Source organism: Hemicordylus capensis, chromosome 4 (genome assembly GCF_027244095.1).
Source record: "Hemicordylus capensis ecotype Gifberg chromosome 4, rHemCap1.1.pri, whole genome shotgun sequence".
Lineage (NCBI taxonomy): Eukaryota > Metazoa > Chordata > Lepidosauria > Squamata > Cordylidae > Hemicordylus > Hemicordylus capensis.
Genome location: NC_069660.1, coordinates 102,817,818 through 102,889,906, shown reverse-complemented (window position 1 = coordinate 102,889,906; position 72,089 = coordinate 102,817,818). Strand labels below are relative to the sequence as shown.

The window sequence follows — 72,089 nt, the reverse complement described above, 5'->3', positions numbered from 1 at the left end:
TCATTTAGGGCTTTCAAAGTCATAACCAGCACCATAAATTGATGCTAAAAACAGATTGGTAGACAATGCAGTTGCAGCAACATGGATCCAGTGGACAGACCTGCTCCACATACTAATTGCCTGGCTGTCATATTCTGCACTTGCTGAAGTTTCTGAATGCTTTTCAATGGCAGCCCCATATAGATCAGATTACAATCAGGGGTGGAGCTATAATTGAGCAGATGGGTTCAAAGAACTCAGGGGCCCCCAGCTCCTGAGGGCCCCCCAGTTCCACTTCTCCCTATTCTCTTCATTATCTCCCTCCCTCAAAAGGGCCACTGGAGAGAGGGGTGAACACGGGCCCCACTCCCTAGCTATGCCCCTGATTACAGTAGTTCAATCTTGAGGTGACCAAAGGATGTCACCAGGGCCAGGCCTGCTCTGTCAAGAAACAGCCACAGTGGGGGAATCAGCCTAAGCTGGCTAAAGCGCCTGTTGCCATGGCCAACACCTGAACATCTAGGGTCAGGCCCCGATTGAGAAGCAGTCCCAGGCTGTGAACCTGAGTTTTCAAAGGGAGGGCAGTCTCATCCAGCATTCAGCTTTGGTTGAAGCTGTTTCTTGACCAGGAGCCCATTTGCCAGGCAGGATTATGTTTCAGTGTAATCCTGATAAATCAAGGATAAAAGAGCAGCTATACAAGCATAAAAACAAAGCGACTGATACACCAGGATCTAAAATGCACTAGTATACCAGGCTCTTCTTAAATTTTTGCCTACGTTCTGTTCTACGTTGCTCTTGAGTTTTATTGTTTTATCTTGTATTTATGTTTTATTGAATTTTATTGTTTTATCGTCTTGTTAACTGCCCTGGGGTCTTATATACCACAAAGGGTGGGATATAAATATAAATAATATAAATATATAAATATAAATAAAAGGCACCTTCCCCACATCTAGCACTAAAATGAACTGAGGTTGGTTCCTCCGACTCAGATAGAAATACAACATTGCTCCCCATGACAGCATCAGGGGAGACATGCTGCTTTTCTCTCTGGGCTGACATACAGAACACTAGCTCACACACTAAGGTCATTAGTGAATATATACTGAATAAAGGAACTTATTCCTGAGCCTTGTTATATAAGGCAAGGGAAGCAACACTTCCCACACCCGTTCATCATCTGAACAAGGGGAATTCTCTTTGTTGCTCTTGAACAACTGCCTTCTTGGAATGAATGATGCTCAGTTTTCTCTTTGACCGAGATAATTAAGATTCCTGGGTGCACCCTCTTTCTAATCTTAAAGTAAACCACTGCCTAAGCTTGGTTTGGTAAGGTTTTATAAAAGAAAGAACAAATGCCACCAAAGTCAGGGGGAGGTTTTTAATTATCTTTCTTGACACAGTTATATCGAATATCAGACTATCCACCCAACATTTTAAAAACATACAACCTGATCGCATCCAAAATAGTAATATTTTGGTAATGATTTTTTCTCTCACCTTCCTTTCACAGGTTTAGTGCTCTTATAGCCTGATCCTATGTATGCCTATGTTCACAGCCTTCATTCCCTCTAAGGCTGTGCCACTCTTGAGATTATTTTGTAAGACACACATTTTTGGCTGTATTGATTTTTGTGGAGGCTTTTTTTTTTTAGCTTCAGGTGAGGCTTTAATCTGTCTAGTAGAGAGATACTACTTAATGGGAAGGAAAAAGGTCTGTACTCAGTTATTCTTTTGACCCATAAATAGAGCATGATTGTGTCTTTTTGTTGTTATATGAAATAATACTTTGTTTCCCCAAAGACACTTGTCTTAATATGTGGCACAGCTGTAATTAGAGTGTGAATTTTAAAACACAGCCTTAATTGCAGGTAGCATCATAGGTGAGACTCCAAATATGATAGATATATGAGAGCCAAACTAAAGACTTCTCCAGTGATTTAATATCCTAGACTATGCAGATGAAATATTAAGCTATTAACTTTGGTACCAGACATACACATTCATAAGATGCATGTAGCTGTAAGTCTTCATATGTACATGCACAGCCTGACCAGTAATACTATTTTCCTTACATGAGGGAATACCTTGCACCATGCATTCACTAGCTGTGATTTATTTCTTTTATACTCTGGTTTTCTTGTAGAGCTCTTCACAAAAGATGTTTTACAAAACTGACATTTGAATATCAAGTCAAATGAAAACTTAAGCTGTTGGTTATATCAGCGCTATGTATACTAGCGCCTACTAGACTATAAATACTCTGAAATACCTATTTCTTCTTTGAGACATGTAATGGTTATTTTAAATAAAAAAAGAAAAGTCACATCAGTTTGGACTCACTTAGTAGCAATTATATTTTTAAGAGGTGTAAATAACTTGCTATCCAGACATTACAAATATCCAGGTGCTCTGTATGTGCTGATGACAACAAAATTGAAAAGAAAGACTGTAATAATTCTGACTGGTTTTCTCTGCAGAAGATATTGATTATTTGTGTGTGGTGAGAGATTTGGAAAATTCAATTAAAGGAGTTGTGCAAAGGTTTCATAAATTTTCCTTGTACAGCGTGTACACAGACACTGTTGCGTATTAAATCAATGCCGGACTTCACAATATATTTTCTTTGAAACATAAAAATAAATAACATTTAAACAGTTCTGCTTACTACAGAAACAAGTTTTATTTTCTGTGAAGCATTTAGTCATGTGCTATCACTGACTCATACACATTTGCCAGCTGTAACAAATTTTATAGACATTTTCTCCAGAGACATAGCTCATGTACTATGAATTTTTAAATGAGCAAATGGTGAAGAGGGGATGTCAGCAGTATAAAAATTGATCAGTTAAAAGATAAAAGCATAAGTAAAGAGATTTGTATGGTAGTCTTAATAGGTTTTATTAAATAAAAATACTATAAAAGGACAGTAATGAATAGACTGAAGGTTTTAACTGTGGTTGAGGTGGAGAAAAATTATTCTGGCACATTTAGGAGAAGATTGGTTTTATATCATCAGACAGGTGGCCATTTCTCTCTCTCTCTCTCTCTCTCACTCTCTCTCTCTCTCTCTCTCTCTCTCTTTCTCTCCCTCTCCTTCCCTCCCTCCCGCCCTCCTTCTCCAGTTTAGATCTGTACTTGTGAGTTTGAACCAAGCATTCATTCAAACAAACACACACACAGCAAACTTCCAGCTAGCTCATTGGTGAATGGGAAGAAGAGATGGAAATTCTCTTCAACTTTTCACAAGCAAGTTAAGCTTGTTCTCTACCAAAGACTTGGTCAGATCCCATTTGGCAGATATATTGCAGTTGAACTAAGCTAGAGAATTGCTACTCCTTCCTACATCTCAACCATTGATTCCAGTTCAATCCTGAGCCAATGTGGTGTAGTGCTTAGAATTTGAAAGCCCCAGTTGCAAATCTTGGCTGAGCTATGAAACTCAATGGCCGAATTCAGACATAATATGAAATGGAGTTAAACAGGGCATAGGTTGGAACTCCATTACATCCGATGTCATGAAACCACAGCTCTGAGCCTTGAGCAACCTGCAGTTTTCCTCGCCAAACTCCAATTTGAACCTTCAGTTTGCAGTAAGATTTGCCTCCAAAACCTGAGGTTTGGCCTCTGAAGCGTTACATCCAATCTCGGATGACGCCATAACTGTGGTTTCATGCCGATTTTGAAACCGCAATCATAGAGACAGCAGTGCAGACTCGCCCAGGATCACAGCCACTCCATGGCTGTGGAACTTCTCACTGGCCTCTTCTCCGAGCACCAGACCCACCTCTCATATCACCTGTTCAGCTATGGAGTTGCCTGGCAACAGCTGCCACGTCCCATCTCAAGCGTGTCAGCCTTTCGAGCAGCACAGTCACACACAGGCATTCCCTCTTCCCACTGTGTCCCTTGCTATCCACATCTGGCAAGCAGGAGGGAAAGGGTATGGGATGACAGGACGGGTACCAAGTGCTTTGTTCCATGAGAATGAAATGCAAACAGCAAAATAAGCCATGCACCTCATCACAGTGCTGCGACAGGAACAAATGGCTGGAGGAGAGCACCTGAGAATGGGTTTAAAAGGCATCCCCAGGCAGGGATTCTCAAGCTGCCAGGAGTATCCCCCCCCCCCACAGAAAGGTTGGGAATGGGGGACCCAGCCCCTTCCCCTTGGGAGTTTGCCTAGGCTTACTCATGAGCAGGGTCAGGCAGCAGGATCAGCATTGCTATCACTGAGAAGGCAGACTGCATTCGCTCAAAAGAATGCCAGGCCATGGGGACACACCCTCACAACTCATGAGAACAACGGTTTGTGGGAGAGAGTAGGGTGTCCGCCACAATCGCTAATCATGAATGACAACAAAGCAACCTCTTCTCCCACAGACAGCGCTCTCATGAGAATGTCAGGCTATGGAGACAGTCCCTCACAACTCATGAGAAGAGGGGAAAGAGTTGTCAGAGGGGAAAGAGTTGCCAAGCAAGATTGCTAATAATACACAATGATAAAACAACCCCTTCTCCCACTAATCGCTCTCTCGTGAGAGGGTCAGGTCATTGGACCTCTATGGAGGAAAGCCACGGGGGCAGGTACACCGGCGACTTCTCTCCCTGTCTTGGCGCCTGCTGCCAAATAGTTGTCAAAGCATGCCCCCTGACAGCCCATCCGCCCATGTGGGCATATGTACCCTTGCTTGTGCTCTGAAATGGTGACCCTGCTCTCCTGGGGTTGATGGAAATTGGGAACATGGGAAACTGCCATATACTGAGTCAGACCGTTGGTCTATCTAGCTCAATGTTGTCTTCACAGACTGGCAGCGGCTTCTCCAAGGTTGCAGGCAGGAATCTCTCTCAGCCCTATCTTGGAGAAGTCAGGGAGGAAACGTCATCCCAGAGCGGCTTCATCCCCTGAGGGGAATATCTTGCAGTGCTCAAACATCAAGTCTCCCATTCAGATGCAACCAGGGCAGACCCTGCTTAGCTATGGGGACAAGTCATGCTTGCTACCACAAGACCAGCTCTCCTCTCCCCCAATTCCCCATACCAGCAGATCTGCAAAAGATGCAATGCTGGACCAAACCTGGGAATGTTTAATGGGTTTAAAAATCCATCCATACACCTGGTGTTTCCCTGTCCATGCACGTGGCCAGCATATGACACATGGCTGCTTTGGGTGCATGCAAGGCTTCATGGGGTGGGGTGTAGGGGTTGCAGCATCTACTATCTACTATGGAGAGTTGGGGCCCTATCACATAAACATGGCACTCTGTTGGATTAGTTTCAACTCGTGAGCATGCAGTCCTAGGGCTTACAACCCCATGGTCCTCCCCAGTAGACTGGCCCTCTCATGAGAGGGCAAGCCCACCAGCAGCAAGCTGCCAGCAAAGCAGGAGTGTGGTTTGGTCTTCATGGACTGCTTTGATGGGGTGCTCCCTCGCAACAGTATCCTAGGTCACAGGACAGACCCCCTCCCCCAGATCCTTTGCCCTCCCTGATATACAGACCCCCTCCTAGGAAGTCTTAATGTCCCCTTCTCTTTTCTGAGTAACAGGGAAATAGTATCTCCAGAAGAGACACATACCCCAATTTCATGATTGTGAGGGACTACTATGGTGCAGGGCTCTTTGTAGGGCAGAGGTGCCATCACTGCCAGAAAGAAGCACTGGTATGACATGTTATTTAAATGCCCTTTCCATGTCGAGGGTGGGCAGATTGCTCCAAAAATGCATGATGACGCTCAGCACGCCCCTTCCAGATCGTGACCAACCACGGCCTCTCCACTGACGTGCTGATACTTTGCCCAGAGTCTGACCATGGAGCTTGCTAGGATCAGCCTCAGCGGATAAGGAGCAGGGAGGGGCTCGCCTCTCTTGGAACTGGAGGTTGGCAGACCGTGCTTGGACTAATGACACCAACCTCGGGTTTGGTATTATGTCTGAATTTGGCCTCTATGTGGCCAATATTTCTCTGCCTAACATACCTTGTGGTGAAACGAAAACACTCCTTGGAGGAATGGTGGGATACAGTTGTAACAAATATACCCATTGAGGAGAAATACCAGCCAGATATTGTGACATGCAATTTTAACAGACAAAGAACAAGATGACTACTAAACAGTAGGCAAATGGGTAAATTGGAGATAGGTCTGTTTTTAGCCTACTTTCCAGTATGCTTATGAGATCACCTGGCATTCTGTGTGTGTGTCCGTGTGTGTGTCCGTCCGTGTGCCCCCACCATCAACTTCTCAATGCCTGGACCCAGTGTGAACCAAATCAGGTACAGCTGTAAGGACACATAGGGACACCCCAACAGTGTAGTTTGTAATGATGTTATCCACCCTTATCCAAGATGGCAGATGCATAAACTTTTGAGGTACAAGTGAGCTAACTTGTGAACCGCCTAACCAATTTGAACCAAATTTGCTACAGCTGTAGGGGCCCATAGAGATGCCCAAATGGCATGGTGTGTGATAATGTCATCCACTCCAGTTCAAACTGGCAGCCATGTGGACATCTGAGGTGCAAGCAGGCTAATTGGTGGACTGTCTAATCAATTCAAACCAAATTAGGTACAGTGCAGTGAGTGACACACAGGGACACATCAATGAAATAGCTTGTGGTGATGTCATCCACACCAATTCAAGATGGCGGATGCATAAACCTTTGAGGTGCAAGTGGGCTAACTTGTGAATTGCTTAACTGATTTGAACCACATTTGCTACAGCTGTAGGGACACATAGGGATGCCCTAATGGCATAGTACTTGATGATGTCATCCACTTCAATTCAAGATGGCGGCCACGTGAACATTGAGGCACAAGTAGGTTAATTTGTGGATTGCCTCACTCATTTGAACCAAAATGGGTACTGTTGCAGTGAGTAACACACAGGGACACCTCATTGGCATAGTTTGTGATGAATCATCCACAACAATTCAAGATGGCAGATGCGTAAACTTTTGAGGCACCAGTGGGCTAACCTGTGAACAGCTTAACCGATTTGAAGCAAATTTGCTGCAGCTATAGAGACACCTCAATGGTGTAGTTTGTGATGATGTCATCTACCCCTATCCAAGATGGCAGACGTGTGAATGTTTGAGGCGCAAGTTGGCTAACTTGTGGACTGTCTAACTGATTTGAACCAAATGAGGTACAGTTGTAGTGAATGACACACAGGGACACCTCAGTGGTGTAGTTTGTGATTATGTCATCCAACCTGATTCAAGATGGCAGAACCATAAACTTTTGAGGTGCAAGTGATCTAACTTGTGAACCACTTAACTGATTTGAATCAAATTTGCTACAGCTGTGGGGACACCTCAACAGTGAAGATTGTAATGATGTCATCCACCCCAATTCAAGATAGCTGACATGTAAACTTTTGAGGTATAAGTGCACTAAATTGTGGACAGTCTAACCGATTTGAACCAAATTTGCTACAGCTGAATGGATACATAGGGATGCCCCAATGGTGTGGGTTGTGATGTCACCAACCCCAATCCAAGATGGCAGATTTGAGGTGCAATTGCACTAACTTGAGGACTGTCTAACCTATTTGAACCAAATTTGGAACAGCTGTAGTGAGTGACACACAGGGGCACCTCAATGGTGCAGTTTGTAATGATGACATCCACCCCAATCCAAGATGGCAGACACATGAACATTTGAGGTACAAGAGATCTAACTTGGGGACCTCTATTTGCACCAAGTTTAGTCCAGATGTAGAGATAGTGAAAGTAATGTAGGTTGATTGGTTCTTACAAGAAAAACTTGTTTCTTTTCTAAATTTTAACCCAGTCTTGAAAGATTGGGGCAATAACAACACATTAAAATGTTGGATAAGCACTAATTCTGTAAATGTTATTAATTCATTGTTATATTGTGAAATCTTCAACACTTATAATTTAAGGTTTTTTTTAAAATGTATGTTTAACGTAATCACAATATTCCATTGAGATCAGGAGGGTCATAAGTACAGCCAGCTGTATGTTAGTTTGTGACTAATGATTCTTGCTTCTAGTGTAATGTAAGCATTTTTCTATACATTAATATATAAACTACAGATAGAATTGTTTTCTGTATTAAATAAAAACATGTGCCAATTCATTTTTGTACAGCAGAATACCTTTGATCTTTCTACAGCTTGGAATTTCTTAAGTCCCTCATTGGTAAGTTGAGGAGGCCTTTATGTTTTAACAACAAGTGTGACACCTGTGATTTAAAAGTGTGTCAGAAATACAATATTTACTAGAAATGTGTTGAGTTATTACAAATTTGTAGGGTTAAATATCCAGTGCTCCTTGATTAAGAAGTCATAATGGAAAAATAACTTAAAATGTTCACTAACACTTTATTGAATATAAGCTTGCAACTCAAAGAGTATTGTAAGCAGAAAATTGACTCAACAGTAATTAATAATTATTACTGCAACCTCATGCCTCTTTAAGCCAAACTATGTATCATAATCAAAATGCTGGATTGATTCAGACATCATGTTTTCCAAAAGAAACTCTTTTATCCATGTGAATATTTGCACATCGGAATGTAATTCCATTCTTACACCAGTGGAGGCTCCTCTTTAGGGCCAAATGGGGCCAGGGCCTCCCAAGAAAAGAAAGAAATTAAATTAAATATTTAACTGCATAAAATCAATTAAACAAAGATGACAGTGTGACCTTTATCACTGCTGACTATTTAGTACTGATTTAATTCTGTGTTTTCCATTGCTTCTCTCATGTCTGAATCATGAGTCTAGGCTCTTGCTGGCAGAAGAAGGAACCTGCAGATTACAGATCAAATGACAAGGTTTCCTTGCTCCAGTCTTCTCAATACAGAGAGGGCCAAACTGGCTTCTCTTGTCTTAGACTCCTCTTGGCAGGAAGAGTCCCATGGAAGCTGCTAATTTGGCAAATGATCAGCCAATAGAATTTTTCAACGAACAGGAATTTTCAGCCAATCACATAAAGCACAATGGAATAAAATATTCTTGGGCAGCACTGAAACCTCGGATACCCCTTCAGGTGCAACATTTCTCTGATTGTTCACTGTTAGGGCTGGGCCATACACAGAGACATCAGTTGACATATTGGGAAAAAGAGGCACGGTTCTAAAGAGCAGATTATTTCCCTCCACATTTGCTTTGCTGTTACTAGACACAGCAGAATGGCCTGGCTCCAGCTGATGGAATTCAAGGTAAGTAGGACTAGGCTAGTAGGCCTTTATTTTCAAATTTGTGTTCCAGTTAGGCTTGGCTACTCCTACTGAAGTTATTCCTGGAGGATTGCCCTTTTGTTTGTTTTTCACAGTATTAACCCTGGAGAAGGGCCTGCCTGGCTCTTTTAACAGTAATAATTCAAAGTATTAGGACAATAGAAAATAATTTTGCCCTGAAAGAATGCTGGAAAAAATTATTTATGAATGAAGATTGGCCTGCTTTATGGGCAGCTATAAGGCGAAGTTGGAAGCTGCTGCATAGTCACATCTTCAAAGAATGTCTGCAAAAAGGTAAAATTATGTCTAGTAATGTGTCTTTTTTATCCGTGTGAACTGTAGGAGAGATTTTATCTTTAGTAAATATGGGAACTGGTGTTCAGTATGGTGAATGATAATATTTATATTTCATTTCTGAGTGTTAAAAGTACTTCATAAATGCAATTTCATGAACCATGGTAAAAGTACTTTAAAGGAAGTTAGTTGGAGCAATGGAGTTAAGCGATATCAGTTAGCTACCTACTAAGTTCATACAGATGCTATAATTCCACCCTTTGAATCTTCTCATTGGCATACAGTGGTTATCCAAAAGTGTATACCCCACCCCCAAAGTCTGTGCATTGTAGTGGTGTGACAAAAACCCCCACATTGACACCACCAATTTCAAACTTCACCAGCAACACCACCTTACACTGTACACATTATTATTATTATTATTATTATTATTACATTTATATCCCGCTCTTCCTCCAAGGAGCCCAGAGCAGTGTATTACATGCTTGAGTTTCTCTTTCACAACAACCCTGTGAAGTAGGTGCTTTTTAAATACTTTTAAAAAAAGACGTTTGTGTGTTATTTCATGTTTATAATGATTGTTCAGATGTTACCAAATGAAATTCAATTCAGTTCAGTTCAATTTATTGTGATCTTTGAGCAAATATACAATCTAAATAAAAGAAATCTTTGGGGTAGATATAAATATAAACACATACATGCATATACACATGTAGAATCTGTTACATAGAAAATTGAGATTTTTAAAAGTACAGGCTAAAACAAAATTTAAAAGGAGGAAAAAGAAGGCACAATTAAAATTGACTGTTTCTGACACACCATGAGTGGATTTTAATCGCAGCCATGAAGAATTTGGCTACTGAGTGCAAGACACAAGTGTGTTTATCAGAAAGAAATAAGTTTATATAAAATTCATCTTAATTGTCAGGGTATCTAAGAATGAGAGGAGCAATACATTTGGAATGCAGTTCACGATAGAAAGAACAACAGAGAAGCACATGGCTTAATCTCAATATTCCCATTTCCACAAGGGCACAGTCTCGCCAAATAGGGAACACTCCTATATCTACCCTCTAGTACTGCAGAAGGCAGCACATCCAGCCAATCCATTGTCAGGGCTCTTCGGTGTGGTGGATATATCAGGTCATACAGGTTTTTAGCCGGTTTTTGTGAGGGCCCGAGGCTCGGTGCTTGGCTCAAGTCTGTCTGGTGTTCCATATCAATAACACCCCTTCTTAAGGATCACCATAGCATTATCATAACCCAGAGGGATGAGATATTCCATTGACAACCCATATGATTTTAGCTTTTCAGTAATTAGATGCATCCAATCAGAAGGATCCAAATGAAATGCCTCCTCCTCCTCCTCCTCCTCCTCCTCCTCCTCCTCCTCCTCCTCCTTCCTCTTAGTGGTTTTATTTTTGGGGGCGGGGGCAGGTAAAAAGAAAAATCCATGAGTACTTCAACAACTTTTTCGGCCAACTCAGAGAATTCTAGTTGGAAAGCCATAACAGATAAAGATGTGTATTTTTAAAAATTGTGTTTCAAAACAGGATTCTTTCCAACTTTAATTAAATTAACTTTTCTCAGAGCAGTGTTTGCTTTTCTACTTGCACAAGATAAGCCTGCCGCTCGCCTGTTCTAGGCAGCACAGCTTGTTTGCCCCAGCCCCCACTTAGGAGGAGCACGTGACACTGGGAGCCAGCTCCCATTGGCTGCCGCTTGCCCCCAGTTGGGGCCAGAGCAGGCAAGCCTGCACTGTTCCTGCACCAGCTCAGTCCTTCTCTTGCCAGTGGAGGGAGCGGATGTGCCAGCGAGCTCCTAGGCCGGTCACGAGCACGTGGCCGGGCCTAGTGAGCAGGCTGCACTGGGGTCTGTAGCGGCGGGCTTCGGGCTCTTAAGCCCACCCCCTGGGGAGACATTCCAGATGGTCGGGTGGTGGGGAGGTGAGCTCTTAAGCTCAGCCCGCAACACCCTTCCATCTTTTGTGGCGACTGCAGCTGCCGCTTTAGCGGCTGCATGGCTGGACCCAGAGCTGTGGCTCTGTGGCTCCGGGGGCTGTAGGGAGGGGGCTGGGATCGCAGGCCCAACCGCCAAGGAGGCAGGCTGACTGGGTACCTCTCCCGTTTTGGTGCGGCCATGGCCGCCATTTTTGGCCACGCGCGGCCTTGCGGCTGTGGGCCCATGCTGGGCCTTAGAGAATTGGGCTGTGCCAGGGGGCTGTTGGAGTGGGTTCTGGGCTTTTAAGCCCACCCGCTTTGGAGGCTGAAAGGGGCTGAGCTTTTAAGTTCTGTCTGCGCCTGCCGCCCCTGAATTGAGGCAAGATTGCTAGGCACCGTGTGTCTTCTTCTACAGCACAGGCTGGGGTTAACCCAGCCACAGGTATGGAGTTTGGGCAGCAGGGGGCCTGGGGCAGGGGGTCCTGGGCAGCTTGGGGTGGGGGTGAGAGATGGACCAAGGGAGAACCAGACTATTGGGGTGCAGAGCCTTGGCAGACCTGAGAGGGCCCAATCCTTTGGCAGCAAGGGGGGAACTGGGATTCTGCCACTGACATACCCCCCCCCCCCAATTTTCCTGGAAGCATTCCATCATGGGCCTCAAGAAGGTACCATTAAAAAAGGGCGGATGTAATGGCCCAGACCTCTGAGTCAGAAGAGTCGGAGGAGCGGGAGGATTTGGTTGGGAGATCATGCTCAGAAGCACAGCAGGAGGATTTGGCTGTAAGAACAGATTCCGAAGCTGAGGTGGAACAGCAGCAGAAAGGGGAATCTGAACAGCTGGCAGAGATGAGGGCTGAGGAGACTGATCAGGAGGAAGCTGGGATTTCACCTGTCTTAAGAAGACTGCTCAATAGAAAGGCTCAGTGGAAGACACGCAGGCGTAAGATCTCGTCAGAAAGGGAATAGAAATGCTGAGTCAGGACAGCCTGATTGGCTGCCGGTTATCTTGAGCCCTATATCAAGCAAACGCTGTTCCTGAGACAGCAATGTTGCCTACCACAGACAGTGTTCCTCGTGCTAATAATTGTTAAACCTTTCTTGTTTCTGTCTGTCCTTGTTCTGTTCCTTCCTTGCTCCTTTGCTTAAGTTATTGCTCAGATATTGTAGAGGGGGGTACCTAGTTTAGTTTCAAGGGGACTTAATTTGTTTCTACTACTTTATCTTTGAGAGTTATCCTTCGCTTTCGTCCATGCAGTTAAGCTGCTACTTTTTTATCTACAGAATTTCTATCTTGACTCACAGAAGTGGGGCTGGAGGGACCATAAATCCTGTTGGGTCAGCCATGCCAACATATTTACAACAGCGGAAAGCCGGTCCAGCCCCCCAAGAGGCCAACCATCCCCGTGGACTCTTCGTGAGAGGACAAGAGGGACCTGGAATTGGGGGCCATTAGAGCGCTCATCACGTGCCTAGAGACCCTAGAAAAGCAGCATTCGGCTCCTAAGGGAGACAGGGCAGGGGGCGGCCTGTCAGGGGTTCCAGCGCACCCCCAGAGACTGCCTAGGATAGCAAAGAAAGCTAAACTAATGCAAGGTTTTGCTGAACATTTGGCAGTGCTTGAGGTGGCCGGGACATCAGCACCCAGTCCAGGAGGTGGTGAGATGCCATGATAGGAGCCCGTGCCAGGAGGCAGCGGAGAGGAACCCAACAGCGGTGGATCGAGTGCCAGTGAGTGCCCCCAGGGAGTGTGGCCATGGGGTTTACCTTTCAGCCCCACTTTCAGGCCTTGTGGGTGGTATCCAGGCCCAATCAACTGGGCCTCGCCACATGCCACCTGTAATCAGGTGTGGCAAGGGGGGCAGAATGAGAGGGGGTGAACACCCCCTCTCAAGCCGGCTGCTCAGGTAAGCTCCAGCAGCGGCGCAGACAAGGAGCCCATCCCACTGACTGTCTGTTGCCAGCGGTTAAAGAGTGCATTTGGAAGGGCAAATACATAGACATCTTCCAGATGCTCTTCAAGGAGCCTGAACCTGTGGACAAGGAAGGAGTGCAGGAGAAGGACAAAGAGATAACTAAGAGAAAGCCCCTTGAACATAACTGGGCCAACTAGGTTTCCAGGTTCACTGTCTACCTGGGAGTGGTCTCCCAAAAGTAACCCAAAAAGGGCCTGGCACTCATTAAATATTTTGACATCATACACAGGGCATTCATGGACTTTGCGGACAATGCCTGGGAACGCTATGACAAGGCTTTCTGGGAATGGGCTGTGAATAACACAGCCCTGTCATGGGAGAAGCAGCATCAGGAGCTCTGGCTCCAGATCATGATGCCATCGAGGCTCATGGTGGGGAAGCGCGCGGACAGTGGCCACTTAATCTCCAAGACACCAGCAGCATCGGCGGCCTCAGCTGCGGGTGCCCAAGGGGTTCAAGGTCTCCTAGTCTGCTGGGAATTCAATAGGAGTGGGAACTGCATGTGCTCCCCGTGCAAATATAAGCATGATTGTGGCTTCTGTGTGGGCCGGCACCCCAGCCTCAACTGCCCCTGGATGAAGGTTTTCAGAGGGGGAGGGGGCCACCAGCACCCGGGGGGGGAGAGGCCCACGAATGCCCATGGAGGCAATGCGGGAAAAGAGCCCCAGCCCAATTAAGGTGTCAGCACTCCAGTTGCTGCTGAGTGGATAGGGAGCGCGCACGGTACTTGGAGTCTGGTTTTGCGAAAGGTTTTAGGATACCATGTCAGTTGTCATGTACACACACACACAGAGGACCCTTCGAGGCCTTCAGCACAATGATAGAATGGGCGCTGCCTCTCTTTCGGAGGAAAAGCTGGCTCCACCCAGTGTGGTCAACTGCTGCGCACGTTCATGGCCCTCTGTCAGGAGCTGGGGGTGCCACTGGCAAAGGACAAGACAGAGGGGCTGTCCACCAGGCTCACATTCTTAGGCATAGAGCTGGACATTCAAGGCCAGTTCTCGCACCTCCCGGCCAACAAGCTCCAAGCCCTGAGAGAACTCTTGAGGGTTTGCGGAGAGGCCAAGAAGATTTCCCTGCGCCAGCTGCAGTCCCTAATTAGCCATCTTAACTTCTCCTGTTTGGCGGTGGCCCCAGGCTGCCCCTTCTTGAGGCAGCTCTGCGACGCTGTGGTTGGGTACAAGCAGCCACACTTCCTAATCAGGGTGACTGCAGCCATGAGGGAGGACATGAGACTTTGGCAGAGCTTCCTGGATTCTTTCAACGGGGTCTCATTTTGGCACTCCCTGAAGCTGCTGGAGGCTGATTTCCAAGTGCAGTTGGACACGGCAGGAGGCGTTGCCCGACCCCCGCCTTGGTCTGTACCTAAGGGGGTGGTGGTGCGCTGAGCACTGGCCGCACAACTGGACCAAGAGGGGAGTCATTTGAGATCTCTCATTCCTTGAGCTGTTCCCCATAGTTGTGGCTGTGCACATCTGGGCTGAGCGTTTCATCTGGCTCCACCCTGTTGTGTGTTTTTTGTGTGATAATCTGGCAACTGTCCAGGTTGTCAACAGCCAAACCTCCAGGTCTCAGAGAATCATGGTGTTGGTGCAGGCCCTTGTATTGACCTGTCTCCACCATAATATACTGAACACTGCCCAGCACATGCCCAGGGTACAGAATGATGTGGCAGATGCCCTGTCTCGTTTTCAGATGCAGCGTTTCCGGCAACTGGCCCCCAAAGCAGTCGCTCTGCCTGAAAAGATGCCCAAAGGGCTGTGGAGCCTTGGAACATAGAGGCATTCAGGGCGATCGAAGCCTCAATAGCGCCCAGGACTTGGGTAGCCTACAACAAAAGAGTTAGGGCCTTTCAACAGTTTAGGTCTAAGGTAGGAATTGACCAGGAGTGACCAGCTCCCTGCCAGAGCACCCTATGCAGTACCTGGTGCATCTCCATGTGACTGGACTGGCGGTGAGCACCATGGCCAGCCATTTGGTGGCGCTGGCCTTCTTTGGGAAGACCAGGGGGCTTCTGGACCACTCAGGTAACTTCAGGATTAGACACATGCTGGAAGGCTGGGCCAGGGAAATGTCTGCCCAGGCAGACCAGTGCTGGCCAATCACACCGGAGGCATTGCAGCGTGCCTTGCAGCACCTGGGGAAGGTCTGTTCTTCCCCCTATGAAGTGGCTTTGTTCCATGCAGCAGCACTGGTGGCCTTCTTTGGGGCCTTCAGGGTAGGAGAGCTGTTCCCCAAGGGGGCACGCAGTCCGGCAGGCAGGGTCCTGCAGAGGTGTGATCTCACCTTAGGAACATCCTCTGCAGCGCTTCAGCTCCGCTTCTCCAAAACGTACCAGAAGGGCAGGGGCCAATTGGTCACTCTTCACGGGGTGGATGATCAGCGCATGTGCCTGGTGCAGGCTCTCAGAGCCTACCTGGCAGTCAGAGGTGAAGCAGGTGGATGCCTCTTCGTCCATGCCAACGGTGGCCACCTGACACAATACCAATTCTGGGCAGTTATGAAAAAGGCCTTTGTTGTGGCGGGCATGTCCACACACCATCTATACTCTCATTCCTTCAGAATCAGCGCAGCCTCAGCAGCTGCTCACATGGTCTACTCATGCGCCACCATAGAGCGCCTGAGCCAATGGCAATTGGCGGTTTATCGCAAATACATGTGCTAAAGGGCAAGCTCCCTCCCCAGCCCTCCCTCTCACCCTTCCCCTTTCCCTCACCATTGTTCTCTCTCTTGTTCAAGGGTGAAATCTCCAGCAGAGCGGGCCAGAGTCCTCGTCTTGGGCCACGCCTTCATAATTTGGGTGTTCAAGTGGGCACAAGGCACTGAGCCTGGAACGCAGTTGGGCCTGAGGCGCTGGGCCTCAGTGGAGTGGCGCGGATGGCGGGGCATGTGAAGGGCCCAGCTGTTGCTGATGCTGCAGAAATTCCTTGAGGAGGATCCAGCACCAGATATCCCATTACTACATTTCCAGGGGAACGACCTAGTTAGCCAGTCGGGCATTTCACTTTCGCAGCAGACCATGCAGGATTTGGAAGCTGTTCTATCCTGGTGCCCTGGGGTGATCATAATTTGGTCTGACATCACCCAGCGCTGGGTGTGGAGGGGAGCCCTCAGGCAGAACAAAGTTGACAGGGCTAGACGGGGGTTTAACGCGGCAATGGCACGCTTCTTGGCCACTAGGGGAGGCAGTTGTATACTGCACGATGACATCATGTTTTCTCAGCCCACCCCCTACTGAGGGGACGGAGTACACTTGTTGAGCGTGGGCATGAGACTGTTCATCGATGATCTGCGACTGGGATTGGCGTTGGTTTTATGGGACTTGGGTGTGTGGGGCGTTAAGCTAGGCTAACGCCCACTATGGCAGGTACAGTGCGGCGGTAAACAGCTGAAAATTGGTGCAGCACCTTAAGTAAGCATTTGGCTTCAAGGAGGAGGGGCAGATCCCTTGAGGCTTGACAGATCGGGGATGCGGCTCAACTTCTACCTCTCTGCAAATGACATCCTTCCGTATGGCTGGACAGCATCGGAGGAGTGGCGTTGAGGCCAGAGACCTGAGCTTAGGTCAGCAAAGAAGGGCGCCCCCGCTTGATAGCGGTGGAGCCACCTGAAGCCAAGGTGCTAGTGCCACGGGCTTGTAGGCTGGGGCGGCCACGATCCTGGCCGATCTGCTAGGGACCGCACTGTGGTGGGTAGAGCGCCAATCCCAGCTGTGTGGCTTTCAGGCACAGCATGAATTAAAACCTCAATAGAAGTGGCCAATTTCACCAAAGTAACATGTGTCCGTGTCTCCTTGGGTCTGGGCGCAATCCTGCCTTCAATGATGTTTATTCATATGCCAGTTTTTCAGGACTATATTTGCTGAATTGTTAGCTGAGATTAGACAAATGCTCACAAAATTAGGCTTTTCACTTTGAAAACCAACACTTCCGAAGCCATTTTCACAACTCAAAAATGTGTAGAGTACAATAGGCAATGTGAAGGGATATGTGCACTGCATACATACTGCCCAGCATAGGTAGGCTGGTTATGTGTGTTCTCATCCCCTCATTGCTTTTGAGGACTAAATATTGCATGGATTGGGCATACATGTACTGCAATTATAGATCCCATTCCAGCATGTGCATGAACCCAGAAAAGCAGGGTGTAAAGGGGCTGGTATCATCCCATTCTGCATGACTCTGAATGCTGTAAGGTAATTGAGCACAATTTTTAATAGAAGTACATGATTTTTGAAGCATATTGGCTTACATGATGAGGATAATTATTTAAAGTAGTTACATTAAAATTAAAAGAAGCATTGCTTAACTTGTCCTTTTTATTTCAATGGGATTACTTTGAGTAATTTTCTTCATGTCAGCCATTGAAGATGTCCCAGGTCTTGGCTTTCAGGCAAACATTAAGTTTATTGAATCTGTCGAATATATCAGCCAGACCCAAGAAATACCAAGAAGTGTTTGTCAAGGAAGTGATATGTAGATTTGCAACAGCCTTTATCCATTCTACAGTATGATGCCTGAAAGAGGTTCTGGTGCCATTTCTTCCAAACTTCTTAATTCTGTTATTTTCTCCATATTAACTGAACTAAACATATTGAAAATTCTGTTAGTTGTACTTTTTAGAAGTTCTTGTTGAAAGGTCTTTGTTAGTAGTTAAAGCAGTTAGGACTTCTTTTCTTTTTTGAAATGATGTGAAACAGTAACCTCAGGCAACAGGTGCAGGGTGTGGCAGGCACCACCCCACCTGTACCTGCTTGCTACAACCTCTCCCTCTCCCTCCTCACACCCGCCACACCCCACTGGGGCACATTGCATGTGAGGGCCAGTCACACCACTATCTTTGCTACAGGGGCTTATCTTCCGTCTCCACCCTCCTCCTAGAAGAGGAAGTGGAGGAAAGAAGAGTGGTGGGCTAGAGTGTCTCTGTCCTCACCACAAACACTTTCTCTCCCCTGACCTCCATTTCATTTTCTAGGAAGAGAGTGGTGTCAGAGAAGTCTGTTACGGCAGTGGGGATGAGGTGGGCAGCTTTTGCATGTGGCCCAGCGGGGTGGGGGGAGAAGGTGTGATTGTGAGGAAGAAGAATGAGAAGCACTTCCTTATGGGGGGGGGGAGAGTGCAGGAGAGAGAGGGAGAGGGAGAGGGGGAGAGAGAGATATATGGGGAAAGAACAGCATTTGGTGCCCCAACTCACACATCTGAATTTTTGGGGCCACCCTTCGAGCAAGGATATAATAAGAATTCTCCCTAAATCTCAAATGGCCCAGTGTAACAAACATAAAACCATCATTTGAAACCATTATTTCAAAAAATGAAATAAAACGGGGGGGCGGGGCGGAGTTGGTTTCATTGCATCAACTGCTTCTCTATATTGGCTATTGTACATTGGTTGTGCAGCAAACTGTGGTATTTGACAGTAGGTTAAGTCCTAGCTGTTTTGTATGATACAACTATTTTTACTGCTCATAGCAGTACAATGGTGATGAGCACACTGTGGTGTTTTTAATTAATATATTCCTTGATCCAGGCCAGCTTTCGAATGTGGCTTTAGTTACTTGTATTCCAGTCCTTGAGTCAGGGGTATAGCTATAATCAATCAGATGGGTTCCAAGAACCCGGGCCCTCCAGTTCCTGAGAGCCCCCCAGCTTTACCCCACCCTCTTTTTGCCACACTGGTGTGGTATAGTGGTTAGAGTACTGGACTAGGACTGGGGAGACCAGAGTTCAAATACCCATTCAGCCATGATACTTGCTGGGTGACTCTGGGCCAGTCACTTCTCTCTCAGCCTAACCTACTTCACAGGGTTGTTGTGAGGAGAAAGTATGTAGTACACCACCTTGGGCTCCTTGGAGGAAGAGCGGGATATAAATGTAATAATAATAATAATAACAAACATCTGCCACACAATACACCAGATATAACTGTAGTCGAGAAGAAAGAAAAACAAGTCAAAATAATTGACATACAAATACCAGGGGATAGCAAAATAGAAGAAAAAAAAATAGAAAAAACCACCAAATACAAAGATCTACAAATTGGAATTGAAAGGCTGTGGCAGAAAAAGACCCAAATAATCCCAGTGGTAATTGGCGCCCTGGGTGCAGTTCCAAAAGACCTTGAAGAGCACCTCAACACCATAGGGGCCACAGAAATCACCATCAGCCAATTACAAAAAGCAGCTTTACTGGGAACAGCCTATATTCTGCGACGATATCTATAATAACCAACAGTATTGATGATAAAATTCAGCCATCCCAGGTCCTTGGGAAGGACTCGATGTCTGGATAAAACAAACCAGTCAGTAACACCTGTCTGACTGTGTAAACAAGAAATAATAATATCATCTCCCTCACTCTAAGGAGCCACTGGAGAGAGGGGTGAACACGGACCCTCTTTCCCCTAGCTACTCCCCTGCCTGGAATAGAGACCTAACAAACAGCCAGCAGCACGATCCTCTCTGTAAAGGTAAAGTGCCATCAAGTCGATTTCGACTCCTGGAGCCCTGTGGTTGTCGACTCATACACCATATGGGCTGGCCGTCGGAAGGACTGGCGGGGAGGCAGGTGCCTGCCTGCCTGCCTGCCCTCACATGATCGGAGTTGCTGGGATGGATGTGCTGCTTGCCATGGTACATAGACCGCACTGTGGTGAGCAGCAGAGCAGGGAGCCAGAGGAAGAAGTCCTCCAGCACCCCTAAATGTACCACACCAGGAGCGTGGTACATTTTGGGACCCTCCTTCAGTCAGAGGCTCTTGCATAAGCAGACCCATGACCCTGGCACTGGGTTAAGACACACTTGCACCCTTAACTCTGTCTGGCTAAAGGCTGGGGTAAAAAGTAGGGTCTGGCTAGGCAGGAGCCCTGGGATTGTAAGAGATTCTGGAGCTCCACATGAGCACCTTAACCCAGGCTAGGCAGCCCCACCCTGGGTTAGGCTGCTCATGTGAAGAACCTTAAGATGTTTCCCCCCCAAAGTTCTAATTAATAGTTGTATAGTAAATTTAATTAATGGTTTCTTGCTATTATAAGGAGACACAGTTTTTGGCTGCAAAGACTTGGTTGGTTATAAGTGCTCCTGACCTCTGCAGCCCCTGCCACCGGTAGACCCTTCTGTCCCCAGTTCTCTTTCTCTCACTTCCATTCCTGTCTTTGGTCCTCTCCTCTTCTCCCTCGTTGCTCTCTGGCCCTCTGCCCCTCCCCAAATTCCAACCTGCATTTCTTAAACTCCTCATGCTAATCTTGTCCTGCTTGTTTCTCAAGCCCTGGATTCTGTTTTCCTAGGCCAGCTGCTATTTCCGCCAGCTTGCTTGGTTAATAATTTCCAGAGGGCAAGTAGCCTTGAGAGAACAGTGTTTCTCTCTTTGCAAGCCACAACCAGCAGAGGGACCCAGCAGTTGCTGTTGGAAGACCACTCAAGTCCAGGATCGTAACAGGCCGAGAGGGCCAGTGGCAGATTGCTGAGTGAGCCATGGGGGCAATTTACAGAGATATTTCATGGTGCCCGGCATCACTCATGCTTGTTTCGGAAACTCTCCAGACTGCAGCCATTTGCTGCTGCTGCTGCTGCTACAGCCACTCACTGCACCTTGCTCCTCAAGGGAGAATGTGGGCACTGTGACCAAGGAGGCTTCACAAAGTGGAGGCGTGGCTGGCAAGAATGTGAATATGGATAGTAGTACATAAAATTAATACTTGTTGCTTGTCTCCATAGCACAACCTACACCAAGGAGACTCCAGGCATAGCAGACACAGCAGTGGACTCTCTGGCATCTGTCACAAGCATCTAAAAGTAAGTTGTGCTTATGTGCAGAATGTTTCTCCCTATGTGCTACATGCACATTGACTGGCTGTGCCTTTTGGTGCTTGCAAGTGGATACAACCCTGTAGGTTCAATTTGCCAGGAAAGCAATCTAAAGCCTCAAGGCATGGTTAGTGAGAGACAACGTTCTTGGAAGAACATGGGTACACTGTAGTGCTCCACTGCCATCTGTACAAATTTGAGGCCTGCAGAACCTGACCTACTCAACTGATAAATTTCTAATTACACTTAAATAAATTTGCTGGGCAGAAAGTGTCATTTATTTTTCTATACTGCCCAAAACATATGTCTCTGGGTGGTTTACATTTTTTAAAAAATGTTAATGTTCATTTCTCTATGCAACGTTTCTCTGCTAAGTAACGGAAATGAGAAGAAAGTATGACTGTCTCCATTTACTAACTTACCTACTACATTTATACCCCACTCTTTCTCCATGGAGCACAGAGGTACATGGTTATATTCATACTCACAACAACCCTGTGAGGTAGGTTAGGCTGAGAGATATGTTACTGGCCCAGAGTCATCCAGAGAGTTTCATAGCTGAATGATGATTTGAACTCAGATCTCCCTGGTTCTAGTCCAACACTCTAACCACAGAAAAATCATCTCCAGCTATTCCAAAACAGTCATACATGAAAGGTGAGTTTGCTCAAAGGTGGTCACAGAACGTATACAAGTGCAAAAATGCCATACAACATGTAATATTTTGACTGAAGCAAATGGGTTTTTAGTGTAGCAACTTCTTCAGCTATTGTTAAATGGTAGTATTTTGTATTTTGATCATACATGTGCATTATACAAGTTTGCTCTCTTGTCAAACAATGAAGTGAAATAAAACAAATGAAGTGCATTGTAAAATAAAATATTTTCATGTTGTTGTTTTTTTAAGTGGCGGTCACAGACAATTCTGACTTTGGATGAATGGCTATTAAAATTATGGGAATATGCTTTGATGGCTAAGGTGACAGCCTATTTGCTGAATAACTCAGAAGAATCATTTGTGTTAATTTAGAAACCTTTTATAAGCTTTAATATAGCACAAAGTTTGCATCCACATCCAAGGCTTGGCTTTTCTTAACATTGAGGGTCGACTTGTGTATTATTTATATCTGTCCACAATACTTGTTTGTTATGGGGTAAAGGGTGGAAATGGACTGTTTTTGTAATATGCCATATATAATTACTGGAATCTGGAATCTCAAGAGATGATGCAATTTTCCTATCTTTCCTTTTCTTATCCTTTCAATAATTTTTTATTTTTAAGTGGAATATTTTGTTTTCTGAATTTTGTGCAAATGCTTTTTGGAAAAAGCAAGCTTAAATGGCAATGTTATTTGACTGCTTGACTGCTGCTTATTTTAAACATTTTTCTAACCCACACTGGCCTTCTCGAAAGAATATATTCTGCTTGGTTGCAAGATTCTGCAACTGTCTGATCCTACTTAAAAGGCTGAAAAGAAACGCCTGTAAATCTATCTCCCCAGCAAATACCAGCTAAGGATTGCTCAGTGCACTAGGCAGGTGCACATCTAGATACAGTTTCTTGCATCTAATTTAAACTTTACAATCTGCCCAACCAGATAATCTCAATGTAAATAATACACTTGTCCATAGCTCTTTTATGCAAATGCGTAACGACACAAGCCAAAATACTTCTGTGTAGTTAAAAGGCATTGCCCTTGCACTACCTTGGTAAAATGCTGGTGTGGGCTCTCCCTCATGTTTGGGAAGAATGGCTGCACTGAAGGATGGACACTATTTCCCAGGACTTCAAACAAACTGTAAATTTCACAGTAATGATATGCTCCATGCTCTCTCTGAAGGAGTGCCAGTTTTACCACAGACAATGAAGACTGCTTGCCAACTTATGGGGCATTGTTTATGCAACTGATCCGCACACCAAAAGCAAGCAATTTGCTAGCACTGTCCAGTGGCATCTCTTTTCTAGCAAAGGCTTACATTCTCCAGAGGCAGCATTTGCAAATGCCGTGTGTGTGTGTGTGTGATCACCTGATTTACGGTGGTACTGTAGAAGTACAGTTCAAGCAAACCATTTTCAGATCTTTCTTGGTGGTGGCTGAACTCTCAGTCAACCCATTAAAGAATAATAGCCAACATCCAGCACAGCATAACATGGTGCTACGAGCTCATGGTGAAGTCTTGCACTTTTGGGGCGAGGGGTGTCTGTGTGTGTGTGATATTTATATAGGCTCAGTCTCTTCAAAGCAGAAAATACATTCTCTTTTTCACCTGAAGCCAGGGGCATAACTATAATAGGGCAAGGGGAGACAGTTGTCTGGGGCCTCACTGCCTTGGGGGGCCCCCAGAGGCAAGTCACATGACTGACTCCCCCAGCTGTGCACCCACTCAGGCTTCCTTCAGTTGTATCCATCTTCTTAAATTGATGTGAGTGTTAAGACCTGGAGCTACCAGAACAGCATGTCTTTCTCTAGTACCATTTAATGACTTGCATCATCCACAATTTACAAAACCTTTTAAAAAATAATTTAGGATGATGTTCTATTGTGGCACATAGGTGTTTATATATATATGCATGTGCCTTGGTATGTGCGTCCCAGCGCCCAGCTGATTAGCCAATAGGGCGGTGGACGCACCTGATTGGCTGAGGTGCACCCAGGAGAATTGGTTGCCGCCGCAGCAGCAGGACCAGTCGTGGATACCAGAGGCAACATGCCTGGCCCAGCCGTGGAGGCAAGGCCCAGGAGGAGGGAAATAAAGTGTGGGGGCAGAAGTGGCAGTGGGGTGGAGAGGTGACTGGGCCTGGAAGTGGAGACTGGGGCAGAGGGGGGGGAGAGGTAACTGCCGGCCCCAAAGAGCACACAGATGCGTGTGTGTGTCTGTGTGTGTGTGTGTGTGTGTGTGTGTGTGTGTATCTCCTATGTACCACAATAGAACATCATTTATATATATACATATATATAAATTTTACTATGCTTTTTGTTACTATTCAGCCTCATTTAAGATTTCTTTACTTCATGAGCTGAGCTTCAGAGAGTGGGGAGCCCATTTTAAAATCTTGTCTCTGGGCCCAGTACAACCTTGCTATGCCCCTGCCTGAAGCCATCACTAGTAATTTGCACCAATATTGTTCTAAGGGTTTTAATGGGACCACACCAATGTAAGGGATAAGAAAACTGTCTCTTTAGTTCTTTGTATGCTTAAAAGCTAAATCCTAAGTATGTTTACTTACAAGCAATCCCACTCATTTCAATGAGATTTACTCAGTAGGTTTGCATAGGGTTGCAGCATAAGGCTATTAAAGCAGCTACTGTTTCTTGGCCACTTGTATGAAGCTTTTCCTTTTCAAAAACAGCTGGGTCTGTTAAGAACCATTTCCTAATTCTACATAAGGTAGATCAGATAACTCTCACTTTATCACCCTTGAAGGCCATCTGAAGGACAAGGAAAAGAGATACACATAAAACTAATGTTTTTATATGCTGGGAAACACTTGCTCTGGTCTTCTGATGACTACAAGCGGAAAAGGGCTAATGGAAATATGAGACCGTTGCTCTGTCATCAGGAGTGACAGTTTCACACTCTTTCCTCCCCTGAAAGATTCTTGCAGTGCCTCAAGAAATATTTCGTCAAACTGTATTTGGACAGGATGGTTGGCATTATAGTTCCAAAATGCTATGGATAATGTGTTATGGATGCCTAAAACTCATAAATACCCACTCCATCCTGTCTTTAAAATGTGAATAAACATGCAGTGGCAGATAGGACGAGAGTCCTAAGGTGTCCATTGCATCCAATCACCTGACCACTCTCAGGGCTGAAGCCCTGAGAGTGGTCAGGTGAGCGCTGGGCCAGTAACTCCTTGCATCATCTGTATCTGTCAATAGTTTTAGCAGCTATGACTCTCAAAAGCGAGAATTGCTACCACAAAAGGAAGGAAAGCAAAGTTAAGCTCAGCTACCAGTTCATAAGGTTAATAAAGAAGTATTCTTCATGCTTGCTACCACAAGACCAGCTCTCCTCTCCATATTTTAAAGAGGAAATGCTCATTACTGTATCTTACTGAATATTCAACTATGTATGATATCTTTTCCAATTTTTAAAAAAAATGCAAGTTTTTTGAGGCAACTATGAGGTAAACTGGAAAAAGGTCTTTAGAAAATGAGTTTTATGGCAACCCTCCACCCCGGGGGCTGTATCATCTATGCATTTTTGTTGACAATAATCCTCCAGTCCTTTGATTAAAAGTTATCCACAAAATTTATTGCAGTGTTTTGCTAGGATACATGTAAAGGAATGGTCCTAAAACTGAATTTTGTACCCAGTCATTGTAAAGGTCTGGAATATAAGTTTCATACTTTATGCCCAAATTGAGTCCCAGAGGGTTCAAAATGAATGGAAGCAATTCAAAATGTATTGAAATAATTTGTGGTATCATCCTGGAAAAGATGCAGTATACACACAAGTCACAAGCCAGCAAAGGATCCTTTTGCACATTTCTCCTTTTGCTGGATTGGTATGCAAGCCTTTAGAATATAGCATGCGGATCCTAAAAATATGTATATAGTATACAGGTTATACATACTTCCAGACTTAAGTGGTTTTATTGGTGCAGACTTATTTCCTTGGTTCTAAATTTCCTTCAAATGCAATTATGCCTGATCCATGGCACCAGAAGTGCAGCAAGATAATTTTGGATGCCGGACATAATGAGCTCCTCCCCACACCCCCTTTTTTTTTTTTTTTTAAAACATCCTCTCCATATATATACATTTTAGCACAAACCCACAGGTCTGGGCCAGAGTGCACTACAGCGGTGGGTGGGGGGGGGCTATGTAACACCCAAATAATGTTACACAGATCTTCTTGATCATTTACCACAAACCCACAGATCTGGGCCAGAGTGCATTTTGCACAAAAACCAAAATAAAATAAAATAAAGACTGCACAAGCTCTATGGATTCACACAGCCTCTTGACTATTCATAAACTAACTGGAACACAACATGTGTCCCTTGCTCCGCAGTTGAAACACAAAACCAATTTGTACATAAGTGCATTTGCAAGGGGGGGAGTGATTAAAACCATAACATTGCCCCTTGTTTCACAGTTCTCATGCAGACCTTTTGGATAACAAATCTACAGGTGAAACTCGGAAAATTAGAATATCGTGCAAAAGTCCATTAATTTCAGTAATGCAAATTAAAAGGTGAAACTGATATATGAGACAGACGCATTACATGCAAAGCGAGATAAGTCAAGCCTTAATTTGTTATAATTGTGATGATCATGGCGTACAGCTCATGAAAACCCCAAATCCACAATCCCAGAAAATTAGAATATTACATGGAACCAAGAAGACAAGGATTGAAGAATAGAACAATATCGGACCTCTGAAAAGTATACAGTGTACTGTGCTTGATTGGCCAGCAAACTCGCCTGACCTGACCCCATTGAGAATCTATGGGGCATTGCCAAGAGAAGGATGAGAGACATGAGACCAAACAATGCAGAATTGCTGAAGGCCGCTAATGAAGCATCCTGGTCTTCCATAATACCTCATCAGTGCCACAGGCTGATAGCATCCATGCCACGCCGCATTGAGGCAGTAATTGCTGCAAAAGGGGCCCAAACCAAGTACTGAATACATATGCATGCTTATACTTTTCAGAGGTCCGATATTGTTCTACAATCCTTGTCTTCTTGGTTCCATGTAATATTCTAATTTTCTAGGATTGTGGATTTGGGGTTTTCATGAGCTGTACGCCATGATCATCACAATTATAACAAATTAAGGCTTGACTTATCTCGCTTTGCATGTAATGCGTCTGTCTCATATATCAGTTTGTCCTTTTAATTTGCATTACTGAAATTAATGGACTTTTGCACGATATTCTAATTTTCCGAGTTTCACCTGTACTTGAGTATAGTGCATTTGTTTTAAAAAATATTTGTTTATTCAGATGTAACTGTTCCACTTTCACTATGTGTGAAGTAGCCAATGGATAGAGATCACTCTTTCTGGCAGCTTTACTGCAATAGGGGAAGCATTCATTAAAAATCACAGGACTGACCGATTTCCTTGAAATAAAAATAGAGTCCTGCCATCTTGGGCTACATGTGTGCAAAATTTCAGAACTCTAAGCCTAGCTGTTCTGGAAATGTAAAGGGTTAGGCAAAAGGGAGGGGCATGCTGCATATATATTTTTATGAAGGCAAAGGGCAGAATCCCACACATGAGAGGTGGAATGATGGTCCAATTGGTGGGGGGGCTTAAGTTCCAGAAGTTCTTGTAAGTTTCTACCATGAAACAAGCCACTTATAGGACTTTTTCCAAGTTTAAAAAAAAATTCAAAAAAATCATTAAAAATCAATAGATAGACTAATCTGCTTCAAAATCAAGCTAACCTGTCCTACATCCTGCTAACCTGTCCATCTGTGCCAAATTTCAGAATTCTAGGAGAAGCCATTCTGGAAATATAAAAGGGGCCATCTTTCCCCTTGGGGAACATCATGGGGCTCTCTAGGAGAGTGGGCACATGAAACTGGGCCCTCTGGTCCTTGCCCAATGGTGTCCCTGCATGGCACCTTTACTTTTAAGAGTATTCACTGTGCTTTAATATGAAGAAGCCCTAATTTACCCATGTTCTCAACTTCAGCAGTTTTTATAGGAGCAAGCAATATCCAGGAGCTCCTGGGAAAAACTGGAGGGCATGGGCATCCTTTGGCATCCTTTAACTTATTTGCCTAATGGCTTATAACAATATGAGTAGAGAATGTGTTGGCCCAGGATACTGTGCAGCTAAAACTCTGAAAAGTTCTAAGACTTATTCAGTACACAGCAGTCCATATACTTGAAAATGGCAGATTTCCCACCCAGAAACCGCACAACCATATATATTTTAAATAAAGTTCTGTCTTATCGCTGTATGCATCAGCTGATGAACTGATTCAACAGTGCTGAGTTCCCGACTAACACTGCACTGTCACATGGGTGAGAGAAAGGGCAATTTCCAATAATTTCCCCTTCCCTCTGAAACCTACTGTGTGTTATGAAAATATGTTCATCAAATATGTTCATCACACTTATAATAAAACTAGACGGCTGTATCTAGTCTGGACGGCCGTATCTTTCACGGTCATTCTGGGCATGCGCTCTGCGCATGCCCAGAACAGCCGAGAAAGATACAGGCTGAAGACAGGCACGGGATCACACTGAAGGGTTTTATTATAGAGGATGCCACATTACAGGTAGTTGGCCATTTTGTATCAACTTCATTTGAGGTGAAGGCACTTTACACCAGTGTTTGTATGTATGTATATGAACTTTTAACATGATCTGAGCAACTCTTGCAGATCTACTGCTTATACATTCCAGTTTAAATGTTTGATTACAACAAAATGTTTACCAAGACTGATAATTTTATTTTGGCTATAAAATTTGCAGATCTCAATTACTGTGAGGTTTATGCAAGGATATATGTGAAAAATAATGTGAGCCACCACTGCACCTTGCAAGTCTTGTTATGGACTTCAGCTAGTATAGAGGTTAATGCTGAAATAAGACTGTCATGTAAGCATGAACCATGACACTGAGTCATGAATATTAGTGCAGTGGCCTTGATGATTTTAAGCATATCATATGGAGGATAGTGAAATATTGTACAAGGCAGGTTAATGTATGTAATCAAATAGGCTATAAGAGACAGCACTTAGTAGCAACAGACAAGAGTTACTGCTGTAACAGAGATCGGTGTCTCTGACACATTTCATTTTTAGAAGTGCATTAAATTGATACACTGATACTGTTAAATTAATTTGGGGATTTCATTTAAAATAAACGGGTAGAGTTTTCAGAGATTATCTTAATCGTTTTTAGGGTACAAGCAGACTTCTCATTTTGAACAAAGCATCATGGTTCTTTTTTATTGCATACCTAGGACAAAGAGTTTGTTTCAGACACCTTTTTGCAATAGCTATTCACATCCCTGAAACAGCACAAATTGGCATGTACATATTTTTGTCTGGTTTCCTCCAAGAAAAAATAAAGCAATTTAATACTTCCCATTATACACAACTTAAGACACAGATCAATAAAAATATTAAAAACTTTTTTCTTCTTTTCAATTTTAGTTAGTTTTACAGGCTGGCACTTTAAACTAACTGGTCTTTTTTTGATTTTGGCTACCTCTTGATTCCCATATTGCAATAATATTAAAATATAGCAAGAAGAATAAAAAGTGCAAGCAAGATACAGCAGAGACAGCTAGAGGAAATAAATCTGGTAGCCTCTGTGGAGGATCCAACGTGACATTCATTAAAGTCAGGATGCCCATCAGAATTACTGAGACAAGGAACTGAGAGGAGGAGAAAAAAGGTACACAGGTTATTACTGATTTACAATGGCCAATAAGTAGTTTCATTGCTTAGGTGCTCTGTTTTCATCATCCTTATCGAGGATATTTCAGTAAGTACAATACGTCTCTAGTATGACATCTTATGTACTAGTTGCCAGGGTTAATAATGCAAACACATTCACATTAAGAAACTGACGAACTTGCGAGAGGAAAATAATTTCTAATATCAGCAGTGCACTGCATTAAGAGGGGTCATAATGCACAAAAATAGTGGACTCAATTTTATCATTCAACCTGGATGGATATAGCTGTAAATAGTAGGGCTGTGCACAGAATCGGTTTTGTGTTCTGTTCCAAGCTAGAACAGCCTGAACACCAGGGTGACCCATTATTTCCACAGAACAAGCCCATTCTGTTCAGAACATCCCAAGTGTTCCGGGGTTTGGGCGAGGGGTTAAATGAAATTTAAGATAGTGAGACGGTGGTGCTGGGGTGTGTGGGGGGGGCAAGAGGTACTTTTAATATTAAAGTTATCAAAGCTTTTCTTGGTTACTAATGGTAATGTGCCAGGCCAGCACTGCAAGCCACCGCCGCTGCGACGCTCCGGTTGGCATCCCACATGGCAGTGCCAGGTCTCTGGAGTTCACCTGGCCCTCCACGCATGTGTGGAGGCCAGGTGAACTCCGGAGATGCGCCACTTCATGAGATGCTGGCTGGAGTGCCGCATTGGAGTGCTGGCCCAGCAAGCTGCCGCTGGTAACTAGGAAGAGCTTTTATGACTTTCAAAAGGTACCTGTTAAAGAGCTTCAGTTAATTTAACTTAAAGGTACCTGCAAGCGCTTGGATTAATTTAATGTTAAAATGTACCTCTCGCCGTCCTCCAGCACTGCCCTCTCACTATCTTTTTTTTTTAAAGTCAGAATACTCAGAACGTTCTGAATGGAATGGGCTTGTTCCATTCCAAGCTCGGAACAGGACCCCCCTTCTAGAGATGTTCTGTTCTGAGCTTGGAACACTCAAAATGGCCCATCCCAGCTCAGAAAGTTCCAAGTTTGGAACATTCTGCACATCCCTAGTAAAGTGTTGGCTATTGCCCAGAAAAACTATTTACATCTAAAAGTTCCAGCAGTGTTGCTTAGTAATGGCATTTGCCCATAGTGGGGTTTATAGCACAACTAGAGAGCTTGGCATCTCTACTTAGTGGCTTACATTTAGCTCAAATACATAAACAGAAGTAAAGCATGGCTGCAAGGTTGAGTAAAACAAATATATATAGGATAATTTTTTTAAATGAGTTACTTACTGAAATCTTGATAACCTTGGGGAATATCTTAAACCAAGGAATGTATCTCCTAATAAACGTGGAAAGTGCTTTCAGCTGCAGGTCATCTTCAGACGTCTTTTCAAATATTGAAAAAGAGGCTGCACATACTGTGACAAAGGCCAGTGTTGTCACAATGTAAGACAGGAGCAGGCCATCCTTCAGGAGAAGAGGGAGCATGCTGTGGAAAGACATGTACAGGGATGTGTGTTTGATCAAGGCAATACTCCCACAACTCACAAAAGGGAACAAGCCTGAAAACAGGTTTTAGCAAGCACAGATTAGAAATTCATTAGAGATACTAGCTGACGGTCTAATAAAGTGCTGGTGCTTCATGCACACTACTGCTGTCTTCTTGACTAAGACAGCACGTGTGTGTGTGTGTGTGTCTGTCTGCGCATGGGGGGGGGGCAGTTTTGTTTCTGATGTCCTCATTAGCCAGGATGTCAACCACTAACATTCACTCACCTGAAGTTTGAAACAAGTAGAAACCATGTAGACATCAATGGAATTTCACTTATAAGTAAACAGACTGGTCTAAAGGGAAAACAAAAATATAAACACACAAATGTTATCAAGGTGACATTTTAGCTCACTTATTCGGGCTGCAACACCATACTTTCATTCTCCCTCAGGATAAAGGCCCCATGATGATGATGATGATGATGATGATGATGATGATGATGATGATGGAGCAGCCTCATCTGCCCACAGGAAGTCATTTTTGCATCTTCCTACTGGTATCGTATCATATAATAACAGCAATCTTATTAGGTCCATCAGATGAGTGGTTGGAGAGTGTTATTTTACAATCTGATCACATGTTGCTGAATGCATTCAATGAACTGGCAAACACCAGCAAACTTCCAAAGCATATTAGCATAGTAGCCGGGGGGGGGGGAAAGACTCCCCTCCTCTTGCTCCACGAAACCTCCTAATTCCTGAAGCTATTTTCCCATGATTGGTCCAAGGGAAGCAAAAACTCTACAGCCTGTTGGGACACTGGCTGTAACATCACTCTCTAGAAGGAAGGATTTGGTTTCACAAGGCTAAGACACAGAGGCATACATCAGCATATAGCTCCCGCAGCATATACAACTTTCACACACACCAGCAAAGAACAGCAAGGACAGATTGGCTGTCTGGTAGCCCCCACACAACTCCCATGCTTAATGTTGGACTAAAACAGGCTTCTTGGATTACAAGATGTACTAACCTCTCTGGGCAGGAGAGAGTGAACTACAAATTGTGCTCTTGTTGAGGTGTTGGAGCATTTAGATCAAATTCCATGACTTGCTGCATGAGCACAGCTGTTTAAAGGTATGCCTTTAAACAGGATGAAGAACATAGATACGGATGAGAAATACTTTCTATATATAAAGTGCTACTTACATTGAAACTAGAAGAATAGATTTTTCATGCACTTGGAATGAGAACAGAAAGAAGGACAATGCACAACCAGCCTTTAAGAAAGAAAGTTAACAAGTGTAAATGCATGAGGCCACAGGGGCTGTTTTCATTTTCAAGACAGAACCATGTACAGCATGATTTTGCTATTAAGCAATAACAATGTGTTTGTATGTCTAAATCAGGCCTGCTCAACTTCGGCCCTCCTGCAGATGCTGGCCTACAATTCCCATAATCCCTGGCTATTGGCAACTATGGCTGGGGATTATAGGAGTTGTAGTCCAAAAACAGCTGGGGGGGGGGGGGCTGAGTTGAGCAGGCCTGGTCTAAATAGTAGGTCTGTGTACTGAAATGTCCAGTTTCAGTACCACTCCCCCAGTGACACGTGGAGGCAGGCACTCCCAGTATGACCACCTCCATGCCATACTTGCTATTTCTGGTGCCAGGAGAGCTTCTTCTACAGAACTGGAATCCATGGGGACAGCTCCATGGGTGGGATAGGCAGAGAAGGTACACAGTGAAAGCAAGCACTGGGAGAAACAGGACTTCCCAGATATTCCTGTGCTCCTTCTCAGCTGTCCCCACGGCCTCCACATGGAACCAGGGGACTGGTACACATTTACTGGAACTCGACATTCTGACACACAGGCCAACTAAATGGTGAAAGACAAGAGTCAGAACACAAATATATATTGCTCTAACAAGAATGAAATCTAGAAATCTGGCCAAACACAAGAATGTTTGAAGCAAGTATTTGTTTTATACCTTGACATATACCAAAGGCGGTTATGAATAAGCATGAATCATGACACTGAGTTACAAATATTGGTACAGTGACCTTGATTATTTAGGATAGATAATGCCATTTGTAAAAACAAACATAATAGATTAGACAGAATACCTTTCTGGCCTCACTAGATCAATTTAGGGGTTAGCATGGGAATTTATAGTGGGTGAATTCTGAATTTTGGACACATTTTAAACACATGAAAAAGAGCTGCTAGTTCTCAACAAGTAGTTCTGAGTAGAACTAATGGATCCCACCTTCCACTTTTAGCATAGTAACTCTTACCTAAAACCCTCTCCCATATGCTGTGAATTTGGTTTGTATTGGACTGTTAACACAAAAGTTATTATTAAAGAGGGAAACACGCAGATACATGGCAATCTCACAAGCCTTCTTCCCTTTAGAAAGTAGGCTAAAACACTATATTTCAGGGTTTAAAGAGCTGTTTTTAAAGACACATCACGATTTAGAACCATACATTTTACAGTCACTGCATAACCACATGTCAAACAGAAAAGTGACTTCTAGATTAACTATGCACAATCCCATACGTGACCACTTTAGGGAATTGGTTTGCATCACAGAAATCATTTTTGCTTCTTTTTGAAATACAGTGTAACCTGAGCATCTCCATGGCAAGTGTTTACATAACTGTGGCAATGCAGTGGATCAAAAAGCCAAATCAGCAGTAAAACACAACTTTCAACAGTAAAAGAACTGCTAGCAATACATACAAACCTAAGCTTTTTTAATGGCTGACATCCTAACATCCATGAGATGTACCAGTGCTGCTGACGAGTTCCAGACAATCACAGAACTCGGGGGCAGGTGGGAGATGTTGATGACCTCTCCTTCCCCCAGAAATCCTCTGTGACAGCCAAAAATGTCCTCAAGGACTGCACAATGATCAGGGACATATTTTCAGGCGACACGAGGCTGCCGGGGAAGGGAAGGTTGCTGAAAATTTGCCCCTGCATGTGAGTGCCAGTACTGAGTAAGTCAACCCCATTCAGAGCACTGGTGCTTCTCATGGAATACTGGCATTTCATTAGTTAGGATGTCAGCCAATATTAACAATCTCAATTCACAGCAGTCTACATTTCTTATAACAACAACAATCCAACATGTTTTGAGCTTCATAACTAAATCTTCATAACTAAAGAAAATAAAAATAAAATATTGGGCACCTATAAAACCACCAACAAGAATGCTTCTTTATATATCCTTGATGCCTTCAAAAAAATTAATTTTAATACTACTGTTTAAAATGTTTATGGATGAAGATTTAATCATATTAAATACAGATAGGCTAGAATATTGACAGATATATAGTGCTTGATCATCAGGAGCTTTCAGTCACTATAATAAGAAAAATCCCTTTCAGATTGTTTAGTTACTGAAAAAGTGTAGCTTAAGTGCTATCATCCAAGAATTTTGGAAAGGCTTAAACTTTGTCCTCATTCTTGTGGTTCTGCAGTTTCCACAGGTATGAAAACACTGAAGAAATTGGGGCAGCCCTTGCTCAGGTGAGCATACATGTATCCTTTAGACTGCCAATGGTTCTGCTTGAAATTTCACTATGCATTTGGTCATTTTCCTTCTCTTTCCAAATATGAAAATGTTATTGTCCCTCATATGTGAAATGTTTTTAAACTGCAGTGTAAAAACTGAACATTTGGGAGAAAAACATGTTTGTCTTCTAAGTCACTAAATGTGTTTCTAATGACTATTGTGGAACATTTTATTACATTTGGCAACCAGCCATGTTTAAAGAAGAAAAAAGAAAGGTATTGATCTGGCAACAATCAAAACAAGAGGGAACACTTTCATCCAAAAGATGCTTATCTCTGTAGGAAAATTTTTGAATGAAAATTATAAAATAGAAAATTAAAGATCTTTCCCTTTCCTTCTGTTACAACTTGTAGACAAGAAGGAAGTCAGAGATTTTTAAAAAGCTACTGACATGCTCCCAGATGATTACTATAATTTGCTCTGTTAAAGCAATCATTAATTGATTTTAACTGTTTTGTGATATTTGTGAACCGCCCTGAGCTATTCTGTAAAGGCGGTCTAGAAATTGAACTAATAATAATAACAACAACAACAACGATATCTATAATAACCAACAGTATTGATGATAAAATTCAGCCATCCCAGGTCCTTGGGAAAGACTCGATGTCTGGATAAAACAAACCAGTCAATAACACCTGTCTGACTGTGTAAACAAGAAATAATAATAATAAAGCATTAAGCGTTTAAGTGTCTCTAACAAATACAAAATGACACAATGTATTTGCACAACCTAATAATTATATATATATACACAATTAAATGTGATTATTTGCTAAGCTTCAAGATGTAGTGATAAACTTTATAATGTGTAGCACATAGACAGGTACCTGTATTATGTGATTGGCTGTTTATCAGAGTTTGTTAGCATGAGCCAAATGGCAAACAATAATACATCCAGGGCATCACAAGAGTATGGTGACAAGGACCGAAATAGGCTTCTACAGTCATGACCTGGTTTTCCTTACTGAGCTTGAATATGCCATGCCCTAACAGACCCACTAACAAGGTATCTCTTGGCTCAGTTATCAGGGGAAATAGCAATAGCTAACCCACATGAAGAAGAGCCACCTCCCCAGTTCCTTGGGAATGAGATCTCTTGCTTAAGAGTGTGTTTTTCACATATGTGAAACAGCTTTGAGAACTTTTGTTGGAAAGCAGTATATAAATATTCACAGTCGTAGTCATTTGCCTTCAGTGACAGTGACATGGGTAGGTGATCATGAGAACAAAATTGCTTATGAGGGAGAGCAAACATCCTCAAAACAAATAGCAAGCCCCATCTGGTCTGTGTGTTATGTGACTTCATCTTAGTCTTCATCCCACAAACCTATTTTCAAAAAAGCTACCAAAAGATTATTAATTCCTTATCAGAGGAAGGTAATATGCCAAGAAGCTTTAGTTATTTCTGACAGAAGGGTGATTCCAACTTCAAAGGTTGAGGATATACTAGAGTTGTTTCCAATCTCCACATTTGGTATCCAAACAAGAAAAAAGAGCAGTCAGACTGATCCACCCCGAGATGGAGAGCTTTCGTGGCCATTGACAGGATAGTTGGCTACTGAGACCTCTAGGAGATCTACACCTAAACCTACAATTTGACTACAAAGGAGCCAGAGTTGTATAATATTATGGAATATCCTAGAGGTCAATATAGCAAACTAGTCATATGAAAAGTATGTTAGATTAGACCTATAACCTCTGCCACAATTTGCAGGGAATACTAGCAAGCAAAGTCACTTGAAGAACTGAGCAGAGAAAATGAACTTCCTCTTCCATCGAGCTGGCAACATTTGAAATTCTGGCTCTGCTTGATATCAACATTCATGTGGCATTTTGGACACGTCATTCTTGTTACTAAAGCTCCTTCCCCTGAAATAATGTGTGGCCATAGCGCTATATACCCATATTTTAAAAAACCTCTTAAATCCCAGCTGAATTTCTTGCACAAAAATGAGGAACCTAGGCAATCACTTTAACCCCTCCAGTGACAGGCTAAATCATTAAGGCATTATCTTTCCATGAATGCTGCCACCTATTAAGATCATCTGGGAAAGTACGATTATGGTTACTGCCAGCTCATCTGGCAACTCAGGGGTCTTGTCTGTGGATGCCCCAGGGCTTTGGAATTATTATTATTAATTATTATTATTATTATTATTATTATCATTAATTCAATTTCTATACCGCCCTTCCAAAAATAGCTGCACTCCCTGTCAAAGTAAGAACTCTTCCATCTCTGATTGCTTTTTAAAAAACCCTTAAGAGACATTTTCTCAGGCTTTTAATTAACATTAATTTTAAACTGTTTTTATCCTGTGAAATTATTTTAATACTTTCACTTTGTGAATTGTTTTTATTCTGTTGAAGTATTTTGTTTGTTTTTATTTTTATATTGTAATTTGGATTGTGTACACTGCCTAAAGGTGTATATGTCAGGTGGCATATAAATATGGTAGATAGACAGAGTCTTCCTTTTTTGGTGCTGCAATAAAATATATTTCATTAATTTAGATATATATCTTGAGGGAGACAAAATATAGTTTGGGGGCCACCCTATTATCTAGGTGGATTATTCTACAGAACTGGAAATCTGAACACAGTCAATGGAGCAGTGGTTGGATGATTTTCAGATATTTCTGGTCAGAAAATCCAGTTTCTATACCTATAATATTTGCAAATAGATAGAATTTCCCCTTCTTTTATTTTCCTTCACACTGTCTTTTTTCTCTCTTGGCATAATAGGGATGAAGGATGATAAGGACAGAGTTACATGTTTGGAATTTGCATTTGTTATAAAACTTATAGACTTTAAACTTAAATAGAAAAGTTTGATGTACACTTACCAAAGAATATTTAAATCCTTTTAGAGACGGCTGCAGTGTTAATTTGATAGAACTGGGAAGTACACTCAGGAAAGTTAAAGCAAAGCTAAAAATAATGACAATTTTACCATATATTAAAAAAAACAAAATTCAACAACAATGGATTTATCTTCTTAAAATTACTTGATACACTTTTACAGGAGAACCTTTTAAAAAACAAACAAACCCCACAAAACCTAATGTTTTTTATATCCTGACAAGCAGAAAGCAGCAGCATGAGACTACTAATTGAGTAAATCAACAGGGGGCTGAACTGATGTGTCAATCTTACTTTATTATGTTTTAAAATATTATCTTGCAATCCTTCCAAAAGCTTAATATAATGCAAACTGCAAGTTGTTCAGAACTTCCATTCTCACTTACCTTAGCTTAAGCTGTGCACCTGGAGGCAAAGCCGTCTTTATTTTGAAAAGGACACTTAAGGTGCACCAAAAGTTTGCTACTTTATCCTGAAAATATATTTAATGAGCTGCATTAATTGTATATTGGTGGGCAGTGCTTACACATTGAATGGCAGAGACCATTTAAATGGATGAATAACTGATGCCAAGAGTAAAAGCAACATTTGCACCTGTGTAACATTGATTCAAAACTTACACACTGTATGATTTAAACAAGCCTTCAATTAACAAATATATTCTTAAATACAGCACCCATATATCATGAATATTATATTTTAAAGTTACCTACAGCCAGACATTTTCAGATTTAAAGAAACATGAAACTATTTTTTCAAATGTGAAGCCATGCTATATTTTGCTGCATTCTGTTATTCAAACATATTTAGCTCTGCTTGCTAGCTGCTAGCAATGACAGAGTTAACCCCTAATAAATCAAGAAGTCTAAAGACATTAGCAGTTGTGCTAGGATCACTTTCCAAATTAAATTTGTAACCACACAGCTAGCATGCTCATGAAACTCATCCCTAAACAGCTGCTTGAATCACAGCTGTGTAGACATAACAGCAAGCAAGCTACTACCAACAACTGAGCCATCCCTCCTTGTTCACTTACAAGTGTACAGAACACACACTGCAAATCTGCTGAAGGTGACAAGTGCTTGGCAGCACCCACAAACACATAAGATGCCTGCTTAATAGCCAGCAAGGTTTTACAACTATCAGCATTTGTAGGCTTCTCTGTAAATGGGAACCAATTCAAAGAACCTGTCACAGGCACCCCAGTATAACTTACTGTGCACTGCTTACGTAGACAGTTTCTCAGTTTATCCAGATTAATATCCAAATCAGTCACTGCTCTGCTCAGCTCAGGAAATATTTTGACCATTAGACCAAAATTCCTGAGCTGTGCTGGATAAATTGTGTGAAGTTTCCTTATTATAAAATGTAGGCTTTATATCAGTAAAACCTAGCAAAGTATTAAAACATTTTTTAAAAAGCCTGTGCACACATAAACACCAAATGGTTGATAGTACTTTAGCTTGTGAATGTCTATATGCCTTGTACTTCATGTAACATCTCATTGTACAACTGCGAAATGAGACCTTAAATTTCCCTCTTAATGTGCCAGCACCACTACTGTCGATGTTAGGAGTCAGGGTTTTCAAAACAAATTTAAGTCTGCTGTAGAGATGTATCGCCGTTTCTCTTTGGTGCAAACCAATTAACAGGTGTCATATTTGCAATCAAACTATTTTGTTCTCAGCACCATTAGGCTTTACTTCATCAAAGCAGATTGCGACATTTCAGGTTACAGCAAATCAGGACTCTTAATACTTTTTCAAGTCTTTAACTTTGGGTCATCAATCCAATTACTGCTTTGGAATGATAAAAAATAAAACACAGAATGGATTTAAAACATTTTTTAATCCTCTAGATAAGATTCTGCAAGGACACTGTTAATTACTATGGAATCTATTTGAATGGAAAAATGTATCTCTGAACTATAGATCTGACGATGGGATAAATGTTGTCTACTCATATAATATCCTGGAAGATGCCAGCTGAGCTAGGGGTTAAACACTGGATTAAATAACTGGCAAGAAATGACGGCCAGAGAAGCTAGATCATATTACTAGCCTTCTGGTGTATCTTCCACATGAAATCCCTAAGGGTCAAAGTGAAGGTTTCTCAAGGGAGCTAAAAATATAAAACATTTACAAGAAGCTTGGAAGGGGATTTTAAAAATAAAAAATAAAAACACCACCCCCAAACACCAGAAGGCATACCTCAAACAAACCTCGGTCAACTGGAAAGAGTCTTCTGAACACCTGCGAAATTTGTTCAAGTTCTGTACAAAATGGGAACCAACAGAGAGCAAAAGAAACAACTACAGTAAACCCCAGCTTCATTAATAACAGTAACCTGTTAAAAAAGAAAAAAAGAAATTAATCCAGGGTCTGGATCAGAAGTAACAAAGAAATGATCATATGAAATAAAACAACATGTGTGCTTTTCAGAGTTAAAAGATGATTTAACACTATTTATATGGACACACAGTAAATAACCAAAAGCAAGAAATATACCAGCAGAGATCGGGATAAGAAAACTGTTAAATGTCAAAAGACACGCCAAAGTCTTATCTTCTAAATCTGGGTGTCCATTTGTGACCTGTGCTTAACTAATGACAGGTGTTGAAGAGAAAAGATAGTTGCGTGTATTTTGATACACTATGGACACTCTTAGAACTATTTAGTATGTTATTTAATGACTTAGGAGAAACATGTTCTACTGTGAGGAGGAGGGAGTAAAGAATTATAATGACATGAATCCCTTCTCCCAAAGCTTAATCGAGAAATGAATGACATGCACAAATTCCCAAGGCAAGGCTGCCTAAGTGCATTCCCGAACCATTTACTGCATGTCAACTTTTAAAGATACTCACCCCTTCCCCATCAGACCTTTTTTGAAGCACTTTCCCAAGAGATAGCAGAAGAAGGGCAAAGAATGGTACAGCTCCATTTGTTTGTAGTTTAGAGCTAAGCAAAATGCTACTGAGCCCAAAATGTCCAAGTCATATGACAGGCAAAGTACTCCCCACAAAGCAAAGCCAAGACTCACAGAATTATATATGGTTGTTAATATTAAGGGGAAAAATATGTTTTACAGCTAAAAGAACAAAAAGAACACATAAGAAATGCTTTCCTGTTGCCACCAATCCGGATTCTGCATGTTATAGATCTAAACCCTCTGGGTTGTGGAGTGCATGTAGAGAGGCGATTCAAATGAATACACCCCTCACACAATTAAGGGATATTTCAACTGCGCATTGGGATGTCCTTCAGTGACATCAGGGCAGGCGTGCTCAGTGTAATCCACTCCTGATCATGTGTTGTGGCCAACTTCTCATCCAAACTAGACCCATTTCATTTTGGACTTTCAGTGTAAAAGGAGAATAATACTAGATTATGTAATATTTGTATTTTACATGTTTATTTATGAAATCCATACCTAAATGTATTTTTTACTTACCAACATATCTATGCAGGAATTCTTCTGTATGTACATATTTGAATTCAATATACTCTTTCCAAACAATTACATCCTTTATTGAGCCACCTAATGGCGCAGTAGGGAAATGACTTGACTAGCAAGCCAGAGGTTGCTGGTTCAAATCCCCGCTGGTATGTTTCACAGACTATGGGAAACACCTATATAAGGCAGCAGTGATATAGGAAGATGCTGAAAGGCATCATCTCATACTGTGCAGGAGGAGGCAATGGTAAACTACTCTGAATATTCTACCAAAGTCAACCGCAGGGCTCTGTGGTCACCAGGAGTTGATATTGACTTAACGGCACACTTTAGCTTTACATCCTTTATTGTTCTTTAGTAAAGAGATTGGTGTTGGATTAGGGAATCAATATAATTTGTTATATTTTTCACATTCATATACCACCCTATATAAAATCTGAGGGCAGTTTCCAATACAATCATACAGCAACCAAAACCTAAAAAATCATATGAACCATAAATAAAACTTTAAAACATTATAAACTAAAAGCCTGATAAACAGGTGTGTTTTCACTCGAGGGTCACATAATTGATAAACTGAAAATATCTGACTTCACCGAATGTGCAAGGATACTGAAAATGTCCATAATCAATGAGAATAAGGCCTGGATAAAGCAATATGCAGAGGGCACTAGAAATCTGAGAAAGAGAGAAAAGGAGAAAAATAAGACTTTCAACATTGGAAAAGAGTCAGCTAATTTTGTAAGAGACTATTATGCTCTAAAAAGATCATAAAAAGGTGACTGGTATCAGCCACCAATTTCTGTTCTGCCATCTAAAAAGAGGCAAGCAAGGCAACTTTACAGTCCAATGTATCACTGCACAAATATTTTGCAACTAATTGCAAAAAATAAAATTAAACTAATTCATGGCTGTTAAGGTCCAGTCTGGATAATATAATAAATGTGGGATTCAGAACCATGACTGAAATCTATTACCTGTTCCAGTCAGGATATTCCAAGTGAGGATCCAAATTGTAAGTAAATTTTGCTTCTGCAGTCTTGCTTTATTTTAGAGATGTGCACAAATTGTTTTGATGCCTCTAATTCAAGGTGCATAAATGATTCAAGTTCAAACGTTTCGGCTGGGGGTGAGCTGGCACTTTCTCTCTCTCTCTCTCTCTCTCTCTCTCTCTCTCTCTCTCTCTCTCTCTCACACACACACACACACACACACACACACACACACACTCAATCTCTATGGGGTGCATGAGCTGAAGGTTTGTATCAGAAGTGGTACACTTGTTTAAAAAGCTTGGGAATCCCTGCTTTAGAACAACAAAATACACTGTCGGTTGCACCGGTTTGTTGCAAATAAAGTCAGGATGTGCACAAAATGCTTTGTGCAGATGCACGGGGGCTGCACGTGAGCACTTTAGACAGAGGGAGCCCCATCACAGCACAGTCACTTCCAAATGGCCACACCATATCTGCAGGTAAGACAGGCTGCGCTGAGGCTTCCTGCCCAGCATCCTGCAGGCAATGTCATCATGTAAATGGTGCCATGACGAGACCCATGGGATGCTGGGAACAGGGAACTTCCTGTTCCCATGCAGGAAACTTATCTGCAACTTCCTGTTCACATGTAGTGTAGCTTATCTGCAGAGACGGCCATAGACGTATCTAGGGGTGGGCTTGGGGTGGCAAAAGTGCCATGATGCTTCCCACCCCCACCCCAGTTCAGGATTTTTTTAAAAATTAAAAAAACATTTTTTAAAAAACCTGTAGCCCCTTTGGGGGGCTTCCTAAAGGCCGCAGGGGGGTCTGCAAAGGTTCCCCTTCCCCCTGCCAGCCTCTTAAATCACCACCACAGCCCGTCCCAGGCTGATTTTCAGCCCCTTCCAGCCTGCAAAGATTGGTGCGGAAGCCATTTTGGAGGCTGCCGCACATGCTCAAATGGCCTCTGCGAGGCCTGGCAAGGTTTAAGGCCTCGCAGGGACCATTCAAGCATGTGCAGCAGCCATTTTGTTTTCGGTGCCACACATGTTCAGTAATCTTATAAGCCGGCCAGCATCCCCATTTGTTATTCCTATGTTGCAGATAGGAAATTTGCTGGAAGAAAGTCTGACTTTGTGGCAGTGCTGGACAGTGGAATTTGGAGCAATTGAAATAAGTTGGGAGGTCAGAGATGTGGCTACTTTTCATGGATGGGATCTGTGGCATTCAGAAGGAAATCCTGTCCATGACAACTGCTAGGCTAAACATCTAAGCTTGGACACCTTTTGGAAAGACACAAGAAAGACCTAACTCTTTGAACTGGCCTATGGGAACGAATGTGAAACTGGAAAAGGTAAAGAATGTCAGTGGTATTACAAGGAGATTAATTTAATTATGTTTTGCCTTTTATTATCTGCCCCACACTTTTGCTATGTGTTGGTTACACATCTAAACCCAAATCAAAACACAAACTATTTAGAAGGCAGGGTGCATTTCAGAATAACTTTCTGAAATTGTTAAAACTTAAGATCTTTTGATAACAACTTAGTATGTTTAATGTAGTATATGTTCATCCTGATTCAGTTTGTTAGCAGAAATGTTTTGCACTAGTCTTGGCAAGGACAGCAGGAACAGGTGGCAGTCAATCATTTCAATAAAAGGAGGTGTGAACACAACATTGCTACACAAAATTTAAAAAGCAAACACAGGTAGTCAGTCCACATTTAAAGGGCATTGTAGCTGGGGATGATGGGAGTTGTAGAGATGCAATACTGGGAAACTCTGCAGTAAAGGTTGGGAGCGGGAAAGGACGATCTGGGCTTATACACTTATGATGGTCATCACAGAACTTCATTACATGGTGGTGATTTAAGAGGCCGGCGGGGGGGGGAGGGGAACCTTTGCAGACACACACACTCCCGTGGCCTTTAGGAAGCCCCCCAAAGGGGCGACAGGTAAAAATTTTTTTTAAAAAAAATGTAATATAGGTCAGTGTTTGGACAGGGGCGCAATTTCAGTGCTTGCCCTAGGTGCTATTTCCCCTAGATACACCTCTGAGCAGCACCATGGTGGATCTACAGAGGAGTGCCAGAGCGACAGGTAAGACATGCCTTCCTCCATTTCAAGCATCCACATGGATCTGCACAAAGCATTTCGTGTACATCCCAACTTTATTTGCAACAAACTGGCACAACCAACAGTGTATGTGCGTGCACACAGACATTTTAATGTTATAGTTATAAGATTGGCTACTCCAGTCACTGGTTTACTCCCAGAGTTACTCACGAGCACTCCCACTCATGAGAACTCCCAGTGAAAGTAAACTTGTCCCATTAATTTTAATAAGACTGCTTATGGTAACTTAATCTAGATATAAGCCCATGACAGGAGTAGCATAACAGTAACACTTCAGTGTGTGTGTTTGTATACACATATACATAAAAGCACTAAAGTGTCACAATTAGGGAGACAGGCTGCTACAGTCACTGGCTTACACCACACTAAGTTACTCCTTAGAAGCCTTATTGAAATTAATGAGATACGTTTACTTATCCTATTAATTACAATGGGAGTACTCAGTGCTAAATTTCTTAAGCCTGTCAGTCAGGCTAAGGGGAGGGGTACATTGAACTTCAGCACATAGCCAGCCAGCCAGCAGCAGCAGAGGAGGAGGGTCTTCAGCCTCCTCTTTCCCCTTTTGCAGTGGACACATCACTGAGTTCTGTACACAGCTGCAGCACTAGGAGGCTGGAGGAGCAAATTCCTTGGGAACCCATCAAGCACCCCTAGCACTCCCCTGTTGGTAATCCCTGTTCTAAAACATTCAAACCATTTCTTTCATCTCAAATTCATGTTAAGCAGTAAACGAACTAATTCTCCTGCATTTTATGTCAACAGAAAACATTTTCTAGTTTTGTAACATTAATTTCATTCCTGTCTTCCAATCAGGAGCAACACATTTTTATTTGCAAAAGCTGATCATCACACTAACCTTCTTCTTCGTTGAACTCTCTTTTAAACAACAACAGTATAAGATTACTGCAGGTATGTAAACTAACAAATCAGCAACAAGAACTGAAAGACAGAAAAGATATGTATAAGAATCAAACAGATACTGTTTATCAATCGATACTTGTATTGCTTATTTTGCCCCATGTTGCAATCTTATTGTTAACATATAATTTAATCTTGATGTTCTGTTTTCACTCTTTATAGTTTTCGCCTGCAACCGACATATATTTGAATCATTTAAAATACAACGGCCAGCCGAGTTAACTCTTATGTGTTACAGGCATGGGCACTAGAACTTCCTCTTCAGATGTCCTGTGCCTGCAAGAGCATATAGGCATGACTGTTTGTGTACTTCCTTGTATAAGAGCTGCCAGAATCAGAGATGGTGCCTACACCATGAAACACTTCAGAGGGCTGAAAGAGGATGCAGCCACTGCAGCTCCCACTCTCTTCTGCCACCAGGCCTTTCTCCCATTTGCTACCACACTTGCAATGTGAACTGGATGCTTGCTACAGCAGAACAGATAAAGATGAGTGAAGGGACCAACACAGGAACAGTGTGATAGCTGTATTTTCTTTTGGCGCTTGAGCATGTAAGGACATAGAAAACATCTATAAGAGAGCCCCAAGCAAGCCTATTTTTAATGCAGCAGTGCTATGTGCTTCAAGGAGCTACCTTGCAAGCAGTTAATTTTTTGGAATCATGTCTTGTATATAAGGCCTGAACAGCTTCTGGGATTACTACTTTAAATATAAGCCATAATACTGTCAATATGGTAATTTCAAAAACTGGCTAGCCTCAAGGCTAGGAAAACTCTACAAAATTTGATCCATTAGCACCACAGGGATGGTGGCCATGAGTACCCATAAAACAAGTGCTTCTTTCAGAAATGCCACCAAAGAGGAATTGCTCCAAGAAAATTAGTCCAATATCACGCTCTTCACTGAAATCCATTTATAAGTGTTGTGACATGTTTAAAATAGTGATCCCAGAAGCTGTTCAAGATATTATTTCAAAAAAAATGAACTGCTTACAGGGTAGCTCCTTGTCTTCTGAAATCTAAACTTATTGCTTTCTTTTTCTGACTTACTCCTTTCAGTTACATAAAAAAATAAGCCAACAGCTTCTCCTATATGTTCCAAGTCAAGGATGTGTGTAAATCCTGTACCAAGTTAAAGCCGGAGCTTGCAGTCCTGCTCACAGGCTGCTTCAACCCATTTGGAGTTAATGAAATTAAAGAAGCCTAAGAGCACACAGGATTGCAGCCCAAGTGCTGAACACTTTGCGGGGTTAAAGCCCAAAGTTTCTCCAAGTTGACAGAATATTACCTTGCAATTACTTTGATACAAAAAGCATTTATGGTGGTATTTTTTAATTGGCACTATTAATTTTCAAAATGCTGGAAGAAAGATTTCAAGCAACACAGCCTACTCTTCTAGAAGTTCAAAGCATTACAAAAAAATCATCTCAAAAATTATGGTGGATTTGGATATAACACAGAGTTCTGAATTAAAGCTGTTTAAGCAAATTTAAACATCTGAATTATAGGCTAAACTTGCAATTCTGCTAGCTGTACTTGTTGATCCAATAAAAGTGACTGGCTTATCTTGAATGCTTTTTATGTCTTATTCTAGAAGACCAACACTAAAACTTCTATATTGTAATTTCTTTGACAGAATTTGTTATCAGAGCATGTACCTCAGAGAGAGATTTCAAAAATGTATAAAACTAATGGTCAACATTTAACTATATTGAATTCTGTAACCCTGATGCACTAGTTTAATGGCTATTGTTAAAAGAATGTCTATCCATTTTCTTAGTCTGTACATCAATGGTTTGTCAAGCGTGTTGATTTCAGCATTATTAAAGACCATTTCAAGGGTAATTTAGTTCTAGTGATTTTTAAAATATAATCAATTACTAGAGACCAGATGGAAAGGTTTGTGGCCAGCACAAGAGGTGGTGTGGAGGAGTATCTGATTCTGCCCAAGATAATCAGCAATGCTGACACATCAGAAGGGATTTTTGCAGGACTTCAGTCAATCCTATGGTGGAGACAAATACGCTACATAAACTAATAAATGAGGTGTTTAGGCTGCCGATAAGTTTCTCTTGTGACATTACTGTCCATGTTTTTCTTCATTAGCCACCACATTAACAGTCAATTAATATGCTTGTGAAGATGACCACTGGTTCCCCCCCCCCTTCCTTTAGATGTAAAGGTAAATACACACTGATCTTTAGGGTTGCATATTGCAGCACTGGAAAGTTCTGAAAACATTGGGAAAATACTGTTAATGAAAACAACAAATACTGATTTACAATATTTAGAATCAATTGAATTTGCATGTGTATATTAGCATCTACCATGTCTCAGTGAAAACTTCACTTTGTTATAGAATTAGAAGTCCTCAATGTGAGCAAGTGGCAGCACCCAAAACAATATAATGGCATCCAGACACTGGATGCGGTAGCATGCTGTTGGCAGAAGTTCTTTCTGAGAATGGAGAGGTTTGCATTCATGCACAGGGGCCTGGCATGAGCAAAACTTAAATTCACAGAAGGAGCACGCCACTGCACCAAAGTTCTGGGGAATATAGAAGGATCAGGTGCATTTATTAGGTAAACTAAATATATTTATTTATCTATCTATCATATTTTTATACTGCCTGATATGTACATCTCTAGGCGGTGTACACATTTTAATATTAAAAACCACAGATTAAAATACATAAAACACAATAAAAACCAATATAAAACAAATTATTAAAATTAATTCTAATTAAAAGCTTGCAAGAACAGGAGAATCTTGAGGGTCTTCCTGGAAACAAACAGAGAAGAAGACGCTCTGATTTCAGCAGGAAGCATATTCCAAAGCCCTGGGGCAGCCAGAGAGAAAGCCCAGTCTTGAGTCACCACCAGACGAGATGATGGCAAACGTAACTGGACCTCTCCAGAAGATTGTAAAAGGTGGCAGGGTTTATGACAAAGGAGGTGCTCTCTTAAATATCCTGAACCCAAGCCATTAAGGGCTTTATAGGTAATAACCAAAACTTTGTATTTCACCCGGAAACATATCGACAGCCAGTACAGTTCTTTCAAAACTGGTGTTATTTGTTCCAGAGACCAATCTGGCTGCCGCATTCTGTACCAATTGTAGTTTTCAGACTATGTACAAAAGCAGCCCCACAACGAGCGCATTACAGTAGTCTAGTCTGGAGGTTACCAGCATATGTACCACTGTTTAAGGTCCTTCACCTCTAGAAATGGATGTAGCTGATGTATCAGCCAAAGCAGGCGGTCCAGAAGGATACCATGGTTGATGGTATCAAAAGCCGCAGAGAGATCCAAAAGGATCAGCAGAGTCACATTCCCTCTGTTGATAGCCAATTAGAGATCATCCATCTGGCCGACCAAGGTAGTCTCAAACCCATAGCCCACACGAAAGCCAGTTTGAAATGGGTCTAGATAATCTGCATCATACAAAACTGGAGCTGAGAGGCCACCATCCACTCAATCACCTTGCCCAACCATGGAAGATTAGAAACAGGTCTGCAATTTGCTAATTCCGAGGGATCCAGTGTAGCTTTCTTCAAAAGTGGTCTAATAATAGCCTCCTTAACATCCTGCCCTCCCTCAGAGAAGCATTTATAATATTTACCAGACCCTCTCTAATAATATTATTATTAGATGAGATAAGCCAAGTTGGGCAAGGGTCAAGAAAACAGGTTGTAGGGTGCACAGTCTAAAACAGTTTGTCCATTTCCTCAGGAATCACAAACTTAAAATGATCCAATCGAATCCCATAAGAAGAGTTAAGGACACTTCTACAGTAGACTCTGCAGTAACTGTGGAATCCAGCTCAGCCTGAATGGAAGAAATTTTATCTGCAAAAAAGTTGTTAAAAATGACACAGCAAGTAACTGATTGTTCCGAGCTTAAATTCAAGGGGGGTACATACTAACCCCGTCACAACCCTAGACAACTCAGCTGGACATGAGTTTGCAGAAGCAATGCGGGCAGAAAAGAACTGCTTCTTTGCCGTCCGCACTGCCAGAGCATAAATCTTCAAATGTGCTTCGTGTTGTATCAGATCAGACTCACACCAAGTCTTCCTCCACTTGCGCCCTAGTCATCCACCTCGCCGCTTCAGCTCCTGTCTTTAAAGCAAGTTGGAGAGGACGCTTAGGAGAGACTGTGTCTACTGCTCTAGTGAGTTCATTATTCCATGTTTGCACCAAAGCATCAACAGAATCACTTGTAGAGCCAACCCTAAACCCTTCCAGGGCTTCTTGGAATCCTATCGGATCCAATAACCTCCTTGTGCAGACCAATCTAATAAGTCCTTTATCCCTGCAGAGGTGGGTCAAGGCTGTAAGTTCTACCTTAACCAGATGGTGATCCGTCCATGACAATGGGGAGATGACAGGAGTCCCCACCCATGGAACACCACCCTGAGCAGAGCAAAAAACCAAATTGAGTGTGTGACCAGCATCATGTGTTGGTCCAGAGACCAACTGGAATAGGCCCACTGTTGTCATGGCCGCTATGAACTCTTGAGCCACTCCCGACAACCCGGTCCCAAAGCAAACATTGAAGTCCCCCACCAACAACCACCTGGGCCACTCCAATGCCAACTCAGCAACCAGGTCCATCAGCTGTGTTATGGTCTCCAATGGTCAGCGGGGTGATCAGTACACCAGCAGAAGTCCTAAGTCTTGGTGCCTAGACTTAGGTATACACATTCAATATAGGCCAAATCCCTGACAGGGAACCTGGTAAGGGAAGTGGTATTCTTATAATCAAAGAGCTGGTAGGCCTGCCAAAGAGGCAATAGCAATTAAATTTCTGAATTCCCTTCCCCTATAATGACGCACTGGCCTACCAACGCCATATCTTCATAAATTACCCACCACCACTGGTATAGCTGCCCCAAGGTCATCCCCCTCCTCATCTCTGTTCAACCCAAGACACACACCTGTATCAAGCCTAACTAAAAACTAAGCAACAATTAAGTGAGCAGGACTCTACCTTCCAATGATCCAGAACAATAAGTTGGTCCCGGCCCTCAGTCCACCCCCAAAAGCCACCACCAAAGGCCAGCCTCCTTTGGTGGCCAGCTAGCCCTGGTCCCTTTTTAAATCAAAAAGGCCCCAGGGACCACCTCTCATGTTGGCTTCTGGAGCCTGGCAGCTGGAACAGCCCCCACACAGCTGCAGCATGTCAAGGCAATTGGATCATGGCTGCAGCCAGCACAGGATCAACAGATGGTGAAACGCTGCTACTCAAGGCCAGAGGGAGAGAGGGCCAGCTCTGCAAACTTCCCAGCTCAAGCAAGGGGAACTTCTGCTGGTAAAAGAACAGACACCAGCCTCCCAGCAAGCTCTCTTCTTACGGATGGAGAACAGAATTCAGCCCATAGGAAAATGCTCTCTCTTTCTTGAGGAAGAGAGTGATGATGATGATGATGATGATGAAAAACACTTGGGACTATGTGAGAAGTGCTTTTCCTTCAAGTTACGACAGAGATCCAGCTATGGGGGAAAGGTGGGAGGGTTGAGCTAATTGTCTGGGGGCACTTGCCCTCCCCTCACACACTCTGGTACTGCCTATGGGCTGGATGAGGAATAACAAACTGAATCCAGAAAAGACAGAGGTACTTATTGTGCAGGGTTGGAACTTGGCAGATGATTTTGATCTGCCAGTTCTGGATGCGGTCACACTTCCCCAGAAGGAACAGTCTGGGGGTGGTTCCGGATCCAAATCTCTCTCAGGTCTCAGGTTGATGTGGTGGCCAGAGGTGCTTTCTATCAGCTTCAGCTGATATACCAGCTGCGTTTGTTTCTTAAGATAAACGATCTCAGAACAGTGGTTCACATGCTGGCAACCTCCAGACTTGACTACTGCAATGTATTGTATAAGGGGCTGCCTTTGTACGTAGTCCAGAAATTGCAATTGGTACAGAATGTGGCAGCCAGGTTGGTCTCCTGGTCATCTTGAAGAGACAATATTAGTACTATACTAAAAGTATAGTATTACTATAGTAATACTATGTAGTATTACTATACTAATACTACACCACCAATGGGTTTCCAGACAAAATACAAGGTGTAATTATAACCTATAAAGCCCTAAAGACTTTAGGCCCTGGGTATTTAAGAGAACATCTTCTTTGCCATGAGCCCCACCACCCATTGAGATCCTCCAGAGAGATTCGTCTGCAGCTGCCATCTGTTGGCTACACAGGGACGCACCTTCTCTGTTGCCCCGAGACTCTGGAATGCACTCCCTGCTGAAATGAGCCTCCCCATCTCTGACAACTTTTTGAAAGTTCCTAAAGACTAATTTTTCACCCAAGCTCTTTAAAAACTAGTCTGTTTTAAGGTTTTCATTTTAAATTTATTTTATGTTGTTGCAAACCACCGAAAGATGGAAGTTTGGTCTACAAATTTGACTAACAGACAGACAGGGCACATGGGTGGAATCTGGTTAGTCCAAAATTCTACTGGTTTAATGTTATCCACATATTGTAGACAAACAGAAAGGCATAGCTAATAATAGTAATGAACTCAAGAGTGTTGTCAAATTTTAGTCTTCTATACTATAAATTAGCAAAACTATTATGTCAAGTAGACAAATTGATCCAATGCTGCTCTATAAATGCTGCCGCTTAAGTAGTAACTGTCACTCTCCCTGGCAACTCAGGCAGAGACATATTCTCCTCACAGTAACCTTTTGTCAGTCTAAAGTTGCATTGGTGTTAGGGATATGGTGTTCCTCCAAATTATGATGCAAGGGCCACTGTGGGAGTACCCTTTCCTCATTGCTCCTTTCCTTGTATCCTCCTCACCTTGAGAACATTCCTTGCATGGTTTCTCTATATCACAGAGTATAGAATGAGATGTTTAAAAAAAAAAACATTGCGAGCTCCTCCTGGGGAGGGAAAACGCCATTTTCTACCTGTTGCACGCATGAATAACTTGTGTGGCTGACTTTCATAACCACGGGATGTATGCAGAGCAATCCAACTAGGATCTATTAACTTTGCGCTGTAAAATGAAGTACAGAAACATAAAAAGTAGGGAATTCTCTCAGCTGAATATTCAGCCTAGCAACACAATAATAGTTAAACAATCATCAGTAATGAAAAAATGGAAATCTTCTTTTACATATTGTAGTATAAAAGCATATTCTAATATACAAATAAAGAAGCTGCCAGATGTTGAGCAAATGTCCTCCGCCACCCCATATTAATAATCCCCACCTCAGATGAATCTGTAAGCATTCTCTTCTTATGTAAATCCAATTTTTTTTAGGGACTTTTATGGCTGAAGGCCATGATGGAGGAAAAAATCCTCAATCATAAACTTAAAATGGACTAGTTCAGGCATCATATGGAACCATGATGAGAACTTGGCTCTGCATCCATTCCCCAAGCCATGGGAGAACGTGCTCCCCTCTCCTCTGCCCATGCAAGCCCAAAGAACTCTACTTCCAATATAGGTTAAAAACAACCAACATCAGTCATGACATCTGAACAGACAAATCTTGGTTTATTCTAACCCACTTTCCTATAACAAACCAAGTTATAAACCCAACGTTTGAAGTAAGTTTCATATCTCTCCATATCTCTGTTTATTTTAGGAAAGTTGATTAGAATAAGTCAGGATCATCCATTCGGCCTTAGTTTATTCTAACCTACATCAGAAGTAGAATATTTTTGGAGACTCACTTAAATAAGAGGGAGGAGTATGCACTCATGAGGTTCAAGGATGTTACAAAGAACGAAGCTTTAACTGTGGTTCTATGTGATGCCTGAATCAGCCCAATAACTCAATAAATGCACATGACAGAGATATTTCTGTCAGTTTCAAGCAAATTCTTTAATGTGAGTCTTCATGTATATCTGTTCCCCAAATTAGCAGCTGACAATGTGGGTATAACAATGTGTGGGTATAGGTGCTAAGTGAGAAGTGGTGCTACTGCTGAGTTCCCAAATAAAGTAGCATCAGCACTCACACAGTGGGCTGCAAATTTCAACAACCTCCCCTTCCCCAGAAGTGCTCTGTGCCACATGACAATATATCCTTGAAGGCTACGTGACCTTCAGGGACATCTGTTTAGGTGACACTGTTTAGGTGGCACAGAGGGTATCCAAAGGAAAGGTAAGTTGCTTTTCTTAGTTCCCACTTGCACAATTGCTGATGCTGCATTAGCTGAAGCCATCATCAGCATCAGCCCTTCTCACCTAGCACCCACACTTGGTTCATCTGGGTGCCAGCCAGCCAACATCAACAAGCCAAAGCTCTATGCACTTGAGGCTCCCATTACTAAACTGTACACCCAAAGTTCTGTGAATACAGAACTTTCATCTGCTATAGCTCTCAGCAGCACACACACACACTTGCCTATGCAAGGATATAATAATGCCACAGCTCCCATAGAGCTTTGGATTTTATAACCACAGAACAGTTTGTCAATATTTTACACTATTCCAGATTTCCTGTTAAAATGCTTGGGCCCAGAAGATATAAAATACAAGCTGGATCCAAAGAAGTGCAAGCAGAGTTTTGTGAAACAGGACTTTCCTGCTCATCCTGGAAATCTGCTTTTAAGGGATGAGGAACCCTGCAGAACAATGTTAAGTGGGGTGAAAGGGGTTGCATCAGAAGGGAGGAATTGGGGGAAATGGGGCACCTGTTATGCACAAGCAGAAGGGGCTCTCCATTCACAACTTCCCTGCTACAATCCAATATTATTTCAAATGCATGGAGGGAACATGTAAAATGTTCAAACAATCTGATATTTGGGCAAAGAGATTTACTGTTTACATAAAATACAGAGCTATGAGACAAAATACAAGACACTCCCTTTTCCACTAGTGATTTGATAATAATCCCTTCAGCTCCAGTCAAACAAATGCAAAATTATTTAAAATTATATGAATTAAGTCATAGTGTCCTCATGGTTCCACAGGCATAAATAATCTTTTCCCCCCCAGAATATGAACTACAAACATGGCAATGATTCCAGGATTATGACCCCAATGCAAAGTAATGCAGGCCCATTTGTGGTACACAGACCTTACAATACGCATAGTCTTTTCCATTCAATACAACAATGAAGGAGATGCACAGAGATGTCATTGTCAGACCTGAGAAAACCTTTATGTATGTGGAACTTGTATGTGTACATCAGAACACCCATGCATTCAGAACCTCTGAATTGTATTGCATTAGCCTATCTCTTCTAATCCTATTCATATGTTATGTTCAACACATGTACAATCCGTGTACATATTGAATGCACATACAGCAGTACACTTCCCATCTGTACCATGCATTTGGGGTGCCTGTACTTAGGTGTGCTTTTAAAGTGAATGCACATACAGTCATACACACAGAAACATCTAACTGTATACACACACCTGTACTCAAGTACAACATAATAACTGTATAAGGCTTCAAAGATGTATTTTAAATAAACCCCAAATAGTTAACTTACACATAAGCACACAAAAGACTGTGATAAGCAGTAAGAGGTGGATAGTCAAGGCCCCAGTATTGTAAATCATTGTCACTGCTGTTGAAGTACCTGAAAAACAAAACGAAACTTTAAAATTAATATTTAAAAGTTTTGACATATTTTATAGAAAGCTTCACTTAATTTTGGTTATGCCAACCTGTTAAGAATGTAGCCAGTTTAAGTAGTGGTAAAGACACTTCTTAAAAAATGCTAGTGTTTTGTTGCAGATTGCTTCTTTACTGAAACAATTATCAACACTCATAGTTATAGTGCATACTAATGTTAATGTTTGTGTAAGTGGGGAAGGCAGCAGTACGAATTGGAAGGGGATAGAATATGTGCCTATGACAGCTAAAAATGTTCTGGGAAATAAATATTTATTTCTATGAAACAGAACTGAAATAATCAAAATCTACTGGACTATGAAAGTCTTGTAGAAATGTTTGTCTCAAATGCTGTGATTCACAAGATCTGATATACTAGATTCTGATACTTGCATTTTTATCTTTATATATGATAAACTCTGGCACTACAATGTTAGACATTTTCTAGTAGTCTCTGCATACGTGTTCATGGAGCAGCACTAATGATTTTTTCCTTCCTCTCCTAGTTCTTTGGATTCGAGCCAACATACTCTAGGACCAATTGACTTAATAAGGCCCTGAGCTGGCTTTGACAAGATGGTATTTTCAATCCTGAGATTAGCCTGTCTTAACCAGGACAATATGTGCTCACTAAGTTGGAGCAACAGAAAAGGGAATAAAGAGTTTGGAGTTATTTAAAATGTATTGAACTTAAACCATCGACAGAGCAGCTTTTATTTTATCAAAAATTTAAAGCCCTCAGTTTTGGACTTTAGTGGGCTATATAATCTTAAAGGTTTCTTCTGTTGGCCCATAATGTTCCAATGGGCAAATTCAGATAACACAGTAAACACTGAACCTCCGGGTCTCAGAGTTCAGCAGCAAACCCAACTTCCAGTGGCAGCAGACAGGGTTATGCTGACATTGGTCATGTCATGTGAACCCACTGTTAGCATTTTCCAACAGATTTTAGGTTCCAAATCCAACATCTGTAGCCAACTTCTACTGTGGTTTATATTATTGATTTTATTTATTTATTCAGTTTATAAAGTGGCTCAGGGCAGTTTACGTTAAAATAAAAAACATATAATAAAACAATTAAAATATTTTTTAAAACCATTTAAACCAGATTAAAATTAAAATTAGATATAATTAAAAGCCAGGCTAAAAAGATGGATCTTTAAGGTTCTCCTGAAGACCTGTTGAGTTCAAAACTTAAATGTTGGGTTCAGAACCTAAAGTCACCATAAATATAACAATATTGGCAGGTTTGCACAATACAACCAGTGTCAGGATATTCCCACACACACCACCGGAAGTCAGGGTCACTGCTGAACTCCGAGAACCAGTGGTCCAGCTTTTAATGTATTGCCTGAACCTGCCCTATTAGAAAGATATCACTAGATTTCTTGAACAGGATTCTTGAGCATTTTCAGTGTCTATTTCTGCCACTTGCAGATTGCAGAGTGTTGGGGGGGGCACTGACCTCTGTGTGGGATATATTAATTGAGTCCAGTTACTATTGTCACTAACTGGTAATCTTAAATCCATTCCTACCAAATTTATGTCTACTAAGTGGTTCCGCAGTCTTCAGCACAGATTCTCTCTTACTATGCCTAAGAGAAATTACACAGATCTAATGCTAACTCCGTCCTCTGCTCCAAAAACAGAGCACCCATCCATCTGAGCTTAAGAAGAATGATTGACCACTCTTGTCAGAAAACACAAACTGCTGTGCTTAGGAAAAAAAGACTGCCCTTATCAAGCATAACTAGATAGTACTGTTGGCTTGCAAAGGATTAGGAATTTCTAAAGACCCTAACAACAGCTGTAACTGAGTTATCGACACAATAGTTGACAAGGGTCATGAACCTGCTCAGACATGTCAGCAGTAACAAATTCAACTGGCCCTCCAAACTATCCCAAGAAAGTAACCTCCAGAGAACAATATGGAAGTGCAAAAGCAAAAGGGTTTTCATTCATACGACTATTCTGTACTTATGTTTCTGTGGAGAACAGTCAGAATTTAGCCACATCTTCAAGTTGAAAGGCAGAAGGTTTTATTCAATGAAAATAAAAGTTACAAAAATAAGACATCAGAACCTTTAAATCTCTGTGAAACAGAGTGACTAGTATTTTATAATTGCCAAGGGGCAAATTCTTAGCTTTTCCAGTCTATCCACTCAAATGCAGCCAATTTTTGACATTTATTACAATAAATGATATTTCTTGAATACCTTATGAGCAGCCTGAAGTATCTTATGAACAATTCATGATAAATCATATTTCTTAAAGCTGCATCTCTGCCCCTTATCCCACCGTTCAAAATTTCTCATGCCAGGACAGTTTAACTCCTTCATTTGGATTTTAATATCTTGCAATTTACTAGTTAGTATCCCACTCACTTCATCATGTATTGTGCTCTGATTCAGGCTTAGATTCCATAGGGGGAAATGTGTATATGCTGATGGGGTAAAAGGTAAGAACTGCCACTTTTCTAACTTGCAATATAAGGAGGAAAGATGCTGTCAAGGTTGTCTTTAATAAATATGCATGGGCTCCAAAGAAAGATAGAGAAGAAAGGCAGAAAGATTTAAATGCGTGCCTCTGGCTCAGAAAAATCACATGCAAGAAAACTACATACAAATCACATTTGTAGTTTACTGCCTACCTTTTTAATATACTTTGTTTCTGAACAAAGGAAGTGAACGTGAAGTACATGGAAATATCTGAGCATATTACTGAACCCTCTTGAAAGACAAAGACTTTTGGGGAACTGTCTGAAAATGCACCCTTTTGCACCTAGCAGAAGGGATCACAAATTGCTGCAACAGCAAAACTCAGCCACTACCAAAATGCTTCCTGTTACACTTTCCACACTGTCATAACTGTTATGCACAGTTATGTAGCAATCTATGCAGGACAAATGTTGACTTTCTAGCATGAATCTAGTAGAACACACTGGTTGACTGTAGTGTGCAGTTTTGATGACAAATGCACCCTCATTAGCCTTTGTCCTCTTGATTGTCAGTTCTAGTGTCTTATTAATCTTTATCAAATCAGATTTCAAGCAGACACTCCCTACTTCCCTTACTCCTACTATCCCAGTACTCCATGACATAAAGCCATTCCTGGGTGTGGGTGTGTATATATATACACACACACACTAGGGATGTGCACGAATCAATTTTCTCGATTCGATTTGTGCCAAAATTGAATCACCCCAATTTGTTTTGTGTCTGAATCTGTCCCCCCATGTACAATCTGTGAATTCGATTAAATTTGATTAAATTTTGATTATCAAATTTTGATTAAATTCAGATTTAGATTAATTAGACCACTTATATATGTCCTAGGGGCACCAAATTCAGGGTGATGGGTAGGTCCCCATAGGTGCCACCTACCACCCAAATTTCAAGGCAGTGGGGCACTTGGTTAATTTTTATGACTTTTTAAAAAGTTTTTACAGATTTTGTATATGTCCACCATAGGAAATAATGGGGATTCGAAGTCACCCTATCCTAACCCTGACATGGACCACCAGCTTTATTATTATTAATAACAACAACAACAATAAAGCTGGTGGTCATATAATAAAGCTGGTGTTCCATGTTAGGGTTATTAATAAGAAGAAGAAGAAGCAGCAGCAGCAGCAGAAGCAGCAGCTAAGCTCCAGCCCTTGTAGAAGTGGAGTTATGGAGCAAAATGTGCGGTCACTATTTTTCAAGTGTTTGGATTCTTAGGTGTATAATAACTTTTCCTCATAGTGAATCCCTATGAGGATTCATTGAACACCTTCATTTCTTCTGTTCATTTTGACTGTCCTTGGACAGTGACAACTGCCATGTGTAAACTACACACACACACACACACACACACACACACACACACACACTGGGGTACTCAGTTTATTTTTTAGGAATTTTTGAAGAGTAGATTCTTTGGTGTCTTCATTACACACCTTCATTTCTTCTGTTCATTCTGTGAGGAATTAGCGGCATCCCATGTGCCTGCCAACAACCCCCCCCCCCAACCTGCAAGCAACTGGGTACTCAGTTTATATTTTAGGAATATTTTAGGTGTTTAGACTCTTTGGGATGTAATGAATCCTAATACGGATTCATTAATCCTAATATGGATTCATTATGAGGAAAGATTATAAAACACCAGAGTCTAAACACTTGAAAAAGTTCATAGAGCAGAAACTGAGTAGTACCCCATTGCCTTGCGGGTGGAAGGGGGTGTAGTTGGCACATGGCAGTCCACAGCTGACACTGTCAAAAGACAGTCAACATGAATAGAAGAAATGAAGGTGTGTAATGAATCCTCATAGGGATTCACGGAGGGGAAGTTATTATACACCAAAGAATACAAAGACTTGAAAAATAGTGAACACACATTTTCTCCATAACTTTACTTCTACAAGGACGAAAACTTAGCTTTCTTTTTTAAATGAAATGGAATCTGGGGAAATTGATAGGAGGAATCTGAATCTCAAGTCGATTTGAATCAAATCTGGTGTGATTCGATTTGGACCTGAATCTAGCCAATGGACTACAGGGGTGTTTTGTTCTGTCTCCAAATCACCTGAATCAGCTAGATTCGGGTATAAATTGATTTGTACCCAAATCAATTCACAAATCCCTGTTACATATTATATTCACTGCAACCTTTACATCTGAATATATAAAGTTGCCTTATATCAAGTCAAACCATCTCAATATTTTCTACTATGACTAGCAAAGGTTTCCAGCAGCCCTGATATCAGAGACCATCATCTTTTATTTTTAATTAGAGCTGCCAAGGATTGAACATGACACTTTGTGTGCTCTGTCACTGACCTATGACTCCCACTATGGAGACCCCTCTGTACCAGGTTTATCAGACTGGACAGTTTACTGTAGTCTTTGGAAGATGAGAAAGATACCATGAAAAAGAACTCTTCAGCCTTGGGCAACCTCTTCCCTTAGAATTCCCTACTCATAAATTCGACCTCCCTCATTACCTCCTCCCTGCATTCTTAACTACATTTCTGTCCTACCCTACCTCTCTTCTGCTATACTGAGTCCTATTATGCTTTTAGATATTGGGTGCATCCTAGGTAGCCTTTTGCCATACAGTTTCATTCTTGCCCTGCCTTTCCCTTCTATGGTCTTGCTCAACAGCAACTGTCAATCTTTTCCACTTCCCAAAGCCCTACATGGTCTGGGACCATGTCACTACCTATGTTACCTTAAGGACTGTCTTCACCCTTATGTACCTGCCTGGGTGGGCCTTAAGCTCTTCATATCAGGCTCTGCTATCTGGTCCATTGCAGGCTCATATCCATCTTGTAAGGACTAGGGACAGAACCTTTCAATAGTAGCATCATGCATGTGGAACTCCTACCGGATAGGTTTCCACACTTATGGCTTTTTAATAGCCGCTTAAGACTCACTTTTTAAGGATAGCTTTTAACAGGCTATTAAAATTTTTATACTGGTTTTATATATTAAACTGTTGCTTTGTTGGTCATTGCTGGATTTACTATTTTACTATCTATTTTAATATGAACTGCTTTGTGCAACTTTTTATTTTTAGAAAAAAAGTGTAGAAATATTTTAAAACAAACATACATATAAAGCTGCCAAGCTTACTAAATAGAAGCAATGTTTGACCCAAGCTGTTGGAAACAGAAATATAAGGATGGAAGTGTGAAAATTATAAATCCACTACTTTTGTCTTAATTTCTGGTTTTTAGAGCTTTTACATTGCTTACAAATCTAAAATAATTTTAAAAGCTTGTTTAAATTGGAGAAAATTTCAAGTGTACATTTTGTTACAGCTTTGCTAAAACTCCAATTGAGTATAATGGTTTGGATCCCAGCTCATTACTCTGCTTGTGCTAAGCTCCTTCCATGTATGGGAGTTGCACTCATGCAAGAACCGCTTCTGCTGAAACAACTCTCCTTCCATTCTACCATGGAAGAAACGACTACAAATTAAGCAGCAAGTTGGGATCCAAGCCATTATTATTTTTCAGGGATAGGAATAGTTATGATTTACTTTTTCTTTTTGAACTATTCTGCCCAAACTTTCTGAAACATGTTTAGACATAGGTATTGATTATTAAAGTATGGTTTAATTATAAGGATACATGTTAAGAGAAACATGGATAGACATGATAAGTCATAAAATTGATCTGAGTAATTCAAATAATAATAAAGATGCATGCAGAGCAATCTAAAACATAAATTCTTGAAAATAAGTCCTTCTCGGAACTTCAGTGGGGTTTTTCAATGGGCTTCACTTCCAGAAAGGAAGTGCATAGGATCACAGTCTATACACACTCCCAGAAAGTAGACACACAGGTGAGTATAAGGTGTATGTACACCCAGGAATAAGGTGCACTTAAGTCTAGAGTTAAGCTTCACTTAACAACATGGGATTTACTTCCAAGTAAACATGCATAGAATTAGAGTAAAGTTAACACTCTTTTCCCCCAAATGATACCCTTTCCTTATACAAAGGGAATCAAAACTTCCAAACTGAAGCATACCACTGCCTGACTGGCAGATTGTAGGTAACTTCTTGCCAGTGCCTTTGAGCTTCATAGTCTCCATACATAGGTGGTTTTGCTGCACCTAAAAAAAAGAAAGAAAACAAAACTATATGTACTGCTTATTAACGTAAATTAGTTTATATACTCACCAAATTGTTTGTGTTATTTACTGTATTGCTGCTTTTAATTAAACAGTTTGTGTAGAAATTAATGTAATATTTATAATATAAATGCATGTCAAGCATTAACATCTGTGATCTTTTACAGTAATACATATTTTCTAAGACGACAAAAATATCTCAGGGTAGTACAAGACATAGGACACTTTCAGTTGCTGACATCCTGACTAATGAAGCATGCACATTAGGAAGGTCTGCAGGATGCCCTGGAAGTCCTTGTGAAACGTTCCCAGTGCTGCACTTGCACTCTTACTTCTGAGTGCTGCTCACACTCCGGAAGTGCTCTTATAGAGAAAAAACATGATGCTGAGGGTTGACAACATGTGTCTGCTCTTACGAAGTGTGAAATACTCTTGTGCAACAGAAAAAGTCTTGTGTTCCTCCTGCCGGTGGCGCACCACCACCACACCCCCGTGTCTGACATCAGACGCAGGGGGTGTGACTGGGGTGCCAAGTGAGGCCCTTGATTGGCAGCAGCCTGGGTTCTTTGAACCTGCCCGCTCAATGGTGGCTCCGCCCCTGGCACAAGTACAGGACTGGGGTAGTTTTGCAAGGGCTCCTGGTACAAACCACAGACCCTCCTAACATACACACTTCATTAATTAGGATGTCAGCCCCTGTTCTAAATTATTTGATAAGTATTATCTTTCACACAGTTTCAGACAGTTTTTCAGACATAGGAACAAAACCTTTTTCATAGGAACGTAGGCATTATTTTAGACTGAGTCAGATCACTGGTCTATCTAGCTCAGCACTGTCTGTACTGACTAGCAGTGGCTCTCCAAGGTTTCAGGCAGGAGGTCTCTCAGCCCTACCTGGACTGGAGGAGTCCAAGGAGTGAAACTGATGCTCAAAGCAGATGCTCTATTACTGAGCCATGACCCATCCCATCTTACAAAATAATAACTTTACAAAAATCATCTTACAAAATAATCAGAAATATTAATTATATAGTATCCTGCTTCCTCGAAACCATGATCCCTGGTACACTGCTACAGTGAACATTCACACATTTGTGTTTGTGCACTAGTATGCAGGTGCCTTTCTGCTGTTTTAGTCTTTAAATAAGTAGCTCACTGTGTTCTTATTTGCAGTATCTAATTTAGTATACTTGTTTTCCAAGTTCCTGCTTCCAAATCCGGTTCAAAGCCTTAGCTCAGTTTATATATTAATTAATTTATTTTTTATTTATTGTTAAATTTATATACCGCCTTTCATTAATTTATATACCATCTTTCATTAAAAACAATCCCAAGGTGGTTTACAAAAATTAAAAACATAATAAAAAAACTAAAAGTTAAAAGCAGTAAGCTAAAAATATAACAAATCTAATTTAAAATATATAAAAATACAGACATAAAAACTGTACACGGATAAAAACACACAGAAGCAGCAATAAAACAATCATGTAAAGGCCTGGATAAAAATCAAAGATTTAACAAGCTTTCTAAAAACTATGATGGAGTCCGAGGCGTGAATGACCACTGGGAGAGCATTCCAAAGTCTTTTCATCATTAAATGATGAAAAATGAATGACCCCATTCCCCATCATTTCCCCCAGATACTACCCTTGTCTGGAATTATTTTAATTTTCATGGAAAAAACCATCAGCTGTACAAAGTGTTCATGGGTTTTTCCTTACACGGCTACCACAGAACAATCTAATAATAGTAGTATCACATTAGATACTTCAGTACACTGATTATTCATTTCCTGTCTCTTCTGATTACTTATTGAGAGCACAGTTATTTCTGCTAAGATATTGACTCTAGTTTCATGGAGATTGAAGAGTTCCTTTTAAATATAGGAAACCCATATACAATTCTTTCATATGATCTATGTGTGAGCAATTCATACAAGCAGCAGAGGAGGATATAATTTGTCCCTATACAGCACAAAAAAGACAATTTCTACAATACAAAACATTCACACAACAGATTTCCAAATAGTCAGTTCTTTTGTGAATGGGAATGGATAATAGAACTTTTGAACTTTGGTGCTGGAGAAGACTTTTGAGGATACCATGGGCAACCAAGAAAACAAACAAATGGACCATAGAACAAATCAATCCAGAATTTTAACTCGAGGCACAAATGACCAGGCTCAAACTATCATACTTCGGACACATTATGCTAAAACCCAGCTCCCTTGAGAAGTCCATAATGCTGGGAAAAATTGAAGGTAAGAGAAGAAGAGGACCAGCAGCAGCAAGGTGGATGGACTCGATTACGACAGCAATGAATGCACCATTGAGAGACCTAAAAGGCCAAGTTAAAGACAGATCATCCTGGAAATAATCTATCTATGTGGTCGCTAAGAGTCAACACTTAATCAGTCGACAATGAGATTAATACATGTATTTAACTCAGAAAGCCAGCAGGTCTTCAGGTTTCCTGCATCAGGAAATCCGCAAAGCACAGCACAGTGACAATACATGACATGGGTGGGGGGAGTCAACTTGCAGGAGCCAGCTACTGAGGTTTTTAGCAGGGCTTCTAAAGCTGCTGAAGCCACAGCTGCCCACAGTGGCATGGTGTAAAAACGTTAAAGGGCAGCATCCATCTATATCGCTGCTGCCCGATATAGGTGTTTCTAGGAAACATACCAGCCGGAATTCAAATCGGCAACCTCTTGCTCCCTAGGCAAGTTACTTTCTCACTGTGCCATTAAGTGGCTGTGGGCTTAATTACAAGGCTAATATTACTACTCATAGGCATGCTGGCAAGATCTGGATACCTAAAACAACCAGTGATGGTTCCTTCTAGTTTATAACATCTTTTTCAGTATCTCTGCAACTAGAAATGTTAAGGCCAGTGGGGGTGGGGGATTCAGGGGAAACCCCAGTTTTCCCTCCAAAGGGTTTATTTTCTGGAAAAATTGGGAAAATTAAAAAATGGATTATGAAATATTTTCTTTTGGAATTATGAATAAAATTTAAGAAAAGTTGTTGAAATATATTCATATAAGGAAAGGTCCTATAATCTTTATCCTCCCCAGCTTCGTGCTTGCTTCAGATTCCTCCATCTTCTGCAGCAAGAAAGAGTGGGTCGCCCTGGTGGGGTGCTGTACTTCCCCCCCATTTTCAACATTAACTTTTTGCCTGCTTTTCTTAAACAGTTGTTGACAGTTTATGAGAAGCTGGCAAAAAGTTGATACTGGAAACAGAAGAAACTGGCGAACAGAGATGCTAGATTCCTTGGAGTTCCGCATATTGCAGCCAATTTGTAACAAAAATTAAACAATATTTAAAAGTAAATTACTACATTTGGACTAAGTGTCTGAATAAACTAAACTTTTAAATGTAATATATAAACATTATTGATGTTATAAGCAAAGCAAGTTACACACAATAAATGCTCCTAAAGAAACAATGTGACTTTAGAGCTGTAAAGGGCACTTAAAAAACAGTACTGTATTGCCTATATTTCAATTTTTTCCAAAATTTTCATTTCCCCCCCAGAAAAAAACAGGGTTTCCCCCCACAACTTCAAAATTCCAAGAAGGTACTGGAGCTTTTGTAGGACCTACTTAAGCCTGGAGCCACCTAATGGTGCAGCGGGGAAGTAAATTGCCTAGGTAGCAGGAGGTTGCTGGTTCAAATCCCCACTGATATGTTTCCCATACTATGGGAGTCGACTATAGGAAACACCTATATCAGGCAGCAGCAATATAGGAAGATGCTGAAAGACATAATCTCATACTGCGCAGGAGATGGCAATGGTGAACCCCTCCTGTATTCTACCAAAGAAAAACCACATGGCTCTGTGGTCGCCAGGAGTCCACACCAACCCAATGGCACAACTTTACTTTATTTACCTAAGCCTGGACAGAGACTCTGCTTACTGTTGCCCTCTGTGGTAGCTTGCTGCATTGCAGCAAGCCTTTGAACCTCCAGGTCCAGGACAGCCTGGCCTATCAAGGCATGTATTGGTCCTCTCTACTACAGGAAAGCACATAAGATGCTTCCTTTCTCTTTTTGATTCTGATGTGTTATAGTTGCTTCTTTTGGCTTAACTACTTGGCTTCCTTGACTTTTTCCTGATTTCTGGTTTGGTGCTTGATGACTGACTCCTGGTTTTTCTGCTTGGCTTAGTGCTTGATCCCTGGCCTGTTCTTGACTACTGGCTTACTCATTCCCCGGCCCTGTCATTGAGCCCTATATTGCCTACAGGTAGCTGCACAAGGTTCAGTATGAATAGTAAAATATTAGCAAGACCTGATCCAATCACAGCTAGATACTTTAAAATCACCACTTCCAGTCAGTACTAAAAGAAAGCAAAGCAAGAGTTAGTGTGTTAGCATCTGGTGTGTCCCTTGCAAGAACACAAGGAGAGAGAAGATAACACATAGTGATGTTTTTGTTTGCTGTAAGAGTTACTGCTCGTAGTTATAATCCAGTTAGGAAAAGAAGAAAATAGTTTATAATATGATTTATTATATGTTTTGTATTTTTAAACTACAGTTTGTTCCTTTTAGTTATCACCATCATTATCCAAATCCCAAGCAGACATATCATATTTGTGCACTATTTGTGCATTCTGAATATGTACTACCTGAATAAGATCCAAGTGATACAGTCCAACGGACAGTAAGTCCTAGTAAAGCGGCAATTGTCATTAGGCTCCATTTCTCCATAGCTGCTCTTCAAACCACATGGGATAGCACCTTGAAACAAAAACATAAACAATTAGCCACACAATTCAGGCTTCTGTCCATCAAATTCACCTACATACAATCAACAGGCATGGGGATGCACAGATGAAGAAGCTTCACTTGCAGTAACTCTGCAAGTTATACCAGGGTTAAAGAACAAAGAAAGCTGTTCACTAATTACACCTGAGAACAGTCAGTGGAAAACATGCAGGCCAACAATTCTGACCAACCAGGACTGCTGTGCATGTGAAAGCCAGCCCCGGCAGTGCTACAAACCAAGGCAGTTGCTGAACTACTTAAAACTGCATGCAGGCACTTGCACCACACCACTTCCATTCTTTCCAATGGAAGTAGCATAGCCCAACTGCCCGCCAGCAGTTTTACATAGCTGGGCAACTGCCCTGTTACACAAGACTGCTGAGGCTGGCTTTCATGTGTGCAGCAGGCCTGGTGGGTTGCAAACGCCAATGTTGCATTGTACAGAAAGTCAGCCACTTTTTAAATGGTAAAAGTTCTCCCACTATTTGTACTTATTTAAAGGACATTGTCTAAAGACCATTGTTATCCTTGAAACTCCATGTATACACAGATAGATACAATAGCAAAGCGGGTGCGGGGAGCCCAGGCAATTAGGACCAAATATTACACATTCTCTTCACAGAAAACAGTGCAATAGATGTGTTCAATAATTATAAACTACACATGATTTTTGAAGTATTGTCTTATAAAGGTAAAGGTGGAGTGTGCCGTTGAGTCGGCTTCGACTTCTGGTGACCACAGAGCCCTGTGGTTTTCTTTTGGTAGAATACAGGAGGAGTTTACCATTGCCTCCTCCCACGCAGTGTGAGACGATGCCTTTTAGCATCTTCCTATATCGCTGCTGCCCGATAAAGGTGTTTCCCATAGTCTGGGAAACATACCAGCAGGGATTCGAACCGGCAACCTCTGGCTTGATAATCAAGTCATTTCCCCACTGTGCCAGTGATTTAATGTGTAATGTGACATTACACATTAGGCTCTAGGGTTTTATATTATCTAGCACAGTCTTTAGCATTGTTTGTACAGATAAATAGTGTAGAAACAACACTCAGACTATGCAATAGGGATGCGCATGAATGATTCGTGCAGCCGCAGGTGGGGTGGAGATTAGTTTCTTTTAAAAGCAGGTAAGTGGGACCTTACCTACTGCTCTGCCACCACACTGCTTTTCTGGCACAGCGGTCGTGGTTCAAAAGGCCATGCATGGCTGCAGCGCTGCTCTCAGCAGCCTGTGCATAGTGTTGGCATGCACATGGCTGCTGCACACGCATGGCATGCGCAGCAGCTATGTGCATGCCGACTCCATATGCAGGCTGCTGAGAGCAGTGCTGCAGCCATGCATGGCCTTTTGAACCACGAGCGCTGTGCCAGAAAAGCAGTGCGGTGGCAGAGCAGTAGGTAAGGTCCTACTTACCTGCTTTTAAGAGGAACCGACACCCCACCACCACCCCTGAGCCAGTTCAACACTTCCCTAAGGAGAGCTGAACCGGTTCGGGCACATCCCTACTATGCAAGTGACCTCTCAAGATCCATAACAAATGATAGATCTATCATTTTCTAGAATATCATCATGAAGATTATTATAGGTTTAGCTGAGTCTGTAGTATCTGTAGTAGTAATAAAGTATCCCCTATGCTCAAAATGCTAAAAGGTATATGGCCCTCCATTTCTGAGACTTTTAAGTATATACCAGACATGTTGTGTTTAATGTGACAAATATGCTTGCATTTTCAAAAAATATATACCATACAAAAATGCTTGTCACCGAGTTATGATTGGCTGTTGTGTATGAACTTGGTGGCAAACTTTTTTGTTCTGCATAACATGATACACCACTAAGATGGTCAGCAATGTGGGGGAGAGGGAGAGTTTTGCAAAGCAAGCAAAAGTTAACGAAAAACTCTTGACAACAGAACTATTAGATTACACTGTCAAGCATAAGAAGAAAGGCAGGTCTCTGTTCTGTAGAGTGCCAAGGGGCTGGGAAAAGGAATATCCATTTCATCCTGTGGTGCTACTGTAGAGAAAAGGCGATCCTCAGTGGTTAATTCCAAAATGAGAAGTGTTAAGATTCAAGGTTTCAAAAGACATACTTGGCTGACTGGTGAATCTTCAACCCCTAATACAAGGGATGTGAGTAGTTCTTGAGAAGGGAAGAAAATTAATTCTAATTGGACATGCTTTTTTAAAAATTACTTCCTATCTCCAGGGAAGTAAACCCTCCCTTTCAAACGGGTCCTGGAGCCTCTAAGCCCTGCTCAAAGAAAGCCACAAAGTCTAGCAAAATTTAACTGAGTGGACCTAGGGAATGGTACTCAACGAGAGATTTCTTGCAATACTCCTACGCCTGTTAACACTTGGCCAACAAGGGACGCCTGTTGGTGAGCGGAAGGCAGAAAGACAGAAAGCGTCAACTTCCTCCTCGCCTCCAGTCTGATTTTTAACTGCAGAGCCCCCTGCCTCTCGATCCCGCACGTGGCAGCAGCTGCCCCGTCCACTTCCCCCATGATCTCAAGAAAGCTTTCATCCTCCGGCTCCGGGGAACGTCACGCTCGCGAGCCTGGCTCCGCTTGGAAGCGCGCACTCGACAGCCTTCCTCCCAGAGTTTACTTGTAAAGCCCGCCTTTCCCTTCCTTTGGCTGCAAGCCCGCAAACCGCCCCGCACTAGCCACTCGAACTCACCAAGACTGACAGGCGCGAAAAAGGAGCAGAGGGGGATGCGCGCCCACGGCTCGCTTTCCGGGTCCGCCTAGTCCACCGCGCACATGCGTAATAGATTCGGTGGGCGTGGGAGCGCGCACGCTGTGACGTTGGCTTTTTCTGGCCTCCGGTTGAGTTTGTTTTACAACCCAAGCGCCGAAATGTGTTTACTCTGAAGTAAATGTAATCGAAGTAATGGAATTTCCTTGCTTGTAACAGTGTGGTCCTGTGCGCAGTTAGTTTGGCCTTAGATTCGGTGGGCGAATCTAATGGGCTTTAGACGTGCCTACGCCTTGCACGGGACCGGGGCTGGAAGTGTGTTTACAATCTTTAGGCGACTGCTGGTGGGAGGACTAGAACCTGAGCTGAGAAAAAGAACCACAAGGAAATCCTGCTTCTTTTGCAAACGAAAAATAATTAATTACATCAATGTACATGGCGTTCTGCAGATTAACATAAGTAATAAAAGCAGGTTCTTTCTCCAAAAAAAATTATAATCTGAATTTCAACGGGAGGGGGGCGAGTAATTGGAGCAAAGGGAGATACTAGAAGGTACCAGGGAGCCAGCAACATGCTTGCAAACCAAGGCTGCTGAGATATATGAGGGTCCTCGCTGAGGGTCCTCGCCTCCTCGGATAGTCAGCTGTTACTGCAAAAAAGGCAAGCTTCAAATGCTCTAAAGAACTATCCTCATAGCTTCCATATAGCCTTCAGGTAAGGAGAAGAACACTGCCAAAAATGTGTGTTATCTGCGAGATTTAGTTATAATGAACACTGCCTTTTGGAACGGATGATGAGGCCTAAATCAGCTAAAATTGTTCAACCTGGGAAAGTGGCATGCTATGTAACTAAGTCTATCTGAAGGTAGTATGTTCTCCATGTAGATCTCTCCTTGCTGAATAGGTAGGTTCTGTTCTGAGTACCCATAAATATTATGCTTGCCATCCATTGAAGCCTGTGTACTGGCACATAAAGATAAGAGGTCCACTGCTGGGCAACAGAGAGAGTCTGTCTATGCAGTTTGTCCACTGCTGCCTGCTGGTAGGTGGGCAGTTATCAACACAGTGCCGCTTCTGCTGCAGCGACCTCTCATAGCACTGGTGTTATCAGTGCCTGGTGCTACAGGCCTATGGCCTGTCATAGCATTGCATTATGCAATTTTGAGCATTTGCATTATGCAGTTTTACCCCCTTCTTTCCTATTGACAAGCACTGTCTGATGGTACCTGCACAAACTAATCTTTCCCCAAGCATTTTAGCACATGTTGTCACAAAGACTGTTTCCATTTTGTGGGACAGAAATAGCACTGTCTGCAAAGCATCTATCTAGAATTAGGATACTCATACTCCTTCAGTGGTGCAGCAGGGAAATGTTTGACTAACAAACAGAAGGTTGCCGGTTTGAATTCCCACTAATATGTTTCCCAGACTATGGGAAACACCTATATCGGGCAGCAGCAATACAGGAAATGAGAGAGGAGGAGGAGGAGGAGGAGAAGTACAGATACAGTATATTCCTTACACATCTTCTCACCATCTTCTGAGATGGTTTCAACGTTTAAGTACATGAAAGGGGACCTTGCACAGTTCCATATTCTGCCCCATCTGTGCCTTATCCTGGTCTGTCCTGGAGTGCTGGCTACATATATTCAGAGAGGATATAGGCAGCATATATTCAGAGAGGATTTTAGACTTTTTCTACTAAACCAGTATATCTTACACTGCAGGTGTATCAATTCTTGTAGCCATCCCATATTGCCCTTTAGGGATAGCCTGTATAATTGGCTTGGAACAGTGATGTATGGAAGGGATCAGGGGATCTCTGAGGAAGTGGTACTTAGTCTGGTGGAACATTTCCCCCCTCTGATTTAGTTAGATTCAAATTTAGCTAAATGGGAATTCAGGCAATGGCAGTGTACTTGGCATTTGTACAATTCAGCCAAACCTTAGCACATTTGAAGTTTCATATATTTCAGTGGAAACCTTAAGGACACTTAGAACTCTCAACCTTTAAATGTTAAGGGCTTTAAAAACAAAAACAAATCCTTAATTTTGGCTGGACTGTGCTCCAAAATCTGGGTAGATCTAGAATGGTAGAAGTCACAGTCACTTTGCTGAGACTTTCATTCCAAATTTAAGTTCATATGATCTGTTGATCCTCACATTATGATTAAAGATATAGCCATCAGATTTAGCTCCCCCCCACACACACCCTGCAGACATACAGTGCCAAAAACCAGCCATCCCATATCACACATCAGACACCAGCCTGCCACCCCCACCTCCTTGCATGGACAGAGTGGAAGAGGAAGGGCCAGAGTGTGGTGGGAGATACTCTAGCCCACCCTCTCTTCTCTTCCACTTCCTTTTTATCCCATCCTTGTGGAAGTTAGCTGGCAAATGTTTGGCACATTTTGCGGGGAGGCTGGCATGTCATTTGGTTGCAGCTATGCCAGTGGTACCAACTAGGGGCTCCCACAATATTTTGCAGGGTTGGCATTTGATGCCAGGAATGGCTTTCATCTCTGCTTCCCTAGATGCCGGAACAGCTGGGGCTGTTCCTGTTTGTCTCTTTCAAGATGCTGCTTGCTATGGCACACTTGTGCATCCTCTAAAAGCAAATTAAGTATGCTTTAGGCTTCAAAACGGTTGTTTTACTTACATGCAGATATAATGCATTAATTAAGTTACAATCCTAAACATGTTTATTTTCTCTAAATTCAGTGATAAGAGAGCCAGAGTGGTGTAGTGGTTAGAGTGCTGGACTAGGACTGGGGAGACCCGAGTTCAAATCCCTATTCAGCCATAAAACTAGCTGGCTGACTCTGGGCCAGTCACTTCTCTCTCAGCCTAACCTACTTCACAGGGTTGTTGTGAGGAGAAACTCAAGTATGTAGTACACTGCTCTGGGCTCCTTGGAGGAAGAGTGGGATATAAATATAATAATAATAATAATAATTTTCTAAGTGTACTTTTAGGTTTGCAGCCTGAAACGTATACAGTACAGGCTACTGATCCATTAAACACAGTGGGACTTACTTCCGAGTACACCTGCATCGGCGTGCACAGACACTGATTTCTTTGATCTGGTTGGAGCCCTGCTTCATCGTTTTGGTGGCCTCTAATTCGCTATACGCCGCCCTTCCCCCAAGTCCTACTATGCTGCCTCATTGTGGTGGTGGTGGGGTGTTTGTGGGAGGCATGAGCGAACTACGCCAGGAGGTATACTCCCAGCAGGATCACCCAAAGCACAAAGTCATCCCAGCTGCATTATTATTATTATTATTATTATTATTATTATTATTATTATTATTTCTATTTCGCTTTCTATACCACCCTTCCAAAAATGGCTCTGGGCAGTTTACACAGAAAAATAACAAATAAGATGGAACCCTGTCCCCAAAAGGCTCACATTCTAAAAAGGAACGTAAGAT

The 72,089-nt window shown here is 42.1% G+C and overlaps 1 protein-coding gene and 1 long non-coding RNA gene across 13 annotated transcripts; one reads left to right on the top strand and one right to left on the bottom strand.

The window, feature by feature from the left end:
• The first annotated feature begins 18,286 nt into the window (after positions 1-18,286).
• On the top strand, positions 18,287-46,821 carry LOC128324041 (uncharacterized). Of its 6 annotated transcripts, none has more exons than XR_008306590.1 (8): positions 18,287-18,412; positions 21,105-21,182; positions 29,416-29,567; positions 31,504-31,608; positions 34,540-34,588; positions 43,028-43,277; positions 44,873-44,968; positions 45,216-46,821. It is a non-coding gene; the product is annotated as an uncharacterized LOC128324041 (long non-coding RNA). The 6 variants fall into 6 exon arrangements; XR_008306589.1 differs by having other exon boundaries at positions 45,140-46,821; XR_008306595.1 differs by lacking the exon at positions 43,028-43,277 and adding an exon at positions 41,936-41,964 and having other exon boundaries at positions 34,540-34,600; positions 45,140-46,821.
• On the bottom strand, positions 29,089-68,762 carry ALG6 (ALG6 alpha-1,3-glucosyltransferase). 7 transcript variants are annotated; one of them, XM_053248139.1, is made up of 15 exons: positions 68,639-68,761; positions 65,818-65,929; positions 61,083-61,167; positions 54,441-54,530; positions 51,897-51,985; positions 44,916-44,998; positions 41,563-41,627; positions 40,360-40,545; positions 39,704-39,839; positions 37,880-37,965; positions 37,478-37,562; positions 32,261-32,331; positions 31,337-31,405; positions 30,851-31,049; positions 29,089-29,547 (listed from the first exon to the last, which is right to left on the bottom strand). In XM_053248139.1, the coding sequence occupies exons 2-15, from the start codon at positions 65,897-65,899 to the stop codon at positions 29,350-29,352; spliced, it is 1,524 nt and encodes a 507-aa protein (XP_053104114.1). In that variant the 5' UTR covers positions 65,900-65,929; positions 68,639-68,761; the 3' UTR covers positions 29,089-29,349. The 7 variants fall into 7 exon arrangements, with proteins under 7 accessions (XP_053104114.1, XP_053104118.1, XP_053104117.1 ...); XM_053248143.1 differs by having other exon boundaries at positions 40,360-40,441; positions 41,564-41,627; XM_053248142.1 differs by lacking the exon at positions 68,639-68,761 and adding an exon at positions 68,567-68,622.
• Positions 68,763-72,089: the final 3,327 nt, after the last annotated feature.

Coding starts and splice junctions, on each gene's coding strand:
- ALG6 (XM_053248139.1), bottom strand. CDS start 65,899: ATGGAGAAATGGAGCCTAATGACAATTGCCGCTTTACTAGGACTTACT. Junction 51,986..54,440: donor AGTCTTTTGTGTGCTTATGT/GTAAGTTAACTA, acceptor TTCATTTTACAG/CGCAAAGTTAATAGATCCTA. Junction 37,563..37,879: donor GGTGCACAGCTTAAGCTAAG/GTAAGTGAGAAT, acceptor CATTATTTTTAG/CTTTGCTTTAACTTTCCTGA.